At 53.0% G+C, this 60,818-nt stretch overlaps 3 protein-coding genes across 14 annotated transcripts; 2 read left to right on the top strand and 1 right to left on the bottom strand.

The window, feature by feature from the left end:
- Window positions 1-9,552: 9,552 nt before the first annotated feature.
- TMCC2 (transmembrane and coiled-coil domain family 2) lies at window positions 9,553-33,161 on the bottom strand. 3 transcript variants are annotated; one of them, XM_051638895.1, is made up of 5 exons: window positions 32,664-33,161; window positions 24,274-24,780; window positions 11,891-12,825; window positions 11,454-11,589; window positions 9,553-10,893 (listed from the first exon to the last, which is right to left on the bottom strand). In XM_051638895.1, the coding sequence occupies exons 1-5, from the start codon at window positions 32,826-32,828 to the stop codon at window positions 10,582-10,584; spliced, it is 2,055 nt and encodes a 684-aa protein (XP_051494855.1). In that variant the 5' UTR covers window positions 32,829-33,161; the 3' UTR covers window positions 9,553-10,581. The 3 variants fall into 3 exon arrangements, with proteins under 3 accessions (XP_051494855.1, XP_051494854.1, XP_051494856.1); XM_051638894.1 differs by lacking the exon at window positions 32,664-33,161 and having other exon boundaries at window positions 24,274-25,026; XM_051638896.1 differs by lacking the exons at window positions 24,274-24,780; window positions 32,664-33,161 and adding an exon at window positions 16,362-18,543.
- Window positions 20,494-32,820, top strand: LOC127393619 (uncharacterized). 10 transcript variants are annotated; one of them, XR_007891510.1, is made up of 9 exons: window positions 20,494-21,698; window positions 22,133-22,282; window positions 23,593-23,695; window positions 27,152-27,224; window positions 29,198-29,411; window positions 30,207-30,263; window positions 30,491-30,581; window positions 30,715-30,955; window positions 31,050-32,819. XR_007891510.1 is itself a non-coding variant. In XM_051638897.1 (4 exons), the coding sequence occupies exons 1-4, from the start codon at window positions 21,435-21,437 to the stop codon at window positions 24,311-24,313; spliced, it is 948 nt and encodes a 315-aa protein (XP_051494857.1). In that variant the 5' UTR covers window positions 20,494-21,434. The 10 variants fall into 10 exon arrangements, 1 of the variants encoding a protein (XP_051494857.1); XR_007891507.1 differs by having other exon boundaries at window positions 20,494-22,282; window positions 29,198-29,273; window positions 29,348-29,411; XR_007891508.1 differs by having other exon boundaries at window positions 20,494-22,282; window positions 31,050-31,234; window positions 32,172-32,813.
- Window positions 33,162-33,610: 449 nt separating the features above from the next.
- On the top strand, window positions 33,611-59,881 carry DSTYK (dual serine/threonine and tyrosine protein kinase). Its single transcript, XM_051638943.1, has 13 exons — window positions 33,611-33,937; window positions 41,124-41,509; window positions 47,218-47,881; window positions 50,302-50,576; window positions 50,949-51,032; window positions 52,157-52,333; window positions 52,617-52,746; window positions 52,992-53,148; window positions 53,801-53,933; window positions 54,111-54,224; window positions 54,708-54,822; window positions 55,705-55,839; window positions 57,800-59,881. The coding sequence occupies exons 1-13, from the start codon at window positions 33,703-33,705 to the stop codon at window positions 57,985-57,987; spliced, it is 2,793 nt and encodes a 930-aa protein (XP_051494903.1). The 5' UTR covers window positions 33,611-33,702; the 3' UTR covers window positions 57,988-59,881.
- Window positions 59,882-60,818: the final 937 nt, after the last annotated feature.

Genomic DNA, 60,818 nt, shown 5'->3' with positions numbered 1-60,818 from the left:
GGAGAGGCTGAGCCTGGAATGCCACCCCTCACCTGGTATGCTGCTCCTCGTCCCGTGAGCTGGAGCTGTGGGGGGCCACGCAGGCTCTGCCCCCCGCTGTGCATTCCCCGCGTGCTTCCAGCCCCATTAAGAAGTGCTGGAGCACATAAAGCTGCTCCCAGGGCACCCAGCTCAGCCAGGGCAAAGTCCTGGTGCCCTCTGGGCTGCCGAGGTGGGATGAGGTGAGCCAGGGGACTGCAGCACCCATGGGTGCCAGACAAAGCATCCCAGCTGGAGGTCAGGATGGGCTGAAGTTTGTAATAACCCCAAGGGACAGAGTTTCCTCTTTGGAAAGAGGGTGGGTGCCGTGTGCCTGTTTCGTTAATGATTTGCAAGAGAAGACTCTTGCGTGCTGGTTTCAGAGCTGGGCTGGGCTGAGCTGTGGCAGCTCCGGGTGGGCACCCCACGGGTGCAAGACACGTAGTGACCCCGCTGGTGGCAGCTGCTGTTTGCAGTGGTTCAGGAGCGGTGTCTTGGGTCAGGGCAGAACCCTCCGGAGCCCCCTGCCCTCCCCGTCCAGGCCCGCAGCGATGTGCAAGGGCGAGCGAGGAGGGGGGGGGGGGGAAGGAGGCAGCTGAGCCCGAAGGCCCCTCGGAGGAGGTGGGAGGGGCCCGCAAGGACCGTCCCCCATCCCTGCTGGTGCCCCCCTCCCCGCGCTGTGCCCACCCATGCTCCTGGCATTCCCCCGCCAGCCCTTGGAAACGCTCCTTTCATCCCAGCCCCGATTTCCGCTGCCCTGCCCCCCCCAAGCAGCGGCTGCCCCCCGCAGCCGGGGGCTGAAACCCCCCCTCTCAGGCCACGACTATTATTAACGGCTCTTTTATTCAGCCCTTTCATCCCAAGGATTCCCAAACCCTCTGCTTCCCTCCAGCCTCCCAAGCTCCTGGGAGCTGCTTCTCTCAGTCCCCCCCCCTCCCCTCCCCGTCTCTCCCCCCGATTCCGTGGGTGTTTAAAGAGGGTGAAAATGACCTCAGCGGCATTTTGCTGAGAAAATGCCAGTTTTGGGGGGGTGACTGCAGCCGACCTGCTGCGTTTGTTGCCAGCACAGGCAGCGCTGCCGCGGCGTGTGGGAACGGAGCTGCGCTCCGGCCCGGCTGGAGGGGAGAGGGAGCCGGGGAGAGACACCCAGAGATAAATGGTCCCAGATGATGAAGGGATGCTGGAGTGCTCAGAGCACAGCAGGCTGCCCTGCAGATTTATTCCAGCCCGGTGCAAGTTTCCCTTGTCACTGTCCCCAGTGGGCTGGGGGACAACCTGCCCTTCCCCCCTCCTGCTGCTCCTTGGGGTTCTGGTTTCTTGCTGGGGGCAGCTGGTGCGTCCCCGCAGGCTGCACCCCAGGGACTGGAGCTGTGACATGGCCAGAGGGGGCGTGTGGGGATTTTCAGGCATGAAAATAGGGCATTTCCATGGATTTTTTAGGTGGGGGTGGGGTGGATGGCATGGCTGTGGCTTGGTGGGTCACTTGCACCCCAGGCGTGCTGCACCCTGCACCAGCCCAGACCTATAACCCTGGCTCACCTGGGGCTGTTTTGGGAGCAACGTCCCCATGAGACATCCATGAGCAGCCCTGGTGTGGCAGAGAAAGAGGAGAAAAGGGTGTTTGGGGCCCGAGCTGGCTGGAGGAGGGGAAGGCAGCAGCTCCTGCCACCACTCCCAGCAGGTCCCGCCCGGGCCGGGGCGGGTTTCCCGGCAGAGGGATCTGTCGGGGCCCTGAGTCACCCCGCGGCACCGCGCTCCTGTCCCGGCTTGTGCCGGGGAGCCCGGAAACGCTGAGCCCATATTTGGGGCTTGGAGCGGGGCAGGAGGAGCAGGCTGGTGGGGAAGGGAGGCATGTGCCTTCCCAGGCAGTGAGGACAATGCCTGTGACCCCCCCGGGACAGCCTGGAGCTAAAGCCACTTGCACACAACTGGTGAGGGTGGCTGGGAGCAGCCCGGGGGGGCAGCTGGCATCTCTGCTGGCACTTCCAAGAGCGCTTCTCATATTGTTGGGAAGCAGATGGTGGCTGGGGCACAGCCAGCTCTCGTTAGCAACCACCTCCTAACGATGCCCAGGGCACTGGGCAGCTCAAGGAAACATGGGTGGGTGCCCCAAGTGCTCTGGGGTTTTCCTGCCCTGTTGTCACCTCCCTGAGAGCAGTGACTGAGCCACCTTGCTGTTCTTTCCTGTAGAAATCTCTTGTTGTTTGTTGGTTTTGGTTTTTATTGTGGTGTTGGTTTTTTTTTTCCTTTCTCTTTCCCTCAGGTTTTCTGCTTGAGCATTTTTGTGTCTGTCTGAAACATCACGGGCCCAGAGCCAACAATATTTCCAAGACATTTTGTCATAACTTTGAGTGCCAGAACAATTAACACAACAAAGTTTAGATGTTTCTTTTGCATGTGATGCTTTCAAAGTAGGGTTTTTTTATAAAAGGTGCTTCCACTACTACATGTTTGATTGCTGGATTTCTTTGAAGATCTGAAGAAGAGAAATCCCCACATGAAAGTCCTCCTGTCTTTAATGGCTCTTTGCTGCAGCCTGGAGCAGCTGAAAAGGGGGAGAAAGCGGCACCCTGAAACTTTGATCCTGTTTCCCTGGAGCACAAGGAATGGCTGCATCACATCCGAGCCTGAGACTTCAAAATGCAACCCTGTATCCTGCTGGTGACCCCGAGAACTGAGCCCTGTAACCACCCTGAAATCCCAGTGCCCTCCTGAAGCTGCAGCCGTGCTGCTCAGGCTGCTGGGTCCCTGCTGGAGGAAGCAGCCCGTAGGATTTCTCCAAGCGGGATGGCTCTGCTCATCTTCATTGCATCACAGAATTATTTGGGTGGGAAGGAACCTTAAAGATTGTGCAGTGGGCAGGGACACTTCCCATTAGACCAGGTTGCTCCAAGCCCCATCCAACCTGCCCTTCAACACTGCCAGGGATGGGGCAGCCACAGCTTCCCTGGGCAACCTGGGCCAGGGTCTCACCACCCTCACAGCCAAGAATTTCTTCGTCGTCTAAATCTCCCCTCTTTCAGCTTAAAACCGTTCCTCCCATCACCCCATGCCCTTGACAAAAGTCCCTCCCCAGCTTTCCTGTAGGTCCCCTCCAGGTCCTGACCTATCCAGAGCAGCAGCTCTGGGGCTGGGAACCTCTCTGCAGCAGGATGGGGCAGAGGGGACAGGAATCAATCGACGGGGCGCTGCGCTCTGCTGGCACGGCTGGATCTCGGTGGCTTGCAGCTGAGGAACTGTCCAGCCATCTCCTGTCCTGCCTGTCATTTTGGGGCCACCCACCCCTGCCTGCCATGAGCTGACAGGATGGGAAAGCCACGCTGGCATCGCGGGACCCACGGATGCTCTCAGCCTTTTCCTGAGCACCCTGCCCGGCACAGCCCGCCCCTTGCCGAGCCCCCGGGGAGGGGGGCGGGCAGAGATGGCTGCAGGGGCAGCTGCCGTGGGGTGATAAAACCCCACACAGCCTCAAGTGCTTCGTAGCTTTGCAAAGCAGGCACGGGAGGAGCGGGGCTGGAGGTGCGGGGCTGGAGGTGAAGAGCTGGAGGAGCAGGGCTGGAGGAGCGGGGCTGGAGGTGAAGAGCTGGAGGAGCAGGGCTGGAAGTGCGGGGCTGGAGGTGAAGAGCTGGAGGTGCGGGGCTGGAGGTGCGGGGCTGCAGGTGCGGGGCTGCAGGTGTGGGGCTGGAGGTGCGGGGCTGGAGGTGAAGAGCTGGAGGTGCGGGGCTGGAGGAGCAGACCTGGAGGGGCTCCTGCAGAGACACAGTGAACCAGCCGTGCTGGCTGGACCGCCCGGCCGGGCAGCCCCCGTTACCGGGCGGCAGGACCGGGCTGTCACCGGGCTCTGCGGGGCCAGGCACACCCAAACGCTGTCTCCACGCCAGGCTGGCAGCTCGGCCCTCCCTGCCGGAGCCGGCTGAGCCGCTTTCTCCGGGTGCGAGCTGGGATTCTTGCAAAAGCAGGTGAGGCAAGACAGGAGCTCATCTAACCGGAGGCTGGAGGGGTCGGGGCTCAGCCCTGCTCACATGCAGGGCAGCGCCGCTGCAGGAAGTTCCCAGCTGGGATGCAAACCTGTTCCTGCCATGGCAGTGGTGTCCCAGCCTATGCAAACACTGGGAGCACGAAGCAGACCTCCTGGCAACGCGGCGGTAGGGCTCGTGGGTAGATGGGTATTGGTTGTTCCCATTTCACACCTGAAGGAACTGGAGTCACACGGTTACTTGGGTGCCTAAAGATGCAAAGCATTGCCTCACTGGATCATCAGGACTCCCCTGCTTGGCTGGGAACCAGCCTCCTGAATTTGGGTCCCACCAAGCCCAGCCCTTTCAAGAAACCTGTCTGGGTGCTTCTTTGCATTCAACAGGCATTTCCCACAGGATTGGGAAAATCACCCTCCCCTGCAGCTCCCAGCAGTCCTGCACTCCCTTCCCGTGTGAGACACAGGACAAGCTCCCTCTCAGGACCAGGCTGGGGGATGGGGGTTCCCAGCTGATGCAGAAGTGTCTGTTGGCAGAGGTGCTCTGGAGCCTCCTGCTCCCAGGGCTGGGTCACAGCAGCCCTGTGCCTACTGCCCTGCAGACCCCAGAGGGTCATGGTGTTGGCTGTGGGGTCTGGCTTTCCCTGGTGCACCAGCCTCAGCAGAGCTGTGCATGGCCTGAGGGGCTCTGGCCTGGGCACTGCAGAGATGCCATCATGGTGACCTGGTGGTGACAGAAGGTGATGCAAACCTCCATGTCCCACAGGGCCACCTGAGTCACTGAGCTGTCAGGGCTTTGCCCCAGACAGGCCACCCCAGGAACAGCTGCCAGTGGCTTGTGCAAACTGGGCTGGGATGAGGGTGCCTATAGTCAGGGAGTGGATCATGGTACAGCCTTGCACCTCTGGAGAAGAGAAGGCTCCAGGGAGGCCTTAGAGCACCTTCCAGTACTTGAAAGGGCTACAGGAAAGCTGAAGAGGGACTTTTGACAAGGGCAGGAAGTGATAGGATGAAGGCAAATGGATTGAAAAGGAAAGGGGGGAGATTTAGATGAAATATTAGGGATAAATTCTTTCTTGTGAGAGTGGTGAGACACTGACCTAGGTTGTCCAGAGAAGCTTTGACAATTACATCCCTGGAAGAGTTCAAGGCCAGGTTGGATTTGGGCTTGGAGCAGTTTGGTCTAGTGGGAGGTGTCCCTGCCCATGGCAGGGGCTTGGATCTAGGTGATCTTTAAAGTCCCTTCCAACCCAAACCTTTCTATGATTCTATCCTTTCCAACCCAAACCAGTCTGTGGTTCTATGTTTCCGCATCTGCCCACTCTGCCCTCAGCAGCCAGGAGAGCCATGGGCACAGGGATAGCAGAGCTATCCTGGACCCTTCAGGAGCCCCCCAAAGCCTCCACCACACTGCAATCGACCCGCGGGTCCAGGCAGCCCTCTGGGAGCTACATGATCAATTATTTTTCTAATCTTATCTAGCTGTCTTTCTTCTGCTTTCTCGTGTGCCTTTCCCTCCCTGCCCTCCCCTCCCTCCCTGTGCTTTGTAGCCACCGACAGCCCCGCTTCCCCCCTCCAGCCCTTCCCTTTGATCTGAGGAAGAAGCAATTGATCCTCCTTATCTTTATTGTGGTAGAGACATTCCCAGCACTGCCCTTAATTAAATTCCTCTTCATTTTCTTCCATAAGCCCTTCTTTTCCCCAACCCCAGGCAAGTATTTATTTTTAAACGTGCAATTAAATTATTATATTGGCCATGAGTAGAACAGCAGCCTGATCCACCCGGGCCCTGCTCAGTTCAGGGGGTAACATCAGGCCTTTCCCCTGCTCTCCCTCCCAGGTTGTCAGGTTCATATGAGCTTGAGGGAGCTCAAACTTGGGGGCTGGCAGCCCCTGTGCTGCAGCAGGGCTTGGGACCAGCCTGTGGCAGAGGGACAGCAGGGAGAATGGTTTCAAACTGAAGGAGGGTAGTTTTAGATTAGAAATAAAGATGAAATTCTTTGCTATGAGGGTGGTGAGACACGGTCTCAGGTTGCCCAGGGAAGCTATGGCTGCCCCATCCCTGGAAGTGTTGAAGGGCAGGTTGGACGGGGCTTGGAGCAGCCTGGGCTGGTGGGAGGTGTCCCTGCCCATGGCAGCTGGAGGGAATGGGATGATCTTTCCTTCAACCCGAACCACTCTGTGATTCTAGAATTCTAGGGCAGCAGGTTTCCAGCAGCCAGCACCCACAGGCACTGGCTCTGGGAAGGGCCATGGTGGCATTGGCAGTGGTCACAGTGGCCCAGGTGCTGCCTGCAACAGCAGAGGGACTGTGGGTGGTGGCACTGGCAGCAGTGATGGTGGCATTAGCACCAGCCGTGGTGGCACAGCCACTGGCCACTGCTGCTCTCCCCAGGTGAGACCCGTGGATCTGGCTCTGGCTCTGCACTGATTTAAGCTTTTCCGCTCGGTAATTTTTCCTCCAGACACTTTGACCCCGGGGGCAGCAAGTATTTTTCATGTAGATCAGTCGAAATTCCCCTGGAGACAGCTCAGGAATGTGAGGCATGTTATCCTTGGTACCAGCTCTTTCTTTTTACGACCTAAGCTTGGCCACGCCGTGGGGGGGAAGGGGATGTCTGGGGTCCTGCTGCCTTTCCCATTGATGATTGCCAACACCACCACCCCCCAAACCCCTTTCCTCCTCATCCTCCTCCTTGGGAAAATTCCCCCTCTGCATTGGAAACCCGTGGCTGCAGCATGACTGGGATGGCCACCCCAGTGGGTGCCTGGGTGAGGGTCTCTGCTCTGGGGTTTGCACGGGTTGATTTGGGGTGAGCCCGGGGTGAGGTGATGCCAGCAGCACCCCAAAAAGGAGGTGAACTCCTCTGGGTCCCTGCAGGAGGGAGCAGGCTCGTGGTGCTCCTCTCCTCAGACACGCAGGGAGGTCCCTGGAGCCACGGGGACTCTGCAGGGCTATTTTGGGAGATCCCCCAGCAGAGCAGAGGGCAGCAAATACATTATTTTATCAGCCACGGCTCGTGCAGCTGGAAACCCAACGGCGTAACGCTAGCGAGATAAATCACTGCCTTGTTCACTCTATTAAGTGCAATTACCCCTTAGATACCAGCTCAATTTATTATTATTACTTCTTCCAAGCTCTCTGCAGTGATGAGCAACCGTGCACAGGAGCCAGGGGAAGGGAGCCAATGCTGCCTGGCCACCCCTTGCCCCATGACGCAGGGCCCAGGCACCCCAGGGTGCCTTTGGGTGGCACTGGTGGAGTGGTTGCAATACTACAAACCAGCCCAAAAAACGGGGAGTGAAGGGAAACTCTCTGGGGAGGTGCCATCCCTCTGGCTTGGCCACAGAGTTGGTGCCCCTTGCCCCTGCAGACCCCCCCCCCCCAACCCCTCTCTGGTTTCCCCACTGAGCCCCCAATGTCTGTCCTCCCTCCTGGTGCAGTGGGCACCAGCCTCAGCCTGCACCCCTGCCAGCCCCCCTGGCTGCTCCCCATGCCAGGGAAGGGGTGTCTGAGCCCCGGGGCCATGAGGGTCCCTGTGCCTGGTGGCACCAGCTCCGTGTGCCCCGGCTGCTCTGCCTTATCCCGCTCTCAATAGGGGATTGGGAGCCCAGCTGCAGCTATTACATAAAACTCAATTAGCAAGGCGGGCGAGGGAGGCCTGAATGGCATTAAGGAATTCCTCCCGGACTGACGTCAAAGCTTCACCTCTCCTCCCGCCGCCCGCACAAAGGGGGCCGTTATGAACCCCCCCCGGCCCCGCTGCGCCCGCGCCCGCTGGGAGAATGCGAGTCCTCAGGGACCCCGGCTCGCACATGCCATGCGGGAATTGTCCCTGCCACCGGCACAAATGTCACCGGCAGCTCCCTGGCTCCGTGCGCAGGATTTTCTGGCTCCCGTCTGCCCTGTGCCGGGCCTGGGAAGATGCCGCAGGCTCCGGGGCTGGGCTGGGTGCCCGGGCCGGGGGAGCTGCGGGGGCTGCAGGGTCGCTCCTGGTTGGCACAACCCGTCCCGTGGGCTCTGCTGCTCCCCTGGGCAGGATGGAGTGGAAGTGGGGACCAGCCCAAGCAGGGGGGAGACAGGCAGGTCTGGGACCTGCTGACAGGTCCTCCTGACCTGCTGACTCCTGTCCTCCTGACAGGAGTGATCTGAAGTCCCAGCGTTCCTGCTGGGATGGCAGCTGCCCGGAGCTCTGCTCACTGCCCCAGCAGCGGGGCCTCCTCCAGCCACGGCCAGGGAGGTCACAGGGGCTGGCTGCTGCCAGGACATGAGTGTTTTGACGCGAGTGCCCCGAAGTGTCACTGGTGGCTGCTCCTCTGCCAGCAGCAGCCCTGCTCTCCCGAGGGAGGGGAGGTGACAGAGCCCCCACCCCAACACCGCCCCTGCTTTGCAGGGACAGAGCGATTGCTGGTGCTGGGCTGTGGCACACACCTTGCACCCACCTCCGGCTGCCAAGGGAGCCTTCAGCCCCCTGAGACAAGGTGCTCGCTGTCTCCAGCAGAAATACCCCCCTTTTCCCGAAAGCTCAGAGACACCAGCTCCCTCCCCCCCGGGCATCCCTCTCCCCCAGCCCCTCCTCGCTGCTCCACACCCCCAGGGCAGAGGAGGCGGAGCAGTTCAGCGCTGCAGGCAGGAAGGGGTTAAAGCGCTAATTAGGGTGAGGGACCCCACCCTGCTCCCACACCCCATTTAGGGAGGATGCTCCGGGGCCATCGCCAGTCCCTGCGCGGCGGAGACCGGGAGCCCTCGTGCGGCTGCGGGGCTGCAGTGCCACGGTCCTGCGGATCATCCCTGCCCGGGGGATCCCGACACCGGCAGGAAAGAGGCTTTTCCCCGTTCTCCTCCCTCCTCCGGGCGCGGGCGGGTTCTCGGCGTTGGGCAGTTGCTCCCTCCTCGGGCTCTGAGCCAAGAAGCAGAGGGAGCTGGGTTTAGGGAGCCGAGAATTTGAAATTGCATTGCTCACTGTTCTGTTCTTGCAGATACTTGGCGGTGTGAACGCTGAGCTGGTGCTGATGCAGCTCACACCTTGTCAGGACGTGGCACAGGGCAGGTGAACCTGAGGATGGGACAGGTTCCCCAGCCCTCTGCCTCAGAATCTGTACAGCTGTGTGGGCAAGCTCAGATCAAGTTCATGGAGATAAACCCATTTGCTCCAGAGAGGATGTACCCTGAGTGTCACCTGCAGCAATGATCCAGGCTTCAGGGAGCTCCACACAGGTCTGTACTGTCCCTGCTCACCTGGGCACAGCCCCTGCTCCTGCTCCCTGGGGCTCAGCTGCCTTGTCTCTGATATTAAACCCAAGTCACCTCCTCAAGCCCCAGCTGCTGGGATGCCCTGGGAGATGTGCCAGCAGGAGTTGTGCTGCTCAAGTGTCACAGGGGGCTCAGCATGGGGCCACAGGGGGGTTGGCTTGGCCCTGGGGGCATGGAGGAGGTGGAAGAGGACACTCACCAACCCCACAGAAATATTAAGGGCCAAGTTCTCAGCTGAGGCAAATTGATTCAGGGCATCCCAGGTTGGTGGAGTGGCACCCATTTGCACCAGAGGAGGACCTGGCTGTGCATATACTTTTTTATATATATATATATTTATATATATGTGTGTGTGTATAGATATATTACATAAATATATATGTATGAAATAATTTAAGAAACATCCGAGACAGCATGCTGTGCTCTGCTGTAGGGCTGGGAAGGCAGCTGCTGGTCTCCCCCTGCTCTACCAGCTTTGATTCACAAATGGGAACAGTCTTGAATCAAATTAAAAACTGAACACACACGCACACACACATGACATGGTGCAGAGGCTGTGACACTTGGTGATGCTGGCAAGTCCATGTGTCCCTGAAGAGATCAGATCAACTAAAGCTGAAGGAGGGGGAAATAAATACATGGAGGGAAACCAGCAGAGGGAATCTTGCTTGTGCCGGTGCTGTCTCCAGCATCAGGTCCCCTGTGTCTGCCCAGGCCCCCTTGGGGACCAGGGGGACAATGTTACAGCCCCACTCAGTCCTGGCTGGGCTGTGGTGGGTTGGGAGAGGCTGGTGGGTTGTGTATGTCCTGCTGCATTTGCCTTGGACCTGCTTTTTCCTTGACCGTGGGCTTTGCTTTTGCTCCATCCCAGGACTCAGCTTTTTGCCATCTTGGTCTTCAAGGATGGAAGGGAAAAGTCAGCCCCTAATAACCCCCCTCCTCTCTCTCCACAGAAAGTTGTTCTGGAGCCAGGCTTAGTCCAGCTCAATCCTTCCCACTGACAGAAGACCTCTGCAGAAAACTTCCTTCCCATGGACTTTCAGAATAGACTTGACATTTAAAAAAACAAGCCCCCAAATCCTAGAAAAACCCAGCACCCCATAAATGACCAGTTTCTTCCAAAAACTCCTCCTCATTCCCCGTCCTGCCCTCCCCAAACATCCCAGAGACAGATCCTGGCTCCAACACGCCGTGCTCCAAGCCATCCCTGCCGGCTGCAGCAAGGATGGAAGGCTGGGAAAGCGACCCAACAGAAACAACCTGAAGGCTCTTGGACCACTGTGCCCCCTGCCCTCTCCTCTGTGGGAAATGGAAAGCCCCCTGGAGCAGCTGCAGATCAGCTGGAGAACAGGACGTGCTCCAGAAAGTAGGTGATGGAGTCCCAGTGCTTCCAGAGGAAGAAGAGGAAGAGGACGAGGAGGGCGGTGCTGAGGATGCGCATGCGGGTCTTCATGAGCGGGGTGATGAAGTTGGCGATGGTGGAGACGAAGACGAGCAGCACGGCCATCAGGGCCAGGATCACGTTGATGAACTTGCCCAGCAGTGCCCGGGCGTTGGCGTTCTCCACCCCTTCCAGCTGCACCACCTGCTGCTGCTGCTGCTGCAGCTCCAGCTTGGTCACCCGTGTCAGGCAGGACTCCACTGCCTCCTGTCGAGGGACGGCAGCACATCAGGGCTGGTCACTGGCTGCTGCCCCCCAGGGGATGACCTCCCAGGGCTTTTGGTGCTTGACCCATGCTCACAGATCTTGCTGCTGCAACACTTTAATTGCACAGCTCCGGTGGGTGACCACCTTGGCTGGAAAGGGGGTTTTCCTCTGCAGACCCTTGGCCCATGCAATGCCCAAGATGTGCCCAACCTGCTCTGCCCTGGTGCCAGGAACACCTACTGCTGCAGAAATGACCCAAACTGGGACAGCAGGGACTTTGTGTTGGCCCACACGTGGCTCATAAGAGCCCAGCACTGCAGCCCTTCACCTGGAGCCTCTCCCAGGTGCTTCAGCACAGCAGGGACTTGCTGGGGTACAGACAAGGATTTTGGGGACATGGTTTAGTTACCTGCTTCTTGCTGTGAGAGCATCACAGTGAGGACCTCAGTTGGAGGGTGCTATAAAGAGCCCCCCTGTCCACCCTCCCTCCCAGCCCAGGGTCCTTTCCTTGCCCCATGGATGGGGAGTGCAGTGGGGGATGAGCCATCATGCTCCCCTACCTGGATGTCCCGTGCCCTCTCGTAGGACTGGTAGGCCACTTTCTCTTCCATGCTGGCCAGCTCCTGCTTCAGGTTGGTCATTTCATTCTGGTGCAGCTCAGTGAGGTCGTTCAGCTGCTCCTCCAGGCGCTCGTACCTGCGCATGGTGGGGGTGAAGGGGCACTGGGGTGGGCAGGTGACCCCCGTGCTCACAGATTCCCTTTCCCTCCTTCCCCTGACCCTAGGGACATGCCCAGCCCCTCCAACCCACCCCCCCTCCCCCAAAAGGAAAACATTGCATGATCCTCCATGGGAGCGGTGCTGCTGGGGGGTCTGGCAGTGGAGACTGCTGCTTCTTGTGTCCCTAGCGTGCTTAGCCAGACAAGCCCAGGGTGGTGGCCTTCTGGTCCCCAAAATGCCACCCTGGGTGGGGTGTGCTGGCACCCGCCTGTCCCTACCTGTACCGCTCCTCTTGCAGGCACTGTGTCATGTAGGTGTAATCCCGCTGCAGCTGAGCCTTGAGGTCCTCCATGGAGTCCTCCAGGTGGGACTGGCTGTCCTTGATCTCCCGGAGCTCCTCCAGGATGGTGTCGAAGTTATTGTGGTGGCTGTCCAGAGTGTTGGACTTGGGGCTCCCCAAGCCACCGGGTCCTGCTCCTGAGTTGCTGCCACCAGCTGAGCCAGAGGTGGCACTGGAGCACTCGTCATCGCTGCCGTACTTGGGGCTGGAGACCAGGGTGGCACTGCCGCTGAGAGCTCGTGAAGCCTCCTCTGGGTGCCCGTCATCCAACGTGTCCTTCAGGTGGGCAATGTTGTCTGCGCTGCCGAACTTGTTCCGGATGAGGCTGGCGAATTCCCGGGGCTTGGAGACCACGGCAGTGTGGGTGGCCTGGGACAGACCTGAGAGCCCTCCCTTGACACCCTCCACCACACCTCCACCAAACCCGCTGATGCTGGAGCGAACGTTGGCACCTACATCCTTGAGACCCTGGTGCATGTCCCGGAAAACGTCCTTGGGCTGCCGGGAAGGGCCGTTCTGCTCGATCTCCTTCAGCTTCTTGTGGTAGTGCTCCAGCTTCTTGTGCAGCTGCGCGATGGTCTGCGCCGACTTCTGGTTCTTCTTCTCAAAAACCTGCTTGATGCGGGAGGCCTGCTGCTTGTCCGCGTTGTTGGCCAGCTTCAGGTACTCGGCCACGTTGTCATCCCGAGCCTCCTGCTCGATCTTGATCTGCTCGGTGATCTTGAGGATCTTCTGGTGCAGGTGCTCGATGGCAGCTTTTGTCCTGTGTGGGTCAGGGGTGCCATCGGGGACGTCCAGGCAGACGGTGCCGTCGGTGTCGCCGTGCCCGGCGGTGGTGGGCAGGCTGAGCGTGGTCACATCCCCCTTGTCCAGCTGTGAGCACAGAGAGAGGAGGGCAAGGCTCAGCAGAGGGAGCAAAGACCAGGGCAGCCCCCAGGGAGGGAGGCAGGAGAGGAACAGGGGAGGGGGCAGAGGACAGGGAGGGAGGCAGGAGAGGAACAGGGGAGGGGGCAGAGGACAGGGAGGGAGGCAGGAGAATAGTTAACCAGAGCAGCAGTGAGAAGTTTGTGTTTTTTTCCGGCTGGTTGAGCTCCCAGCCACACCACTGGCATCCCAGCAACATGCCAGTTAGAGAGCACAGCAGCAAAAGAATAAACAAATAGGGGTTTAGGGCTGGTTTTGGGCATTTGCTTTCAGCAGGGAGCACCTGCCACCGGGAGCTCGACTTGGACTTTCCACCCTCCCTCTGTGCAGAGCCAGGTGCCCGCGTTCCTGGGCTGCTGGGCACCCGGCCCCAGCCAAGGGAAAAGGAGCAAGGAGCCAAACTGGAACCCAGCAGCAAATCTCCCACCAAACCAGCAGACAGAGCAGGGATTGAGCAACACACAGGTATCTGAGTCTCTTTTTCAGCCTTTGGCTTTTAGCCTGGATGCGTGCTGGAGGGCTTCACCCAGTTTGTGGGTGACTTGGGTGCAGCTCCTGGTCCCCAGGGAGCAGCAGGGGCAGGGACTCCTTTGCTTTCTTTCCTGAAATGCCAGATCCTTCTGCAAGCACAAGCTGCCACCTAGAAAGTTCAGGCACGTGCTGATTTCCATGTTCCAGATGCAAAAATTGGAGCTTTGGGAGTGGAAATCACCTGCTTGAGGCCACACTTAAATCACCAGCAGAGCCTGGACTGTGACCCAGGTCCTGCCTCGTGCTCTCCAACCCGGGCATGATTCTTTGCCACTTATAAAAAACCCAAATCACTAAATCTTCCCAGTTGCTGGGTTTTCTGTTCAGATTCTTATGCAAAGCTCAGTGGTTGTATAAATGGCTCCTGGCTTCTAATTAAGAGCTGCTTGAAAGTTAAATACTGTTGGCAGACCTGAATAATTTCTAATTTCCATCACACTTTCCCCGAATGACCCTTTAATAGGGATAATGCTGCGAGATCATTACATAGGAGTGTGTGATCACCAGGAAATGCCTTGCGCAGGAGGGAGGAATGTTCTCAAGATGCTGCTTCTGAACACTCCCATCTGCAGCAGGTCCCACGTAGGGCTTGGAAAAGCAGGAGCAGGCGCTGCCCTCCTGTTATTTACTCGCATCTCCTTTCCCCCCCAGTGCTGCACCCTGTCGGGAGCCTGGGGGTGTTGATGCTTCATGCAGGGGCTCCTTGTGGGGGTCTTGGGCTCCTTGGGAGGCAAAAGCAAACCAGGAGCTGGGTGGGAGCATCCCCCAGCCCCCTCTCCGTTGCAGCAGGGCTGCTGTAATCTGGGCTGGAGGCTGAGAGCAAAGGGGAAACCCAGCAGCCCCCAGCCTGCAGGCGGATGTGGGACAGAGCTGGGAGCTGGATCAGCACTTTATTTTTTCTATTTAAATAACGTCCAACAAACTTGCAGTTTTCAGCCCCCCCCCCCCCGCCAGGCTATTCTTAGCTGCTTGGCCAGTCTGGGCCCTCCAGCTGCCCAGCAAAGGGTTTTGCTTTGGTTTCTTATCAAGAAGCAGATATTAGAAGTGGCAGGAAACAGACTTTTTACCCAGATGTGTGAGTCTCTGGGGAGTAAGGGACAAACTGACCATGGCAAAGGAAAAGGCAGCTCTGGAGATTCCAAAACGGGAAAGCCCAGCTGGGTCAGTGAAGGGGAAAAGTTGCTCAAACTTTGTTTCCAAGGAGGGAAAAGTTCAGGAATCACTCAAACCTTTGCCCCTGCAAAACCAATCTTTTGAATTTATTTGTGGGGATGTATTTGGGAACAGGGGGAAGGGAGGGCAGGATGGGTGGGGAATGGCATGATTCTGATGCTGTCTGTCCATGCTGATGTGGCTGAGGTGCAAGCCTTTCCCCAAAGCCCCACTGAAAGCTTTGCCCTCTCAGGACTGAACATAGGAAAGCCACATCAGGTTATTGCTTTGAAAACAACAACCAGAAAAAGACAATATTCATCTCTGCAGCATTAACAGACAGTGCCTGCTAAATCCCAGCAAACCTAAATGACTGTGCAGTGGATTTAACCAGGGATTAGTGAAAGCCACACTTTCCCTACATGCAGAAAACCTTCTGGTAGGCTCATGGACATGAAAACACTTTTCCAGCACTTGTTTTCCAGGCAGACTCGGAGGGGAGAGCAGGGGCTGATGTGGGATGCAGGAGGAATGCAGGACGCAGGAAGAAAAATTACTCTTATCAACAGAATTCAACCCAGGAGATCTGAGATATGCAAAAGTCTCAAGCTAATAAGCTGAGCAAACAGTACTTAGAGGGCCATGGCCAGGCACAATTATGCAATGTTGGTTTATTTGCTGCTGCAGGTTTGATGGAAGAAATCCCGGGTGGCAGGTGAGGAGCTCAGGGCTCGGGAACTTGCTTGTGGCCATGGCACAGGGCTGTGGGCCTCCCAGCACACACATGACTGGGAGAGATTTAAATTTCAATTGAAATTATTGCCAAGTTCAGAAACAAAACTCTCAAGACACTTAAGCCCTGAACTGTTGTCTTTTTTTTTGTACCCTGTAGCTACTGGGAAGCGCAGCAGAGTGAGCTCTGAGGCTCCTGCTGCATCAACCTTGAGCGAGGACCTTCCCTACAGAGTGTGACTGTGGTTCCCAGCTGAAATCCAACCCGGGGAAGAAATGGCTGTGGGATGGACAGTATGCACCTTCAAGCATGGAAAAAATAAGCACAATGAGCTGTCGAGGAATGCTGGCAGGCAGGGAGGACCTGAGGGGCTGCTGTGTGCTCCGGCAGCTCCACAGCTTGGGTGCCACCGGGTCCTTGGTGGCCACAGCAGAGATGCAGGTGGGCAGTGGATGTGGGCAGGTTGATTTGGTGGCATCATGAAATGTGGGTGCTTCCATGGCCCCTCTTCCTCAGAGCGCTTGATCAGTGTAATTTGGGACAGCAGCCGTGTGTGTCGGTGAGTGCAATTAGCCCAGCATGGCAGGGGACAGTCCTGTCCCCGTCCCCACGTGCGTTCGCAGCCCCGTGCCTCTCGGAGCCGCGCTGCTATTCCCACCAGGCCGCCTTAACCACCCCAGGCGCTAAAATAGAAGCAGGAGCCCTGACTCACCCTTCCCACCCTCCTTCCAAGCCTGCAGCAGAGCCCGAAGCAGGCAGCCCTGTGCCCCCTGCCTGCTCCCGTGCCACCCCTGGACAGACAGCGGGGTCGGCAGCAGCTGCCCGCGCTAATTTACCAGCCTGACTGTGATTTTTTTTTTCCCTTGCACAACGCAGGGAGGCACACCGAGGGTTTCGGCTCCCAGCGGAGCTCCCTTCCCCTGCGCTCCGCCGGCCCCGACCGCCCCGCTGGGTTTCATTCAACCGAGCGCCAGAAACCGAGGTACCGAAAGCCCCCCCCGCGGGTCTCCCTGCCCATCACCATCCTCTCCGTGGTTAGATTCAAACCCCAACAAGTGCCGGGACCTACCTCCATGGCGGGCAGGGCTGGGTCCCCCGGGGTTAGTCGGCGTGGGCAGCTCAGGCGCGTCCCCGCGGGGTCCCGGGGCGGGCAGGGGGGGCTGCCATGGCAGGTGCGGGGCTGGGGGCAGCGGCGGCGGGCGGCAGCAAAGTTCAGGGGGAGGAGGAGGAGGAGGAGAGCCCTCCCGCAGCCCCCGTCAGGGCTGTCCCCGTGTCCCCGCTGGGTTCCCGCAGGGCTGGGCCGATGGCCGCCGCCGGGATTGCCGAGTCCGGAAATCTGCCGGAGCTGCTACAGCGCTCAGCGACTGGAGCTTTCAGGGCTGTAACGCTAAACCCCCCCCTTCGTCCCTCTGGCGGGATATTCCCACGCCTCCAGCCCCATACGCTGCCGGTGCCCTGACGCAGGGGGTCGGGACGAGCTGTTGTCATCTGCTGTGTCACATAGCAGGACATAAAGCCCGCGAGAGGCAGGCGGAGGGTGTGCGCAAAGCAAAACCCCCGAGGAGCCCGAGGCACGGGAAGAACACAGTTGTCAAGCACGGAGCTGGGCAGCCCGAGGGAGCTAAAAGCCGGGAAGCAGCCGCCTGTGTTGGGTGTCAGCGCTGCCGACCTGTTGGGGATGGGAAAGGCTGCACCGACCCGATCCTGCCACGGGAGACCACGCAGTGCATGGGAAAAACATCCTGCTGACCCACCAGGTACAAGAGTTTGATACTTCACGTGCCATTAAAAGATCTTACATGGGGTGGATGAAAAGCAAGCAGGGGACAACAGGAGGCTCCGGGTCTGTGGAAGCTGGTGCCCATCTAGAGTCACCCTCCCAGGGGCTGCATTTATGCCAGGGCCAGTGGAGCTGGTGAGGGGTCAAGGCAAAGGTCCTGGGTGAGAAATGAGACCTGGAGCTTGTGCGTTTGATCTAGCCCAAGCCCATGGGGATACCCAGAGCAGGGTCGATGCAGCCAGTGCTGCAGGATCAGGCCCAGATCAGAGCAATTGAGGGAAGCAGAGCTGAAGCCCAGAGCCTTCTGCTGGGCAAGAGCAAATCCCTCAACGTGCCCTGTGATGCTGTTTGAAACCTCAAACCAACCGTGGCTGCAGATCAGAGCATCTGTGCAGCTGCAGACAATGGCCTAAATGAGAAAGGTTTGTTTACAGCTCTCAGGTTTAGTTATTTCTCACCAAAAGGCAACAAAACAGGCACAGCTTAGGAAGTATTTTCAGCCACACACTGAATTGTGAGAGAGCAGACCCATGAGCTGATGGTGACCTAGATGCATGTGTAATGGGGAATACCATGCTGCTCCCACAGCTGAGACAAACCTCATGCTTCCCATCATGTCCCAGGCTGCCCCTACATCTGTCTGTACCCTGGAAGTGTAACCTGCTGCATTGGAGAGGTTCTGGGTGTGACACTGCACCTCTGAGCTGGGTATCCTGCAAACCTGAGCTCCCCTAAACCTCACCATGGGCACTGCCCTTGCAACAGCAGCCAAGCATCCCTGTGGGAATGCTTCCAGGAGGCAGCTCTGAGAGGTCTGGGGCAGGGGCTGCCATGGGCTATGGAAGGAAACCACCACAGAAGCAGCAGCCTCTGCTTGGGCTGCTCTGAGCCAGGAATGTATTTCCCTGCTGGCATGGGAAAAGTGGGGATTTGCAAGGGAATTACCCAGGGGGTTAGCAGTGGACTTCCCTTCATCCCTAGCGCCAGCTCTGCTTTAGGAGATTTAGTCTGCTGCTTAGAAGGTGGCAGCTATGTTTTTTAGGCCTGTCTGTAAGATGCAAATTTAGACATAAATGAACCCCAGCTCCCATGCAAAGGAGATCCCTGGATGACTACAAAAATCACAGCACCTTCAATATGTGCTGGTGCAGAATCTGGCCCTGAAAGCCTGCAACATCCTGGTCTGAGCATCTCAACCCAGAGACACTTCACCAGTGGTGCAGCACAAACACACAGCAACTCTGGGACTCAGGCTCTGCCTTCACTGCCTGGCATGGGCAGCAGCTGGGGCTGGGCTTGGTGCAGAAAAACCAGTACCAAAAAAAGGAGGAAAACCAGTCAAGCTGCAGTAGTGTCCTCGACCAGGCTGGGAAAGCTGCATGTGGATTATTTGGAGCCAGGATGCTGATACAGGTGAAGATCTGGAAAGAAGCACTGCTCCTGAACCTCAAGCTGCAGCCTGACCTTCACCTGCAGGTACCACCTTGCTCCACACCCCTTATTCCCAGACATCCTGAGTCCTTGCCTTGCAGCAAGAAGGAGCGCGGAGCGGGGTACTCACAAAGACACCCAGCAGAGAATTTAAGAGCAATATCCTTTTCCCAGGACAGGAGTTGGGAGGATGTGGTTCCAGCATGAGGATGCCCTGGTCACTCCGGCAAAGCACTGGGCTGGTGCCCCATGAGGCAGCCGGATCCTCTCCCTCTGTCATGGCTGTGGTTATGGAGTTGGAGCGGCAGAGGAGCCTTCATCTTGTGCTTGCAGAGGAGGCACCACCAGGCTCTGAGGCAGCCAAGAACAAGCAGCACCGGCTGGTGAGCAGGGAGGGAGCCCGGGGGAGCAGGAACAGGCTGCGGGTGCTGAAGGGACCGGTCCCGCTCCTCCAACTGTGCTGGGAGAAGAAACAGCACCACCAAGCGCTGCCTGGCCCTGCTGCCTTCAAACAGCACAGAGCAAGCAAATGAGCTACCGTGGCTCTCAGGTCCCCATCCGAGCTGGGATGGTGTCAGCACCTCACGGGGCTCTTGGTGGCAGCAGGCAGAGGAGGCCTGGTTCCTCCGTGCCCATCCATACCATGCTGAGCCCAGCATTTCCCAACTCAATACCACATCCTCTGGCTCAGTCACCATCCCTTGTGGTCATAGGGAGGGGACACCTCTGTGGAGATGATTCAGTGACCATCCCTCATGGGTGAAACTAATCGGGGCCCTGCTTACGCTGGGGGAATCTTTTGGAAAAAGTCCCACTGTTGTTGGTACTGGAGGGAGTAATCCTGGGAGCTCCAAATGTGGTGATGCTCTTTCACTTGCTGGGTGACACAGCATGAAAACCACCAGCAGCACCCCCAGCCTGTGCTGCCCCTGGGCTTTGTCACCTCTAACAGGGCGATTGTGCAGCCAGGAGGGATTTTTTGGTGGCTTATATAGGAAGGGTTTTGGGAAGAGGCAGGAAAAGGTAGAATCACAAGGTAGGACCCTGCTTTGCTCATCCTGGCTCAGGAGCCAAATCCTGCTCTGGGCTACAACCCAGCCCCCTGACTGGGAACAGGCAGGACAGACTGTGGCAAGGACATGAGCCCTTGCTCCCCCAACCCTGCCCTGTTCCTCTGGGCATCCACCTCACACACCAGCCGCCTGCTCGGCCCAAATCCCCCACGTTCCTGATGCCTGCTGGAGAGCAGGAGCTGCTGGTGGGCTGGGAACAACAGCCATATGTCAGCCAAGGCTGAGGAACACGATGTCTTTTCCTAGGGGGTGAATCAGTACCAGAGTCTGATATTCTTCTTCTCCTGAATTAATTAAGCAGCAATCTTTGTCTTCACAGCTATTATCTGCTTTTCCCTAACTGCTCCTTGAAGCACCATCCCAATGGGAGTGAGGGAGACAGTTCCCATCACCACCCACCCTGCACTCATGGACTCTCATTCCCCTGCGACACTCGAGGAGATGGAGGCAGAGAAGTGGAAGCCAACCTGGACATGAGTACCTTCCCCCCTCCAGCTTCCTTATTGCAGCCAAGGTCAGCAGTTCCCCCCAAATCCCTTGGCACTTGTAGGGTCTCTGCATGCTGGTGCTCCCCAGCTCATCCCCTCGGGACCCTGCCTGGATGCCAGGGGGATGCCTGGCCATGGAGCTGCAGGGAGGGGGCAGCTTCACACCATCTATTCACTTTTGTAGTCACTGCTGGCCTATTTTAGCTCCTTCCTCTGGGATTTTAACAGCATTTCTTGCTTAGTGCCCTGATGGGCTGTACCAGCCCTTGGAGGTCTGGGCTGGGCTAAGCAGAGTCCCCATCCCTGTCCCCATCCCACTTGTCCACTGGGAGAAGTTCTGGGTAACTGGAGCTGTGGGAGGTGAGAAACCACCTCCCTGCCCTGGAACCGAAGGCAGCTGGATGCCTGTGGGGCTGGAGGGAGCCAGGGCTGAGCTGGAAACACTGCAGCCAGAACACAGATGCCCGAGTAGGGGAGATGAACTTTGCCTGAGTGCCCTGAGCTGCCGGGGCAAGGGCTGAGCTGTCCTGCAGCCTCCTGGCCACCTCTTTGCCCAAAGCCCTCCATGCCCATGGCCATAGCAGCCCCCGGGTGGACGCTCAGAAGGGGTGGGTTTCTCCCTGCTGGCTCTAATCCTCTCACCCTGATATAGCCACTGACCTGGCAGGCATCTAAATTTAGCAGGATGAATCCTGCCCTGTGCTGGGAGCACTGGTGCCCTTGAGGCAGCAGGAAGGTGGGGATGGGGCTGTAAGGTCAGGTCCCCCCTGCAAGGCAGAGCCCCCAGGATGCAGACCACCTCCTGCAGAGGGTCGGCAGGCCTCAGGGGGGCAGAGGGAGGAGAAGGGAGCAGGGAAAGGGCAGGCCGGGGCTACCAGCTCATAAATCAGTGCAGCTTGTGGCTGCTCAGCAGCCGGCCTGGCCCGAGAGCCCAAAGCAGAGACGTGGCACGAACCCCCCCCTGCTCCCCACGTCCCTCCCCTGTGTCTCACGGAAGAAGCATCCGTGCTGGGGGCCAAGGCGGCCGCGGGAGGGCACGGGGACAGCGGTGGCAGCTGGTGCTGTCACTTGCCGAGGGACACCGAGGGCAGGCGGGCAGCGAGCCCGGCCAGGGATGGTCGGCGGGTCCGAGCCGGGGCTGAGCACTTGCATTCGTGACACGTGTGAGCGGATACCCCTGCGAGAAGCCGGCTGGGGCTGCGCACGGACAGACGGACGGACGGACAGACACCCGAGCACGCCGGTGCGGTAACGCTGCCCTCTAACGGCCACCGCTCCCACGGGCTCCCTCCCGCTCGCTCCCCACGGCTGCGGGGGGTGGGCTGGGGGGCTCGGAGCGGCCCCGGTGCACGGCGGGGGCTCACCTGGACATGAACCATCCCGCAGTCCTCGCAGGCGTCCGCGCAGCTCCCCGGCAGCACCAGGCACAAAACCCCGCGGCCCCCCCTGTCCGGCTCCGGCCGCCCCGACGGGGACGAGGGTCCCCCCGGGATGCTCTGTCCCGCCAGCACGGGGCCTTGGCGGACCCCACCGAGGTCTGCGGGGACACCCCACGGCCGCTGCTGCCGGGGCCTCAGCTGCCGTCCCTGCCGGTAATGCCAGGGCTGGCAGGTCACCAGGAGGAGATTAGTGAGGTAAGAAAGCTCTCTGCTACGTTCCCATTGCCACCCGTGCTCCCTGACTGCAGCCTATCCCAGCCACACCACTACTGTCACACGTGCCACCATGTCCACAAGCTGGAGTGTCCTCGTGTGAAACCAACACTGGCCATGGGCTCCCTTGGACACACCAGCACCAACAAACGCCCCCAATACACCAACACCTGCCCTGAATATACAGACACCAACACACATCCCAAGTACACTGACCCCAACCAACACCCCAAAGACACCCCCTTGCTTTGGCTAAGCAAGGAAGCCAGGCAGGATGAGATGCATGGGAGAGGGGCTGCTTGAAATCCAGTGGTGCTCCTGGTACCCATAGCCCCCAAGAAGCCACCCCCCCTGCCCATCCAATGGGCTCACCAGAGATCTGTGCTGGGGCAGAGCAGGGAGCATGTGCCCCACAGGACACACGGCACAGCTGAGGTTCTCGGGGCAGAATCAGCCAGCAAAAACATCAGTTCCAAGCTGTGTGCAACTGCCAATGGGAGCCAGGGGACATCGGGCCACCTCACTGTCATCCCACCCTCACCAGAGCTGGTCTTCACATGAACAAGGTAGGCAGAGGGCAGCAGGGAAGGCTGTGGGGGTGGGGGGGACACAAACACGTGTGCTCCAGGTGGGCATCACCCTGTGAAGCCAAGCCTTGATTCCCAGCTTGGTCCCTGCAGGATGTGTGGTGCTGGTGACAGACCCCCACCTCAGCTGGGGGTTACTGCTTGGTGGTGCTCCCCATGCCAGGAGCTGCCTCCTGGGGGGACTTGAAGGGTGCACAGGATGAGGGGACTGTGCCCAGCCCCAGCAGGGCTCAGGGTGGCCCAGCACTGGTGAGGACAGGAGATCAATAGCTGTTTAGAAACCACTTGCTGAGGCTGAGTGATCCCATCAGGGATTACTCCAGCACGTGCTCAGGTCCTTACACAACGGATGGAAAACTCAGCATGACATTTCTGGGAGGGGGAAATGGCTTTTCCACAGGGGCCCTGGGCACCCCTGGGGCAGCGGCTTCCAAACGTTTTTGGGGTGAATCGGGGAGGAGGCAGAGGTGTCTGAGCCCAGTGGGACAGGGCAGGGGTGATATGAGGCCCTGGCTGGCCCAAAGCCCTGGTGCAAACCCAGGTGGTGAGGTTGGGCAGAGCTGTGCTGGGTGTTCTGAAGCCCTGGGCATGGCAGCACCAGGAGGGCAGGAGGAGGCTGCATTTCCTGAGGGCTATGGAAAAATAATACGGCATGAGAATATCACATAGCTCTTGTTTCTCTAAATAGGTTATTTTTCCACTGCCCCACAAAGGACCCAGTATCGTCTCTCTTCTTATTACTCTTTGTGTCATATGCAGTTAATTATTCATCCCCTTTTCATGGTCTTTGTGCTGCTTTGTGAGCAGACATGGGCCTGCTCTGCTCTTATCTCTCTCCAGGTGCTTCTGGCCCAGTGTGAGCTGCTTTGGCTCCAGGTTTCAGACACAACCCCCCAGGGCTCAGCAGGACCAGGCTCTATGCAAGGCCAATGCCTTTCTTGCAAGGTGCAAGAAATTCTGGCTGCAGATGCTCAAATTAACAACTTGAATGGCTCCTGGCCCTGCTTGAGCACTTGGTCCAGGGCAGGAACTGCCAGGGAAGAGTTGGGGTGCCCTGATTTGCACACTGTGGAGGGGAGACTAGGGGACCTGGGCAACTGTTTCTTGTAAATATAACAAGTGTCTGTCCTCTGGGACCAGATTTCCCAGGCATGGTGGTGGTCCTGTCCCCACATGGCTATTGCATGGACACTGGCACCCACTGCAAGCTGTGTCAGCTGCAGCTCAGTGCTGAAACTGCCAAGTGAAAACAGAAAGAAAAAGTATCTGGTTGATCCTCTTTCCATTAGCTCAGAGGGCAACAGAAGTGCCCTGGTCAGATTTCCCTCTTGGAGACTTGGTGCCAAGGAGAGAAGAGCTGCTGGGTGGGGTAACACCTGCTGCTGTTTTCAGGTAAATTGGGGGGAAAAAAAGAGGTTGCATCTCAGGGCTGCAGAGAGGGCTTTTAGAGTGTGACACCCCGCCCCGAGATCCAAGGGGGAAGGAGAGAAGTTGACACGGAGAATCCCACTAGCACCCAGAGCAGCTCTGTGCTGTTCTCATCTCAGCTGTTTCATCCTTAATGAGGCTAAACACGGGATGGACAGACCAGCCTGTCAGCTCCACATGAGCCATTTGAGAATCACTTCGGACAGGACCAATATGCAGCTGCTGGCCCCACCCTTGCAGGTGCCCAAGACCCCCTCCAATCCCACCCCACTGTCACACAGCCCTTCCCAGGTCCCTTTCACTCCCCCTCAAATCCCACTCTGGGCATCGGAGCGGGGCATGTCCCTGCCTTCACCTCCCCACCAGGGGAACCTCAACCCCAGCAGCCTCCAGACCAAGGCTCACTCCAGGGTGCCATTTGCCGTGCTGCACATCTGCTGCCCCAAGGGACGGTCTCCTCCTGACAGCATTTTGAGGTGCACCCAGCCCAGCCCCCTCCCCAGATGGGCTGGTGGCCCCAAACCACTTGTCAGCAGCCTCACCTTATCGGCCAGGCACTCGGTGTCCTCGGTGAGCAGGTAGACAGCCCCGCTCTCAGCCAGCAGGATGGCAGTGTCGGTGGTGGAGGAGGACCTGGGGCGGCCCTGGTGCTGATGCAGGATGGCGGTGAGGCTGCTGTCCTGGGGGGCCTTGCGGAGGAGGTGGGGACTCCCTTTCTGGGGCTCCAACGAGCCGCTCTTGGCTCGCCGGCTGCCGCTGTGCAGGCTGGTGCCGCGCTTGATGGAGGGGCGAGAGCGGATCTGCTGCAGGACGCGGTTGAAGGCGGTGGGCCGGGCGGGCAGGTCGTGCAGGGACACGGCGTAGGAGACGCGGTGCATCTCCGGGGACCTCTCCTTCTCGTCGGGGGAGTCGTGGTCGGACGCGCCGTAGGGTGGCGGCAGCGACTCCTGCGAGTTCTGGTGCTCCCGCTCCCGCGACCGCCGGCGGCTGTGGAAAAGGTGCTTCAGGCCATGGCCAAACATGGACCCTTCGGAGAGCTGCTGGATTTTCTGGAGGAGAGGAGAGAAAAGAGCCTGTTGCCGGCAGGAAGGGACGGCATCGCCCCGCTTTGGCAGAGGGGACACCGCGCTCACGCCGAACCAAAGTGTGAAGCTCCAGGGGCTAAAGAGCTTCTGGAGGGCTCTGGGGACTCCACGCCAGCCCAAAGGGATCTGCAAAAGGGAACAAGCCTTGGTGCCAGCTCTGCACTTTATAACCATGGAAATTATTAAACATGAGTAGCTGGTTGAAGGCATGCAGAGCTGAGCACACCGGCTCAGGTGTGCAGCTCCAACAGCATGACCCAAGCTGGGGGAAGGTCTCCTGGACACCCCCAAAAGGAGCAAGAGAAGCAGAAAGACCCTTCAGAGCAGCAGAGGGAGGAGGGTGCCTGCCACAGCCACCACCAGGTGCCATGCAGAGACCCAGCCCTGCAGGCAGCTGGAATGGATCAGCTCTTTTCTTAGCTAGAAAAGCTGTGGCTGCTCCCAGCCTTGGAGCCTCAGCCACCAACATGCTGCCAGGAGCCACCTGCTCTCCAAAACGTGCTCCAGGAAGGATCAGGCCGGGGATTTTCCATGACCTGCAAGTGCAGCACAGAGCAGGATGGCCTTGTTTATGGGGGTGAAACCAAATCTCATGGCCCAGTGCCACCAAACCTGGTCTCTGCTGGACAGGAACTGGTTTTCAGCAGGAGATGGGGTCATGCTGGTCCCCCAGATACCCCTGGGTCTTCCTCTCCCTGAGGGCTGAGACTCACGTTCCCACGGAGCACACGGCTTTTCTCTTTCTGGGAATGGGGGTGGATGCCAGCCATGGCCACAGTGAAGTCATGCAATATGGATGGTGGAACAGATCGTGCTCTTGATTACAGCTGGGTCAGCCGGGAGCAGTTTCCCTGCAGTCACTGAGACACCCAGATTTACATCCACGGGAGATTTTGGCTGAGTGCCCTCCACAATCCCCTGTCTGAGGTAAACTGGGGGGCAATGGCATGGGCAGCAACTTCCAGCATCTGCAAAGAGCTCAGCAGATCCCAGCTCCCTGGTCCATCACAGATCCCAGGCAGAAAACAGATGATCTTGGGATGTCAAAAGATCCTTTTGCCTCCTGAAGCAGCCTCAGCTGCCAGGAACCCCACAGATGACAAGGCATGAGTCTGCCTTGTTGCTCGCTGTCTTGATTTTGGAGTCAAGCCAAGCACCCCCCTTTTGAGGACACCAATCCTGACCCTGCTGACGTTGAGGGGCATCTCACCACGGATTTACTGTGGCTGGGTCTCTCCCCAGGGATGCTGGTTCCCGTAAGGGTGGCACTGCCATTTATTCATGCTTGAAAACCCGGGTGAAGTGGGCTCTGACCCACGAGCTCCTCAGAACCCCGGTGGACTCTTGGCAAAAGCCACACATTTTAGGAAAAGCAGTGATGTTGGAGACATGACCTCCAGGAGATGCAGGATTTCCTGGCCAAACAGAAAGGGCTCCATCTCCTAAAAACCCCAGGCATTAAAGCCACAATCCATAACGGCCTAATTCTTCTCACACCTGTAATATTAACAAGGAGTCAGCAATTAGATCCTGTGTCACTGAGCACTACAGGCAAAGCCTTTAATCCTTCTGTTGCCCATTCATAATTAACATTTCCAGCTTTTTGGGTTTTCCTAAGAAATATAAAATAAATCTACGGTGCAGAATCGCTACTTCAGGAAATTGTGATTTAAATTTTATTCTATTTATAGAATCTCTATGGAAACAGAGACAGCATTAGATAGGTAATAACTATAAATCCACAGATTTCTAACCCCCTTGCCTTGAATGCAGAGTTAGCCCTTTAGGAAGTCCAAGTGAAAAGAAACAACCAACTCCCTGCCTTGAGGGTAAAGTGAAGCTGGTAGTAAAGGAGAGGATGTTTTCCCAGCTCCAGCTGGAGGTGGGTTCTGCAGGTAGGGCTCCTGGCAGGGCAGGAAGGGATCTGCACGGGAAAAAAGGGAAGCAAAAGAAGGAATCCCAGCCCTGCTCTCCTTGAACCCCACCAGACCGAGGGCTTGTCACGCTAAAGGCTTGTCTCCATTAAAGAGTGGTTGGGAGTGGTCACCACGAACAAGCTGCTCTGCAATGGTTATCACAGAGAATTTGCTGATGTAAGAACTCTGTTTTCTTGTGTTACTCTGGGATATTACTGCACTTCCAAAGCAGAGGCATTTTTCTGGCATGAAGCCACTCGTGGCTCAGAACAGTGTGTCTGCTCGGGCTATTTTGGAGCAGCCGTTGCTTAATAACTAATGCAATGGATATAGAGATTAATTTTTAGTGTAGACAGCTGTAAAACACTAAGATTAATGCAAAAATATCTTCGTTTTCTTTGTCCTTTTCACTAATGCAGCCAGAGTCTCCTGCTCAGCTACGGGGACTTGCTCCTGTGGACTTCAAAAGAGCAGCTCCTGCTTCCCATCCTGGTAAGTGGATCAGGGTCAGTCCAAGGCACAGGGTTTGGCTGAGCACGGTCACACTCCCTGCCTCCTCCTTGTGAGCTTATCCACTGATGGAAACTAATTGCTAAAATGAGAGAAGACAGGAGGGGCTGCATGAACCCCTGTGCCCATCCCATTGCCCTGCCTGCACCAAGAGCAGAGTCCTGGCCCTTCGGGGACAAGCCAGACCTGGCCATTTTAACCCAAACCAACATATCTTGCAGAAAACCAGTGCCTTGGGTGACTGTTTTGCCTGGGATGCTGCTCTTTGGCAGTGTCCCATGGGAGAACTGGGTGCTGCCCTTGCCAGGGCTGTGCTGGGCTCTCCAGGACTGGTGTTCCCAGACAGTCACACAAACCTCCCAGTTTCTCCCTAAATGGTTTTCCAGCTCTGCTCTGACACCCAAACCTCTTCCTCACCTTTCAGATGCACAAAGAGGAGATCTTGTTGCCATGACCTTATAGCACAGGCACATGCTGAGAAGTCGTGCTGAATTATTATGACTATTAATTATTTATATCCCTGGCCTGCCCAGAAGCTCCAGCCAAGGCTCTGCAGCCCTTTAGAGACACTGCACAGACACAGTAGAGGACTGTCCCATCCCATGCCATCCTTTCTAGTCCATCCCATCTTATCGTGGGGCAGAGTTATCCCCACGAGGTGCCCCTGGCAGTCCTCTCTTGCACCCCGAGCCCCCCATTCTGCTGCTCCTCCTGCTGCCACAAATGCCACAGAAAAAGTATAGATGTTCTAAAATGGAAAATAAAGCACTCCCCCACACACGCTTCTCCTCTCGGGGACAGGATGAGAGAACAAACATGTGACAAATGTTAGTCATGTTGTTTAATGCACTACTGAAATGCTGGAGTGACACTCAGCTCCTTAAACGCCCTCTGGAGTAACATCTGTGGGGCAGGCACCTGCTGCCCAGAGGTGGCCCCAGCCTGGGGGGGCTGCAGACCCCCAGGAGCTCCTGATCTAGGGGGTATTTACAGAGTTAGATCCCTGCTGCTGGTGCCAAGAGGAGGCAGATGTGCTCCCAGGGGGATGACACAGTGAGTAGCAGCCCACCCACCGCTTCTCCCACAGCTGTCACCTCTGCATCTCCTGCATTGACTGTGGAGATGCTGAGTGCTGAAAGTGGGTGGGAAGTGAGGATGGGGACCCTAGGGGACGGGGCTAGGGCCGTAGGCAGCTGTGCACAGAGTGCTTGGCCTCAGCCAAGTGGTCCACACAGACAGGAGCCTGTGTGTGCTGGAGGCATCGTGTGGCTCCCAGGAAAGCTCTTCCCCTCCACGGACCCCGGGGAAACTTGCTGTCCCAGCTGTACCCAGCCTGGAAGGATGCTCTTCTCCTCTCCCTGGGGGCCAAGGGGGTCCTGGGGTGCAGCTCCACAGTACTGAGAGGGGGGACCCACTGGGGTTCCTGCCAGCAGCCCCAGAGCTTTTGATGAGAAATGCCCTGGGGAGGTGATGGATGCAGCTCCTCCAGGGACTGCGCGGCTCCTGCTCGAGCTGCTTGACAACAGCTCCATCCTCCTGCCCGCAGGGGAGCCAGCTCACCTTGGCAGTGTCCTTTCCAGACCAAAATATGCCTGGAAAATTGTTCGTGTGAGGGATTAAATATAAATGCACCTGAGGGTTTAGAACAGGTGACCTTTCTGGGGAGGAGGCAGCCTCCCCATCCTGCCAGCCTGCATGGGCATCCCCATGGGGGAGCCTCTGAACCACATCGGGGGTCTCCACCCCCAGACCCATCTCCTCATAGCAAGGAACTTTTGAGAAAATTAAACTACCTGAGTGGGCTTGACCTGCTATGAGGAATGGGAGGCTAATGCTTCACCCTGTCCCCTTCAGCCACCCCCATCCCAAACCTTTTGCTAAGAGCAGGACCTGTGCCAGGGACTGCATGACCTGTGGTGGGACCTGCCATTGTGTTTCATCTCTCTTCTCCCCAGGAGAGGCTCCCCAGCTTCAGAAGACGTTTCCCAGCTTCAGGAAGCCCAGAAGAAGCTTTCTGTCCATGAATACGAGGTTTGGATCAGACCCTGGGAAGAGGGAAGAGCTTAGGCAAGTGCCTCTGGACTCCTGCTGATCTTGGCTTTCAGGTTAAAAGGATGGAAATGTAGGAGTCATGAGGACCAAGACTGGGAAACCGGAGATGGAAATGATGTAAGGCTTCAACTTTCAGTTCGTGGCCAGATCAGCCCTTTGGGGAAAATGGAGAGAGGGACAGACCCAGGGAAAACAATCAGCTCTGAGCTGCTGGGGGAAAATGGGAGTGGGACTAAGTGGTGAACTCCTAAGTGGTGGGACACCCCAGCAGCCACAAGAGGCTGGATGTCTCCTCCTGCAGTGTTTTGTATGGATCCAGTCACTCTGCTGCAGAGTGCAGAAATCCCTGCCACCCAATATATTTTTGAGCAGAACTATGTGTCATGCATCTGCTTTGCTCCTTGCCAGAACTTCTTATTTTTTTTTCCCCCCTAACGGAGCCGTCGCTCTTGACAAAGGAGCTGGAGCCAGGGAACAGAGACCTGCCCCAGGCCTGCTGGGGTTCAGGCATGGAGGTGACACAAGGCAGGCTGGTGTTTCCAAGTTGCCAGCCCAAATCTATTTTTGGCTGGCAGCAAACACACAAACAAAAAAGCAACAAAAACAAACCCCAAAGTTTGCATCTGATGCTTGCTCACCAGCCACTGGGAGATGAACCTGTGGGTCTGGGGCACTGTGCCAGCTGAGGGGCCACGGACCAGCTTGTTTGAGCCCACCCCAGGGTGGCAAACACAGTGTAGCTCCAGAGAGGGCAGGAAAGCTTTAAGATTATATTAATGATGCCACTAATTGTAGCAACAGGAGGTGAAGTGGCTGGCTGGGTGGTGTCTGTGGCGGGGCCAGGCAGAGCGCCCAGCTCTGCCGCGGAAGCTGCGGGCAGCACCCAGAGACAATTTTTCATGTGTCCTGCAGGTTTGAGGATTGATTCCACGCGGGCAATTAATTGCTGAGCTACAAATGCCTTTAAAGGTGAGCACCACGAAGCAAACCTGCATTAGGGTATCGTACCCACGTCGATAAAATCGATGGGGATTTGGCCACTGCTGTCGCTGCGAGCTGGACCAGGCTGCAGCCCGGGCTGAGCTCCAACTCAGAGCTGCATGTTGACCAAGGGACACCAGGCCTGGTGGCCATCCCCGTGGTAAGATGCAGCTCCTTTTTCCCCATGCTTCCCCTCTTTCTGACTCACTGTGCAGGTGAAAAGAGCCCCGGGTGAGATGGAGAGAGGCTGGGGATGTGCTGGATGGGAAGCAGCACCTCGGCTACACCAAGTCAAGTCTCCTCAAAGTAAGGGTGTCCCACCCCACCGAGCCTTGCATGGCCCTGAGCACCACATCCCCATGGATGTACCTTCCCCTGGCATGGGGCTGTCCCCTCCAGCTGTTTTTAGGTCAGTAACAACAGCTGTACATCCCGTCAGCAAAGCCAAAACAGCCTCAGGAGCAGGAGCTGCTGCTCAGACATCGAGGAAAAGGCACCACATGTCGCAGGAAGCAGCGTCCCGTGGCCACGTGGCTTCTGGTGCTGAAAGCAGCAGAGTTCTACAGGAGTGGGGATTTTCATTTCCTGCCTGCCTTTCTGGAAGGGATCCATGCAGGCATGGCAGCAGCCTGGCAGTCCTGACTGTGCTCCCCAGCTCCCGTGTGACCTTGGCCATGCTGGTAAGACCTTCTAGGCCAAGCAGCAGCCTGGAATGCTCCACAAGGGTCTCTGTCCAGACCTGGGTGACGAGGGACATTTTTTACTTTTGTCCAGGTCTTTTGAAACCAATGAGTGGAAGCAGCACCTCTGAACCTCCACGGTGTGACCACCACGTTGGCTTTGTCAGCACTGCCATGAGCTCTGCCCATGGCACAATGTGCTGCACAGCCTGGAAACATCAAAGTCACCAGCAGGGAACTCACCTCTGGAACACCAAGCCCCCCTCTGCACCTATGCCAGTGAGACCCTGTTGATCATCTGGGGCCCAGATCCATCCCATTTCCAAAGCCACAGGGAATATCTGCCCAATTTCAATCAGGACTGCCCCATCCTGCCTGCCTGCATCCCAGTCTGTATCCCTGCCTGCATCCCTGCCTGTATCCCTGCCTGCACCCCTCCTGCATTCCTGCCTGTATCCCTGCCTGCATCCCTGCCTATATCCCTGCCTGCACCCCTGCCTGTATCCCTGCCTGCACCCCTGCCTGTATCCCTGCCTGCACCCCTGCCTGTACCCCTGCCTGTATCCCTGCCTGCACCCCTGCCTGTATCCCTGCCTGTACCCCTGCCTGCACCCTGCCTGCATCCCTGCCTGCATCCCTGCCGCCGGGGACCGGCTGCCTCCCCTCCCGCAGCTCTGCAGCGCCGCGGAACTTGTTTTCCTCATGAACCGGACACAGCCCGAAGGCACAAGGAGGAGCAGCCTCGGGGCCGTTTCTCCCCCGCTGCTTCCCGGCTGCCGCAGCACTGATCCCCCCGGCACGGCTGCCCCCCCCAGCATTCCCCTCGCAGCCGGCGCTGGGGTGAGTTCGGTGGCTCTTTACCGGCGGTCTGGGCAGCCCCTCTGCAGGGGGACAGTCCTGTTACCCCAAAAAAGCCTTCTGGGGTGATAGGAGGCTGCTCCAGACCTGCCGCGGGGTGTGACCCCTTGCCAAGGGTGGGTGGTGTCACCAGGGTCCTCCTGCCTCTCCCACTGCTGCCCTGTTATTGTCACTGCTCTTGGTGGCCAGGCTGCAGCAGGGCCACGGCCTCGCTGGTGCCCGGCCCCGTGGGCGCTTCTGCAAACCTGCCACCAGGCATCCCGACCCTGGGAGGTGGTACCCACACCCCAGGGACATCCCCTCCTGGGGAGCATCCCCAGGGCAGGAGCATCCCCAGCCTGGGACCTCTTCATCCCAGGGGTGTCCCCATCCCATGAGCATCCTCATCACAGAAGCATCCCCATCCCAGGACCATTCCCATCCCAGGAGCATCTTCATCTAGGAGCATTCTCACTGCAGGAGCATCCCCATCCTGGGACCATCCCCATCCTGGGACCATCCCCATCTGGGACTATCCCCATCCCAGGACCATGTCCATCCCAGAAGCATCCTCATCCAGGAGCATCCTCATCCAGGACCATCCCCATCACGGGGCCACCCCCACGTCCTCCAAGGTCACACCTGTAGCAGCGTGGGGCCCAGGCTGTGGGGACAGCGGTGCCCCACCAAGGCGGACATCCCACCGGTAATCCCACTCGGATGCTCGCCGCACCGCTAACACCGTAGGCTGCTTGCCCCACCGACAGCCCCACCGTTAGATCTGAAAGGATCCTCGCCCCTCCGCTGACCGGGATGCTCTCCCCATTGCCAACCCACCGGTACCCCCGGGGCCGGTGCCATCGCCGCTCACCTTCAGGTCGGGGGGCTTGGTGCGTGGCGGGGGGACCGCGCCCGCCTCGGGGGCCGCCGCCTCCCCGGGCTTGGCCTCCATAGCGGCGGGACCGGGCGGTTCCCCCGCGGTTCCGGGGTCCTCCTCGGACTGCTGCTGCAGCTCGTCCGACCGGCACCGCTTCATACCGGTGCGCCGTGCCCCGGGGAGGCGGCGGGGGGGGGTCCTAGGGCGGCGGGCGGCGGGCGGGCGGCTGCTGCGGGGCCCGCGGGCTGCTCGCCCCCGGCCCGCCCGCCCCTGCCCCTGCCCCGCCGGGCCGGGCGGCGGCGGCTCCGCGCCGCGGGGGCTCCGCGCCCGCCGGCATCAGCAGCGGCATCCCCGGCGGCGGGCCCCGAGCGGCGGGCCCGGCCAATGGCGGCGGGCGGCGGGCGGGGCGGCGGGCGGCGATTGGCGGCGGCGGCGGGAGCTGCCGGGGCTGCCGGCACCGAGCGACATCCCGGGGTGCCCCCCCGACCCCCCCCCCCCCCCCCCCTATTCCCGGGACGCCGCCCTGCCTTTTGTTCCCCATGAAAATAAATATGTATTTAATTTTTTTTTTTAAAGGTTTATTTTGCACCCGCCGTTGTTTGTCTCTTCCCGCGGGGCTCGGCCCTTGTCCCCGGCCCCGCTGCTCCCCGGCCCGCCCGGCCTCGGCTGCCCCGGGGAGGGCTCGGGAGGCCGGACCGGAGCGCTGGGCTCCCCCCCCAGCCCCCGCAACCCCCGGGCCCGCCGGTGTCCCCGGGAACTACAGCTCCCGGCAGGCCCCGGCGCGGGGTCCGCCCGCCCTCCTCCCCCCGGGCCCCGCGGCGCCCGATAAAGGTTCCGCGCCGCTCGCAGCGCGTCTCGCTGAGGCGCCGGCCCCGGGGCGGGAGGCGGCGGCGGGGGCAGGGGCGGCGGGAGGGGTGGGGGGTGGGGGGGGGGCAGGGCAGGTCCACGGGCCGTTCAGCCGCGGAGGGTCAGCCTGGCAGGGGCCGAGCGTCCCCCGCTGTGGGGAGGGGAGAGCGGAACGGACCCGGAGGCCATGGAGGGCGAAGGGGCCCCTTCGTGGCGGGGTCCCGGCGGGGTGACCCGCGAGCTGGGCCGCTCCTTCGGGCACTACAACCGGCACCTGGCGCGGCTGCAGCACAACCTGCGCGAAACCAAGAAGTTCTTCCGCGACGTCAAGTGCTCCCAAGGGCAGCCCTTCCCTCCGGCCGCCGCCGGCGAAGGCCTCCTCGGTGGGGATGGGGACCCCCGCGACAGCCCCGCGCCCGCCGGTGAGAGGGGGGGCCGGGGGAGGAGGCGGGCGAGGCCTGTGGCGGGCGAGGAGGCCGCGTGTGGGGTGTGGGGGGGGGCGTGGAGGCGGGATGTGGGATAAACGGGGTCTGGGGTGGGGGGGGGGGGTCTGTGAGGCGGCCTGGGGGTTTGTGAGGGGGTCTGAGGGGTGGGATGGGGGCTTGTGAGGGGGCCTGAGGGGTAGGGATGGGGGGCTTGTGAGGGGGCCTGAGGGGTAGGGATGGGGGGCTTGTGAGGGGGCCTGAGGGGTAGGGATGGGGGGCTTGTGAGGGGGCCTGAGGGGTAGGGATGGGGGGCTTGTGAGGGGGCCTGAGGGGTGGGATGGGGGCTTGTGAGGGGGTCTGAGGGGTAGGGATGGGGGCTTGTGAGGGGGTCTGAGGGGTAGGGATGGGGGCTTGTGAGGGGGCCTGAGGGGTAGGGATGGGGGGCTTGTGAGGGGGCCTGAGGGGTAGGGATGGGGGGCTTGTGAGAGGGTCTGAGGGGTAGGGATGGGGGCTTGTGAGGGGGTCTGAGGGGAGTAGGGATGGGGGCTTGTGAGAGGGTCTGAGGGGTGGGATGGGGGCTTGTGAGAGGGTCTGAGGGGTGGGATGGGGGGGCTTGTGAGGGTTGGGGGGCGGGCGAGTGGGCTGTGGGGAGTGAAGGGTGCAGGTGGGGGGGGGTGGGGAGAGGCTGAGGGTTAGGGGTCTCTAATGGGGGGCGGGTAGAGGGTTTGGGGTGCTGTGGGGGTTTGAGGGGCTTTGCCGGCCGCAGCGAGCAGCCCACCGGAGCGCTGGGAGAGGTGGGACCTTCTGCTCATCTTCCTCACCACCCTCCCCAGCGTGGGGGCTGTGGGGTGAGGTAGGTGCAGCACCTGGGAGCGGGTGGACTCGTGGGGTTGGTGTTTTGTTTTTTTTTTTTCGTGGCGTTCTGAAGGAATTTTGTCCAGGCTTCATTTTATCAGCTGAGTCCTCATCTGTCACTGTTGACAAACATTGCTGCTGGTGGGAGCCCTCCTGCCACGTGCAGGACGTCCTCTTTCCATAAGACTTGTCTTGTGAGAACAGTGGAGTGTGACATTAAATTGATATAAAGATCTTCTTTATTCATTTCCAAGTGGTTAGTGAGTCATCTCTGCTGGCTACTTGTCCAAGATACTTGTTTGTGCTTGTCTTATTCTCACGGTGCTGATCTGAAAGTTGAAGTGCTGGTGAGCTCTTCTCTTGGCCCGTGTAAGAAAAGCTCCACATAAACTGTCAGAATAGAAGTGAAGAGTTTGATAAAATGTGGCATCCTTGTTTGCTTACACAGTTCTGTGACTTCCAAGAGGTGGGAACTAGTTGCTTTCTGTGGGTTTCAAAGCTGTGTCACTCCAGTGGAGCTGCTCTTCTGTTTGGTTACTTCTTGTCAAGGATTGCTAGTCAAATATTGCATCTTTCCAAGCCTGCTTATAGGGCTTTGTATCTGTGGGGGCATCATTAATTAAATATTCCTGACATAGGATACGTATTTCATCAAGTATCCTGCCTGTTGTTTCTAATACAGAGCACTTTTAAAAATATATTTAAATACCTACCCTGGCCCAGTTTGACTTTGCTGGTGAACGTGTCACCAACTGCCCTTAAGTATCAGGGCTTCAAGGAGAGGCTGGTTGCTCGTCAGTAATGACAGTGTAGACTCTTGGTTCAGGATTTCAGGCTGCAGAGGTTGCATGACGTTTGCTGTCCTTAAAAATAAAACTTTAATCAGTAGTTTTCAACCTGAGGAAGTGATGACGTGTTCCAGGTGGGGCACAGAGCAAGTTAATCAACCTCTGCTCCATGTTAGGAGGTGGGAAGTGATGGTGGGAAGAGGAAGGGAGAGGATGAAGAGCAGGAGCTGGTAAAATAATGAAGCTGGTAGTTTTCTGAAGTGAGTCAACTGCAAAATAACTGTGAACCAATGATGATTATTTTTTTTAAGATAAGGGAAGACCCAAACCTTCACCCAAAACCCAGAGCCTTGGTATTGTTTATTACCTTTGTGCCTGAATCCTGGGACACAGCTTCTTATTTCTGTCAAATTTAACTTGTACTGTACATTTCCAGTACTCTCTGACACTGAGTGGCTGGTAATAAAGCTTTTTTACCCTTGTCTAACAGGGGGAGATTATTTTAAGTGGGTTTAAGGAGGACAGTTCTCACTGTCTTCAGAACCACTGGTTTTTTTCCCTAGAATCTGCCCTACAGGTGGTGTCAAAGTGAGAGGAAATTTGACCCAACAGTTCTGCCTGAATGCTAAGGTTTGGTGGAATACAAAGGAACTGGGAAGTGAAATGGACAGAGCTCTTAATGCTTGTGGCTGAAGTGGAAAAATAGACTGTGCAAGTAAATCTAGATGTCTTGGAAACAAAACAAATATGAAGGGGTTTGCTTTTGAGACACCTGGGAAGCTGGTGTGAGGACATAGAAAGGTAACTGCCCTGCAGGTTAACACAGCTCAAGCAACTTAAAGCCCAGCCTGGGCTGTTGCTCTGTCCAAAACCAGACCTGAGGATCTGCTGAGCTTGAGCCACTGACCTTTGGGGTAAGCTGGGTCAGTCCTGGGTGGGTACTTGAAGGAGCAAATGTGTATTTGCTTTTACATCCCACCCTCTCTGCTGGCGAGGGTGACAAGCACCATAAAGCATTCTCATGAGCCAAATATTCCCTCTGTGGCCTTAGTGCCAGGACTTACTCCTCAGAGTAAGAGAAGTAAAAAAATACAAGGAGGAAAAAAAAATTGCCTTCCAGCTACTGCTTATGAGAGGAGGGAGAAAGTCTTGTTTGCACTGTCTGCATTTCTGAAGCCTGCAACAAAATGCTGTCTGTTCTCCAGGTCTGCTTTGTCATGAATAGGCTTTTAAGAATGACTTATTGAAGTACTGTGGCAATCCTGTAGCTTTTAGCCTGCACAGGTCTGACAGCTTTTTAGGCTTGATGCTGTTAGCTGGTGTGTTTTTTACTGACTTCCTGTAAAAGAGAAAATCTTAATTAGGGTCTCAGTAGCAGATTTTACTAAAATATGTAAAGATACTAAAAAAAACCCAACCAAACAAAAAAAACCAGCCAAAATGCCCCCCCCCTCCCCAAATCCTCCAGCATCCCTGCATTCTACTAATTGTAGTTTTGTTTTCTTCATTTTGTCTGTGAAATAATTTTAACTCTTTGCCAAAGGAACCTGAGGGGTTTTTTTTGTTTGTTTCTTTATTTCAGAGATTTTTGTAAACTGAGCTGTCCCTCTTGCACAGATAACCACAGCATCTCCAGGGTTTTGGTCAGCAGCTGTGGATTGATCTTAATGAGGGGTGTGTAGCCTCATGGCTCTGTGTTTGGAGTTTGGAAGTGTTCATCCTGATGCTCTGTTGACTGAGGGTCTGTGTGCTAGTTAAAATGTGACTGCTCTGCCTGTGTTGCAGTGATCCTCAGAAGGTCAGGACTCCTTTTGTGCTGTTGGGTGTGTCAACATGAGAAGATGGGGTTTAAGACTAGATAATATGTGGAAAGGTGGTCGGGAGGGTACTTGTGAAATTACTCCTCAACTAGAGGGAAGGAGGCACTTGCTGACAAGGTTCAAGTGAAGCAGAAGATGAAGCTTGGTTTTAAGATGTGGTTTATTGCTCTGCTTGGTAGAGTAGGGTTAATGGTTGGACTTGATGATCTTGAAAGTCTTTTCCAACCTAAGTGATTGTGCAGACCACGGGGGCTGCTGGTAAAGGAACACCTGCTCCTCTGGGAGCTGCTTGGGGTGGTGTTGATTAGTCAGGTGTGTTCTGCTGGAGTTGCCACCACTGTGCTGGTAGATGTGGGGTGGAACTACCACTTGTTTTATGTAGCTCTGTTAATCAGAGCACAGCAAGTTGCCAGGCACATGGAAGCAGAATAGTTTCTGAGAGAAGCATCCGTATTTGCAGCAGGAAGTTTGAGGGTCAAGCCTCACCCAGGCACAGTTGGTCGAGTGGATTGTTGAGACTAGAAAGGAAGGCTGGAGGTGTAGTTGGCCTTCCTTGAAAAGGGGATGAGTAAATGCTCAGGGCGTTTATAGATTCTGTAAATACAACCTAAGCTGCTTCTGCCAAGTGTCTGAATCCTGCCATGAGTCTTGGTGAGAGACATCCTTGTTCTTGGACAGGCTTCCTTTCATCCAGAGGAGCTTAATGGGATGCACGCGCTTAAGGACTCCCCTGCAGCCATTTTTTTTGAAGTGTTTATCACATGTCTCCAAAGAACACAATCTATGGATACAGTGTGGAGCACCAGCTAAAACCTCTGGCAAAAGTCCTGTCACAAACAGGAGCTGCCCACATAAATGTGGGAATGTTGCTGCATCTGTTCAGTAAGCAAGTTCTAAACCTGCTTTTTGTTAGGTACCACAGGAGATCATGTTCCTCCCAACTTGAATCCTTTGTGCTCAGATCAGTGGCATCATTTGTTAGGTACTGTGGGAGTGTTTTTACCCTGTGAATTATTCTGATGTGCAGAAATTGGGATAACATCCTGCACTGCAGAAAGTATTACTTGTAGCAATAAATACTGATCACAGGGAGACTGTGTGCATGAAGAGATGAAACGGGCTTTAAAGATGTAGTATTTATAAATCCTTCTCATGCTTCAATATTTCAGCTTAGCTGCTGTATTTCAATGACTTTGTGCTGGCATTAAGTACCTGTAAATAGAGAGGCCACCCAGAATGGGGAGAGGGTGCAATCTGCCTCCTCTTTTCTGTTCCAAAGCCTGTACAGAGAAGGCTTGCAGCCTGCACAATGCCTTCTGAATTGCCTTTTTTCATTCTTGGGAGCCTGAATTCCAGCTGAAGTTTCTATAGCCATAACTAGATCAAAGGAATTCTTTATCTTGTAGATGTAGGCTTAAATGTGCTATTTGTGGGGTTCTGCTGATTTTCATCCTTTGTAAGGGCTGGCCGGATTCTGCCCTTCAGTCACTTGATGTGGTCACTCTGCTCTGGTTGTGGATCTTGAAAGGCTTGTTCAAGGAGCAAAGAGTCACACTTCAAGAAGTGATATCTCCCTTAACCTTTTCCATGCTATTGGTTTGGTGGGTCAGTGTCGGGAGCTGTGTGGGGCAGAGGTGCAGGAGAGGGGCTGGCTGGTGCTCAGAGAAGGCTTCCCCTTGGTGTTGTGTAGGCTGGAAGGACTCCTGATGGACACAACTCCTCCAGCAGCCCTGTTTCCAGACAGCAGATGTGAAGAGAAGGGAAATCTTAGGCAAGATGCTAAAGAAGCCTTAAACTGGGTCTAAGACACAGCCAGCTACATGTGGTGAGGCTCCCAATTTGGATGATTTTTGTTAAAACGGAGGAATGGGATGCTATCAGAACAAGGGCTAGAATAGCTGTTGTCTGTTATCTTTAACCTGGTTAGTAGTGGTGAGGAATATCTTGGTGTCCTGTTTTGAGCCAGGATGAAGCCACTTGTAGTGGTTCTCAAACCAGGACACTTGGTATATGAGAGTATCTTGTCTTCTTGGTGCTTGAGGTACTGAAACAATTTTGGATGCCAGAACATGATTCATTAAAAGAATTGTAATAGCCCTGGTGAAACAGGACCTTCCCCTACAGGACCAGGACCCCTGTTGCTGCTTCACTGCTCCATCTTTAAACTGTCCTTCTTGTCAGTTTGCCTGATCCCAGGGCAATTGCCCTGGTTTGTAGCTTTCAGGCAGTTATTCTGGGGACTAGTGTCTCCATTTGTCATTTCATTCCTGGCTGCCATCTGCCCTCAGCTCCAGCTCTGGGAACAGGGGCTCTGGTTGTGCTGGACACACTCCCAGGTTTGTACTGCCAGGAAGGAGGTTTGGTGCAGCAGGTGGGGAATTGGTTTGTATCCATTTTTTTTGTACTACCAGAGTTGTTCTGTTGCTGTGCATAAGGTAACAGAAAGCTTCTTACACTTCAGCTGGGATGACTGAGTGTGGGAAAAGCTGTTTTTAGGGCTTGTAAAAGGATAGAGGATAAATTCAGTACTGAGGCTGAATCAATGTAGTAAGGCAAGGAGCTGGAGCATCAGGGACTAAGAATTCAAAGGGCCTGGTTAGTGGGATGGTACAAGTGATGCTTCAGATGGAAGATGGGTAAGGAGTGTGATGACAGGGAGTCCTGCTACTGTGCAGAGGATGCAGATGTTGAGTAATTTCCCTTTGGAGCTTAAATGTTGTTCTTAATAAGAATATCCAGCAAACTGTGCCTGTGAAGTTCAATTATGTAAGTTAGGGAAGATGTGGACTGTTGGTGCAATCAAAGGAGCTGTTTCTTCCTTGGTGCACAAGGAACCTTCTGGCTGCTGGCAAATATTGCCTTCCCTTGGGCTCATTTCTGCCTAGGCAGGTGAAAGTGTGACAGTTTCTTTAGGTGCTGTCACCATGCTTTCTGTGGTGGGGAATTGCTGGCAGAGGCTGTTAGTTGTGCTGCTGCGTCTCAGCAAACTGGGTCTTGTCATCTCCTCCATGCAGAGAAGCAATTCTGCAAGAATGTCTTCCTTGAGGCTAAACAGAAGGTTTTACTGCTTTAACGTCAGTGATCCTAGACTTTGGGCAGCAACCCTGTGCAGCAATACTCTGGGGACTTGGTAGATGCAAAGTATTTGATGTTTTTGAGTGTGTGGGTGGAACTGTCACCGATTTATAGTTGATTGAATTTATTTCTGGTGTGTAACGGGAATGTTCTGTTCAGCCAAGCCATCAAAACCTTGGAAAAGTTGGCCATGGTGACCCAGTGAGCCTCCCTGAACCCCAGAGCAAAGAGAAACACTGTTCCAACCCAAGGCAACGTTAGCCTCTGGCTGTTGGCAAAGTGTTTTGTCTTGATTTTCAGGGGCTACTATTAGTCTGCCATTAACCTGCTGAAGAGAGCTCACTGTAAACACTTTCCTGTGAAATAGGTGGGGAGAAAGTAACAAATTGTCTTCCTGGCTGTGTGAGAATCAGTCTCCTGTGGGTGTCTGAATTGCTGACATGAGTTTGTCACTCGTTTAATTGCTGATCCTGAGTGAAGTTGGCTTCACTTTGGCTCAAAGCAGGACAGAGTTTCAGGATACCTAAGCACATTTCCAGTAGGCTGTGGGGCAGCAGTGTCTGAACTTCTGCATTCAACTGGCTTAGAGATACAAGAGTCGCTGCTCAGCCCCCCTGTTCTAATGCAGCCTGTCCTCAATTTTAGGGCAGAATTTCATTTCCTTCCCTCGCCATGAGGAAGAGCATCTCCAGCGGACCGTGAGCTGGCACCCTTGCCTCCTGATCCTTGGCCAGAACTGTAATGCCAAATGCCAGTTCCTGAACATCCTGCTGGGGGAGAAGCTGCTCCCTACCACCAAAATCAGCAACGAGGAGAACTGTAAGAGGCGACGGATCCGATTCACCCACGGGACACAAACGCGGGTCAGCCTGGCGCTGCCGGAGCAGTATGAACTGGTCCACATGATGGCAGCCCACCGAGGGCACTGGGACACCATTCCAGAGGAGGACTTGGAAATCCGTGGGGACAGTGAAGATCCTGCTCACCGGATAGCAGAGCTGGAGGTCATGCTGCCATACTCACTGCTCAAGGTAACCAGGTGTCCACATGCCAATGTCATAGTAAACTTAAGATGTAACATTTTTAGTCCCTGATAAAACCAATGGTGCAAAATCTTAAGCATAGGAATGTTTTTTCTTTTTTAATTAAGGAGAAGCTCAAAGTCTGGTGTTAGGATTTCAATGGGACATCAGTGTCCTTGTGTGCCTTTGTTTTAATGTTGACTCTTAGTGTTATCATTCCTCTGTGATGTTTCCATCCATTTCAGAAGCCAAGTTTACTCACATGTAACTTCAAGGCACTTCTAACGTTTTGCTTCAGAGTCATTCAGAGTTAGCTTTGCTGTCTGATAGGAGCTATAGAAACTGTTGTACAAGGATATGTACCTTTTTTCTCTGTTCGAAGAGCTTGTTGTCAGAAAGCATTCCTTCATTCCAACATCTGATAAAATGACTTGATTTGGGAGGGTGGCTTTTACATTTCTGCAGTGTCAATGGAAATGGAAGGTGATGAGAACAAGAATGTGGGAGTTAAGTTCTTGGTGCTTTTTCTGACATTGTTAGTATCTTGCTTTGTGCCTTTCCCTTATCCATACAACATGTTCCTGTCCTGTGGGTGTTGTGGTTTGGTGGTTGTCAAGTATCTGTAAAGGTGAGGGCTGTATCTCGTAGCTGTTTTTAGCTTCTGTAAGCTTTCATTGCATTCCATAGCTTATGTAGAGCTTCTGTTATTGCAGTGTATTTCTGGACCATTGTGTTTGGCAGTCAAATATTTGGAATAATTCTTAAATTAAGTGATTGTTGAAAGGTTGAAAAATAAAATAGCCAGGTAATTTTTTCTGGATGTAATGAATTGAAACATGATTGTAAATAGGCAGAAAATGAAGACCCAGTCAAGCTTCATCAGCTTGAAATACACTTTACAAACCCAGTCTGGAGCTAAATTTAAGGCTGTCCTAGGCAGTCAGTGCTGTGCTTTGGTGCCTTCCAGCATCCCCTGGGAGAGAACAGAAGTGCTGTGTTTGGGTAAACTGTGTGTGAGGCAGCCACTGCTTTCCCAAAGAGCACCAGATCAGCTGCTGGTGCTGCAAATTAAATGCCTGTTCTGGATCTTCTCCTTGCAAGAAAAAAAGAGTATTTAGCTTTAGTTTTATTTTACTTGGTTACATTTTTATATGAGCCAGTTTAGAGACACTGTAGTTTACAACCCTCTTTCAGATTTCTCATGTGAGTGACAAAGATCTCGCTGTCTGGCTTTGGTTATATTTAGGACATTTAGATGAAAACAGCTACTCAGATTAATTTGAAAAGGATTGGTGAAATAAACAGCTCTTCTAATAGGAGGAGAGGCAGGGTGAATCACAGCTAGCATCAGATCCACTCAAAGGATTCCTCACATGAATTCAAGGGGCTAAAGGAAGAACATTTTATTTTTTTAAGGCTGATAGGAGAGCATAGATGCATTTTAGCAGGTGACTGGGTTGAGGATAGCTTCCTGTTCAGTTACAGGAGTGTCCTGCTGAGACCTGTGGGTGTTTCTACCCTCCTTGCTAATGTGCATTCTCCAGCCCTGCTCAGGGTACACCAAGACAACAATGTTTTTCAAGGAAGTACGTGCTAGTCATAGACCCTGCTTCTGTAGCTAGTGGAACATCTGTCTGGAGCAGTAATGGAGGAGGTTCTTTGGATGCTGTCCAAAGTTGCATGTCTGCAGAGTTGCTCTGAAGGCACTTCTGCTTTCTTAACTCAAAAACAAAGCTAGGATTCTGATACTAACTGCATGCTTGATGATGACATAATATTCAGTGCTGATCTTGAGGATTTAGATTTGCCCGGGGACCAAAGAGTTTGGCAGAGCTCAAGCACCTTTTGGGCAGAGGAGGAGGGAGATCAACCTGAATTTTGCCTCACCTGTCACTTAGAATCCCTGTGTTCTCATCTGTTTCTCCCACCACCACAGTGCTGTGTTTCATGATAACCTGACATTCTAGCTACTCAAACACTCTACTAGTGTTTGAAGAAACATTTAGAATCATAGAATTGTTAAGGTTGGAAGGGACCTTTAAGATCATCAAGTTCCAACCCCCCTTCCATGAGCAGGGAACCCAACCGCTAGGCCAGGTTGCACAAAGCCTCATCCAACCTGGCCTTAAAAACCTCCAGAGATGGGGCATCAACAACCTCCCTGAGCAACCTGTTCCAGTACCTCACCACCCTTATAGCGATGCATTTCTTCCTAATTTGTGGGTTCTTATTTTGGACTTGTACAGTAACAGGAGATGAGAATTTAATTTGAGGATTTCTGTTTGAAATCACATCCCTTCCCATAGTGGGGGGACCCTTACCTACCAGCAGGCTGCCATCAGAGGAGCTGTGGGTGAATTCAGGATCCAGGGAATGCTGTGCAGCTTTCCAGGCCTAAGGATCTCTTCCCAAGAGACTCAGCTGCAAGGGCTGACACGGGCACCTGGATGAATTTACATGCTGCTCTTTTGTGCTGGCAGGCGATGCTGAGTCATGGTGCTTGGTGCAGATACTTGTTTGCTAAATCCAAGCTCATTAGCCATTACTCCAGTAAAGTTATTTGTAAGTTAACAGGATCCTAACATTAACTAAATGACTTTTTTTTCACTTAGAGAGTGAAAATACAGATGCAGAAGACACCACTTTTTAATAACAGACTGCCAGGAGCACTCTGAGGTTTTTCTTTAAGCTGCCCAGGATGGGACCAGGCTTCCTTTTCTGTGTTATCAAAGGATGTCTTAATCAAAACTTGTTTCACAGAAAAGGAGTTGAGGAAGAGGGAGCCAAAAATTCCATTAGTATGGGGCAGCTGCTGTGGGAACCCTACCTTGTGCTGGTAGGTATGTGAAAGTAGTTATTTTTAACCATAAAATATCAGGGAAAGAAAATCTTTGGCAAAGCTGCTCTGTTCCTTTGGGATCACTGTGCACAGGAATGCATCTAGGTCATGGGGAGTAATCCATCTATCCAGACAGATTATTAGATTTATAGTGGGAATAAGCAGTTGGTTCTTTCCCTAAATCTTACCAGTTGTGCCTGGAAGCCAAAATGGACTTCTCTGAAGCACTGGGTTTTGTTTGGGTGGTGCAGTGGGATGGGAGGAGAGGAGGCTGAAAGCTTCCTTTTGTCTTTTGCTTTGTCTTGCTTTGTGCTTCATGCCACTTTCAGTTTAAAACTTTAAAGTTTTAGCCAGGGCTTGTAGGGAAAGAAACATTTTCAGTTGCTTTGACAAAGCTGGAAAATGAATGAAGAAATACAAGATGGTTCAGTGAAGAAGAACAGAAGAACTGATTTAGTTTGGGTTGATTGTTGTGTTTCTTCAGGTACTTTAGCAGTGATTCAGGTCATATGAATTAGTAGTTGTTACAGGTAGCAAAGAATGTGGTTAACTACCTATTGGGTGGTTATTTTCATGTACATCCTGCTTAGAACTTGGAAGAACTTGCCCTGGTCTCCTTTTGAGAGTGTTGAAACGGGTTTGTTTGTGGTGTTAATACAGAAAACTGAGAAGCTCTCAAGTGGCTGAGATGCTCTTCCTTCCACTTAATAGCAGTTTACTTTGGGGTGTTCTGAGGCTGAAGTGATCTTCATCCCTCCCTTTGTGCTGGAATAACTGAGGGTAGAAGATACTGAACACACCTCACTGGCTTTCTTGGGCAGAGGTAAAACCACATTCCCTGCTGAACTGGGTTCAGAGTCATGGCACAAAATCAAAGCAATTTTGTTATAAAGAACAGCAGTGTTTGCTGGAGACCAGAGGTGCAGTTCAGTTTTCTTACCTGGGAGTCTCTAGATTAGAGTTACTGAAGTTTTCACTCAGATCCCCATGGATCCAGAATAAACTGGCAAGAAAAACTGGGGGGAGAGTGTGTGTAAAAAAAATTTCTAGGTAGGATCTAGGGGTCTATATGTACCTCAGATTAATAAGGGAGGCAAGGAAATTAGATCACATAATAAATGCAGTAACTGTCAGACTTCAATGATTCACAGAGTGATTCCTCTTCTTGGAAGGCAGAGTACTCAAATTGCCTTAGAGAAAGACTGAGCTGGGCCTTCAATCATAATCTGCTGGGTAGGAATTTGGGTAAAAATCTGCCTAAATTGGGTTAGCTTCTCAGCACCTCAGATCACTAAGCAAACAGTGATTAAAGTGCCCGAAGCCCAGCAAAATAGGATGAGGTCCTCTTGGGATGCAGCAAATACATTCATTTTAACTGATTTGGAAATGAGGAATTATCTGTTGACTTAGTGAAATGGCACATTGCTCTGGGCCCTGGGTGTGTTTAGTGAGGCTCCACTTGTCTTACTGTAGGTCAAGACCTATTTGATCCCCGATTTTAATATTTTTTTCTGGGATATGGGATGCAGTGGCTGTCCTGGCATTGCAGGGCTGAGCCCACAGGTGAGTTCACAGTGTGTGTGCATCTTTGAACTGTCTTTTTTGCATTGCTGGTGCCAGCACCTCTGCATCCCATTTTGAAGTGGAAGAGCTGTAGCTCTGCTGGTGTGGTACCTGATGTTCAGGTTGCTAAGTGGGAGGTTTTGATATTTAAAAAAGGGCCTTTAAGTTAAGGAAAAGATGAATGAAGCAGTTTGATGCTCACACCTCTGTCACAAGTGCTCGAGTGTGTTTATAGTGGTGTGACCTGGTAAGAACCAGCTTAAGAATTTTAGGAATCCAGTGTGAGTCATGGTAATTCCCCCTATAGGAATATCCCCAGGAGTGTGTGAGGCTGCACAGACAGTGCTTAAACTTCTGCAGTGTGTTAAAGACAAAAATAAAGCGGGGGGCAAGAAATGTTGCTAATGCTCTTTGGAAAAACCTGAGAGGCCTCTCTGGAAACAGAGGGACCAGTTGCTCAGGCTGTGTTGGGTTGTCTGTGTTGGTTTTCTTCCTGTCTCCTAGAGACAGTGCTGGCTTCCTCCTTTCTTTACAGTTGCTGGTGTGAGTCACCCATCCTGGTGGGTGCTGCTGCCCTGCACATCTTCCCCCTGCCCAGCCCTGCATCTCTCCTCCCTTCCTCAGAAAAATAATTGAAGAATTCTTAAATATTGCCCCCTGTTATGAGTCAGGAAGATGGTTCACGGGCAGGTTGGATGGGGCTCTGAGCAACCTGGTGTGGTGAGAGGTGTCCCTGCCCATGCAGGGGGTTGGGAACTGGGTGATCTTTAAGGTCCCTTCCAACTCAAACCAGTCTGTGATCTGGGAAATCTTTGGACTTGGTAATTGTGCTGCCTTTGTTCTGGCAATAGTGGCTGGTGTGGTATTGGCTACTGCTGGAAGACCACCAAAACTGGCCATGCAAAGACCTCTTCAGAGAACTGCAGGTCTGGAAGCGGCCTGTAGAAGTGGAAGAGGCTGTAGCAGAGTGGGTCAGCTAAAGAAAAGCAGCCATTCTGTGCTAGCACTTACCTGGGAAAAACTTGTTCAGCGTTTTGTTCTGAACTTGGCTAAAGCTCAAAGACACTTGGTATAAAAGGAGAGTTTTAGAGTCAGGGGGCAGTGATCCATGCCTGGCTGTGAGGGGCTGACCTCAGCCTGCAGGTTGGCTGTGTCCTAGAGCATGAAGCTGTGTGTGTCTCCATGACTGTTCTACAGGGTTTGAATGTTTCTGGGTTTGCACTTCGGGTGAATTACAGGGCGTTTTTGCATCTATCTGTTTTTAAAAGGATCTGCATAAAGCTGTTGTGTTTTTTTTTACTTCCTCCCTCACTAGGAAGTGGATGTTGTGGTAGCTCCATGTCGAGGATTCCAGTCTGCTGAAGCCACCTTAAGCGAGTATGTGAACCAGGTCCTGCCTGTTGTCATCTTTGCCATCAGTGAGGCTGAACTTTCTCCTTCAGATGAGGACGAGCTGCGTGAAATCAAAGAGAAATTCTCTTTGCCCATTTTCTTCTTCAAAGTGCCAGAGTCGGGGGTTGAGCTGATCTCTCCCAAAAAAACGGATCATGAAAAGTCCTCCCTTTACTGCCAGCTGATGGACTTGGAGTACCTGAGCACCAACCACTGCAGCTGTGGGGCACCTGGCCCTGATGCTGATGCCCAGAGCATGCTGGTGGAGCAGTTTGAGAAGCTCCGTCTCCTGAGCACTTTCTCCAGGCAGGTGCTTCAGAAGCACCTGGTGGCAGCAGCCACCAGCCTAAACGAGGTGCACTGTCGCTGCCTCAACATCTTCATCAACCAGGCCTTTGACATGCAGAGGGACCTGCAGATCACCCCCAAGAGGCTGGAGTACACCCGCAAGAAGGAGAACGAGCTCTATGAGTCTCTGATGAACATTGCCAGCCGCAAGCAGGAGGAGATGAAGGACATGATCATAGAGACTCTTGGCAACATGAAAGAGGAGCTCTTGGAGGATGCTGCTAATATGGAATTCAAAGGTAACCACTGACAGGAGAGAAATGTGGATCAAGAGGTTAAAGGCTTTGAAAAGGAGAGTGGTGGAGTAATATTTGCCATCTGCCAGGGTCGTTCAATGGCAGTTGAGATGAGTGGCTTTGCAAGAAATTTCAGAGCTGATACACAAAGGATTTTTCTGTAGCATCTCCTGGGTAAAAAGCACTGTCCTTAAATGAGAGGCCTGGACACATTAATCTTGGTTTCTCATAAATCAGACTTTGCCCCCCAGAGCCCCTGCACAGTTCTGGGTTACAGTATTTTACTTCTCTAATTCCCTAATCTGCCAAAAGAAAATAATTCTCTCAACTTTGCCTCACTGGCTGTGTTGAGACTTGGGAAAAAAACTGTTCTAAGAAAAAAGGCTGTTGAGTTTTAGCAGTGAGGGCTGGATTTGTACTTTCTGCTTGATTTCTTTGTCTGAGAGAGGTTTGCATAAGACTTTTGGGTGTAGAGCCTCCTAAAATGAAACCTTTCTGGGTAGGTAAAATTTTCCTTAAATAAAAATCAACACAACTCCTGGGGCTGTTCTACACTTGGCATTTAGTGTGTGTTTTTGGGAGATGTGAGAATACATCTTCTAGTACCAGAACTTCCAGGAAGGCACAAGCTGGAAGCACACAGACTGGTGTGTAGATTGGGAAGGGTGAGAGATCCAGATTTTGGCTGCAGGAATTACTTGGTCTGTCATAACATCCAAGTGAAGACATGTAGGTTGATCCTACAACAGCTCTTCTCTGCTTGCTAAGCAGAGGTTTTACTGTAGCAATCATTTCTGTTCTAAGGAAATGCAGTTCACTGGGCACATGGGGAAAGATTTTCCTGTTTAAAATAAGATCAGGAATAACTTTAGGCTATTGGTTTAAAATAAATTAATTTTTGTGAATTGAGTGCTCTTCTGAGGCATGAGAGAGGCCAAAACTCTAGATTATTGTATTTGTCTTGACTGACTTCCTCCCAGTTTCAAACTGGAGTGTTATCCCCTGGGATGCAGAGGAGAAATTATGGATTATGTTTAATTCTGCAAGTTAGGAGCTGCATATTTTTGCTTCTGCAGGTGGAAAATGGATAAGATCTCTTCTGCTTCTTGCAACATTTGCTTCTAGTGCCTGTACAGAATGTTGTCCTCATAAAGAGCTTGTTTTAATTGCAACATTAACCTCTTTGCACACTGCAAAAAACCCCAACAAACTAGAATATGCTGATGGTGTGATGAGTTTGCTAATTCTGCCTGTCTAGGGCTGCTGTTGCTCCATTATAAGGACAGGGAATGATTCCTGTATTCTGTCTGCCCCACTCTTTACAGACCTGGAGCACTGGAGTGCCAGAGTTCAGGATTCTGTACATGCAGGAGGATGTTTAAGGGCAGCACAAGACAAAATACCTCCAGTAACTCTGTGTACATGCTTATTTGCATAACAAACACCACTCAAGAGTGTAGCATCTTGTTGGCTATCAGCATTTGAAGTAATATCCTGAAAGGAAGGTGTTACTTTGAGGAGCTAATGCCATCTGCTGATCCCTGGGTTGGTTTGAAGCAGCCTGGGCTGTTGTTGGCCAAAATCCTGAGACAAGGTCTTCAGCTCCTGGTAGTAATTGCTTTGCTCAGAGTGGTTACAGTGATTGTTCAGTGCTTGTTTAAAAACACCAGTTGGTAATCAACCTTTTCAAGATACTGGGAGAAAAGTTTTCATGTAACCAGTGTGGCTGTTCCATCAGTTTCTCATAACATTTAACATCCAGCAGTGCTTGTGGATTGCAGCAGAATTTCCTGACCTGTGCCTCTATAGATAGAAGGACAGCTTTGTGCTCCTGCCCTGGTCATTTTGAGGTGATGGTTGACTTGTCACCACTGTACCACTGTAGTGGCTGCAGAATGTTGTCTGGAGTCCATCAGGTGTTAGAGTTCAGTAGCCTGTGAATTTGATCACCAGCCAATGGAAGGAAGCATCAGGATATTTTCCACCTTTGCCAGATGTCATTTTTAGCTTTCCTGAAACTGGAGTAACCAGGTGTGCATTCCTGGAGCTGCTCCAAGGCTTCAGTACTTTCCATCACCAAATTACTCAAGATCTGTAGAACTGGGTTTGGGACCCCTGCAAAACTGGTGGTGTTGAATTAGACACACAGACCTGCAAAAATGTAATCATGGAAGCATAGAGTGGTCCTTTGCAGTGGTCAGTAGATGTTCTTCTGTTGCTCATGAGGTTTTTTTGTATGACTGAAACACTGTTGGCTTCAGGTTATATTATCTGAGTCTGAAGTGATGAGCCTCTGGAGGAAGCAGTGTTTGGAGCAGCAGCTGGACTGGGGCTGGGCTGGAGATCCTCTGCAAAACACTCAGTAGCCACTGGTGCAACACTGAAGTGTTGAATACAAAAGATACCTCTTTCCTTTTTTACAGATATCATCATTTCTGAGAATGGGGAACCTGTTAGTTCCAAGGACATCAAATGTTGTATTAAGCAAATTCAGGAGCTGATTATTTCTCGATTGAACCAAGCAGTTGCCAACAAGTTAATTAGCTCAGTGGACTATCTGCGAGAGAGCTTTGTGGGGACTCTGGAGAGATGTCTGAAGAGCCTGGAGGAGTCTTGGGAGGTTTCAGTACATCCTGCAAGGGGTTTGGAGAAGTCAAAGGATGTTTCTGTACACATCACAAGCAATTATCTCAAACAGGTATGGTGGCTTAAATGGCTGTCTAGAATATTCTTAATAATTGTCTTTATCCACATCCAGCAAGGGTGGGAGGAGACTGAGGTGCTGAGTGGAATGAGAGGAGCACAGCCCTGGAGTATGTGTGGGTCTGGTGTCCTTCAGGGAGGTGCTAAAACTGGGGAACACTCACTTAAAGGCCCAGTACCTACAAAGTCTTGATACTTACCTTTCCTAAATCTGTTTGTAGTAATCAGATTACAGCCTAGAAACACCTGTGAGCTTAATACAATAAATTAATTGAATCAACTGACCCATTAAGGAGGGTCTAGTAAATTCTGTAGTGACTATGGCTTGCAAAATTTCCATGCTTTCCTTTTCCCCCCTGTTTTCCAGATCCTAAATGCAGCCTATCATGTAGAAGTCACCTTCCACTCTGGCTCAACAGTAACCAGGATGTTGTGGGAACAGATCAAACAGGTATGAGCATCTTTATAATTTATTTCTAGTTGGTGTCACTGTATAATGGAATGTTTTTGGAGCAAAGAATAATGTGAATAGTCACAGCTCCTCTCTGGGTTTTGGCTCTGGGCACACACATTGAAAAGCTGTTTCTCCTCCACTAGCACTAAGGCTGTGTGTGTAGTTGATTCCTGGGGTTGCTAATATTTAATTTAAAGCAAATAAATACCTCTTTGTGTTTTCTGTTCTGAAACAGCAAAAGAATGATGATTTTTGAAACTCCTGCTGTTTGTTTTAGGTAACTTGTTTATTTGGGTTTGAGGGTTTGTTTTGCAATGTATCTTGATTCAGATCAATTCACTCTTCTCCCTCCAGAGCAGACCAGACTTCCTCAGGTCTTTGTTTTAAATTTGTCTGTTAAAGCATTCATCTTTCTGAAGCTCCTGCTCTGAGCTGCTGCTGACCTTTACTGCCTTCTCCCTCTTGAGATTCTTTGTATGGATGAGTGGGAGAATGAGTTTTTCCCAGACAGGTGCAGGGCACACTGAATGGTAACAAACCTTCAGATTCCTCCTGAATTCAGGCTGGGAGAAGGATCCAGACTGGATGTGCAGCAGCTGGATTTTTGTGGCTTCTAATGAAGGGTGGGGCAGGGCACCTTCATCACCTGGCAATTAGAGGGAAGTGGTGCCTGCCAATTCCTCAGACTTCCGTGCCTTGATAGTGTGTCTGTCCAGCAAAAAGCAGCTTCCCTGTAGCTTTCACCAGTTTAGGAACATCTCTCTCCCTGACTCTCTGGGTTCCTGGTTGTGCTGCCTGTTCTTTCAGCCCACAAAGCTGCCCCACATCTGTGTGGTTTCCCAAGTGGTGGCTGCCTAGCTGTGTATGTTCTTGGTCAGACCTGAAAGGGTGATTGGCTTGTTAGGAGTAAACTGAGCAGAGGTTCAGAACCTCCCCCCAAATGTCTTACTTGGTGATCATACACAACAATATTGTGATCAATACCTCCTGATCACTGTCAGGGAATTATTTAGCCCAATTCTATGTGCAGGTGACTGCATTATTACAAGGTATCTGAACAGTTTGAGTAAATGGACCCTTTGCTTTTTTTTGAGCCTCAATTCTCGTTCCTGTTTTACTAGATAATCCAGCGGATTACGTGGGTGAGCCCACCTGCCATCACCAGTGACTGGAAGAGGAAGGTTGCTCAGGATGCCATTGAGAGCCTCAGTGCCTCCAAGTTGGCCAAGAGCATCTGCAGCCAGTTCCGGACCAGGCTGAACAGTTCCCATGAGGCTTTTGCAGCTTCCCTACGACAGGTGAGTGTGGAGCAGTTAAGAAGGGGGTCTTCCTTGTGAATTGCCACTTGGGGAAAGAGGATTTTTAATTGCAGTGGTACCTAAAGGAGCAGCTTGAGCAGTTAATGCTGCTGTTCTGTAGGCAGAGGTGGCAGAGCTGATGAGTTCCCTGATGTGAGGCCCTATTTTTAAACTCGGCGTGCTCCAAGTAGGATCTCTGCTCAGTTGTGCAAGGACCCTCAGCCTCATTACCCTAGGCTTCAAACCGGGCAGGATTCCCACGTATGTGTGCTGTCTCTTGTAGTTAGAAGATGGCCACTCTGGCAGGCTGGAGAAGACAGAAGACCTGTGGCTGAAGGTGCGGAAGGACCACGCTCCTCGGCTCGCGCGGCTCTCGCTGGAGAGTAGGTCCCTCCAGGATGTGCTGTTGCATGGTGAGCCTTGTGCTTTGTGTTCTCTGGATTATCTTCTGCTCCCTCCTGCTGAGGCAGTCAGTGGGTGTAAAGGAGTAGGAGGGGTGTTTTGCTTTTCACTCAGCTACTTCAGTGAGCCTCCATCTGACACATACCCAGTACCCTGCAGCTGCTGGCCTGTGACAAGCTCTGGGCTGCCAGCCTGGTGGTACATGGGAAGAGAAACATGTTTTCATGTCTGACTGGGTGGATGTTGTGCCTTCCAGGCAAACCAAAGCTGGGCCGTGAGCTGGGCCGAGGACAGTACGGCGTGGTCTATCTGTGTGACAGCTGGGGAGGGCATTTCCCATGTGCACTGAAATCTGTTGTTCCTCCAGATGAGAAGCACTGGAATGACCTTGCACTTGAGTTTCACTATATGAGGTGTGTATCGTCAGCAGGTTTATTTCACTCCATGTGGATCTCCTGAACTTCACTGCTGAAAAAAAAGTGGTGTTTGCATAAGCAGAGCAAAAGGCAGGACACCTTGCCAGGGCCACTGCAAAAATGTAACAGGCACAGAGTGCCTGACGTGCTCCTTCCTGTCTTGATCTGATTCTCTGGTGTCTACACAGTTCAGATGCTCACTATGTTGCAGAGTAAATTGGAACTAACACGGTATGATAGCAGACAGTTCTACTCCCCTGATTTTTAGTGTTGAATCATCCCTTCTTTCCCAGTCTTTGTCCTCTTTGAATTCACAAAAGAAAGGATGGGTCTGCACTGCAGAAAACTGTTCTCAGTGAACAGCTGCAGGCAGGTGCTGCAGTGCAGACAGCTGAAATAAATCAGTGTTTCTGTGGTACTGTAACCTTTACAGGCTCTCTGGAGTTTAATTGGGTCAGACAGCTCTATGTTGTCATGGTCCTCAGAACTGTGTGCTGTCAGTTTTACTGTTCAGCATGTGGTGTAAGTCTGTCTTACTGTTGTTCTAAAGCTGCAGCTCCTGGGTGTTTTACCTTCACGAGGTGAGGCTTGGCCTGGGGTGGAAGGAAGGACATAAAAATGACCAGCTCTCCCTGTTGAACTTCTCTAGGTCTCTGCAGACACATGAGAGGCTCGTACATCTCCATGGTTCTGTGATAGATTATGGCTATGGAGGAGGCTCTTCCATTGCTGTCCTGCTGATCATGGAACGGTTGCACAGAGACCTCTATACAGGACTAAAGGTAACGACAGTCTGGCTGGCTGTGTTTGTATATATACATGTTAAAAAAAAAAGAAATCCATGGCTAAACATCATCCGTAAAACAAAGCTATAATGACTTTGTTTTCAGTGGTTTTGGCAAGTAGGCAGAAGTCACTTCCACTTGTAGGAATTAAATCTGTGTGTGTTTGTTCTCCAGGCTGGACTGGAATTGGAGACACGGTTACAAATTGCCCTGGATGTTGTTGAAGGCATCCGGTATCTTCACAGTCAGGGGCTGGTGCACCGGGATATCAAGCTCAAAAATGTCTTGGTAAGGGAAAGCTTTTCTAGCTGGCTAATCCTGAGGTCCTGTTAGATCCTCTTGGTGGGAGGGAGAAGCATAATAGAAGTGGGGTAACAGCTGTCTTCATACGGGATCTTTGGAGCTGTGTCGTTAGCCACAAGGAGCCTTGCAGGGAGGTTTCCCCAACTCCTTTTCAGGCAGAAGGCCCTGGGGAAAGGGAGCAGCAGAGTGACTTCTCTTGATGGTAGAGAGCTTGAGCTACAAGTAGAACTTCCAGTTCCCAGTTCTGTTAAACCCCAACCACACCCTCTACCTAGAAGACAAGCAAAGGCATGTCTTGTTACTGAGCTTAGCTAGGAAAATGTCCAAGAGCAGCCAAGTAGTCAGAGCAGCTTACTTAACAAATGCTCAACCCTTCAAACATAAACAGTTGAAAACCTTCATATTAAAATGCAATGCTCAAACTGAGAAGTGTGGTTATCAGCTGCCTGTGTATGGATTCTTCTACAGCTTGACAAAAAGAATCGAGCTAAAATCACTGACTTGGGGTTCTGCAAACCAGAAGCCATGATGTCTGGCAGTATTGTAGGCACACCCATTCATATGGCTCCTGAGCTCTTTACAGGTATGCTTGTTGATTGAATTCACTGCTGTCTCTGCCTTGAATTTTGAAGGCCATTACTAGTAAGAAAATAAACCAGAAAGTACCTGTTTACCATGTATTTTTCCTTTAAGTCTCAGTCTTAAATCTTTGTTTACTTGAAAGAAAACTGTGGGATTCATAAGCTTTGCTGAAGCAATTAATATTCTTGCAATTGGAAAGGTAAATTGTTATTTATTAGGAAACTGGAAATACTTGGTTTTCATAGACAAATACTTCAGAAAGGATCCCATGATTTTGGTGCAGTTACCAAGAAAGGAACTTCAGAGTTGTTACAGAAGTGAAGTGTGTTCAGATTCACTGTGCATTGTGCTTCTGGCAGGTGTGCTTTCTCAGTTTTTTTTTCTGAGAGCATCTTGGAGTTGCTCTCAGATCTGTACTACACTTACCAGAAACCTTTCAGTCTCTCTGAGATGCTGTCCCTGCTTTTGAGCACTTGCTGTGCTCAATCTTTTCTTATTCAGAACTTGCTGTAAATGGGTAATTGCCAGACTTCTGGATTGAGAGGCTGATGTTGGCTCCATCAGACTCCTGGGCAGCAGAGCCAACTGAATTGATAGTCTTACAAATCTTGGTGTTTCAATCTCTGAAATACTTCCCAGCACCTGTGGTCCATGAACCTCAGCTTGGGATCTGCTGCTACTTGTTAAGTGCCTAAACTCTCTGAGAATTGGAATATCTGAACTTTTGTCCCTGCACCTTTGGCACAGATTCCTGATCTTTTACTGGCCTTTTTTTGGCAGTGTAGTTTTAGTTTGAGGAAGCAGAAGACTGAAATGAGTTCTCTGACTGCTCAGTTTCCAGTGATGGTGTTTGCCCTGCTGATCAACTGTATTTTTGTCCCAGGAAAGTATGATAACTCCGTGGATGTTTATGCATTTGGCATTCTGTTTTGGTACATTTGTTCGGGACATGTGAAGTTACCAGAGGCTTTTGAGAGATGTGCAAGCAAAGATCACCTTTGGAACAATGTGAGAAGAGGTACGTGTGGCTTATTTGAACCCTCTTGCTTGATACTTTATGTATGCTTGAGGAAAACTGGAGAAACTGTGAGGAAATCCCTTCTTACCTTGTAACTGAAAGTTAAAAATACAAGTTGCATGGTCCCAGAGAGGCTGGGATGGCAGACAGGATCTATATGGACTGAGTGAGATGTATTGCATGTCACACCAGGGTCTTAACCCCTTAGAAGGCACAAACACAGTCAAATGGTAGGAAAATTGGGAGATAGGAACAGAAGCTGAGGTTAGGATGCAAAATGGTCATCTTAACAATAAAACATACTAGTAGTAGTTAGGTAAAACAAAGGTTAAACCATTAAAATGTTGGCAACTCGTTACTAAGTTTTATAGCAGGCCTAGAGCACTAATTATCAACTTTAAAAGGATTCTAGACTCTTAGAACTTAACAATGAGCTATTGCTTAATATTAAGTGCACTAACGAGGACAATAAAGGAGTGAATGTCTCTCACCCTTTCTGGCCCCAGCTGGGTGTCCCTGGGTGGGTCTTAATTCTTGAGAATCAACCTCTGGCAGGTGTCCCCTTTGGAGAGGAGAAGGTCCAGCAACCTCCTGGGGAAGTGTACAGGAGTCCCAATCACAGGTGGGACCAGGCTTTTGTAGAATAAAGTGGATTGGCTGCTGTCATTGAACTATTCAGCTGTACCTCCAAATTCTCTCATTGAAGAATAAAAGGAAAACAGTAGAAAACCCACAAAGGCCTCGTTCTGTCCAAGCAAACTCTTGTGTTTATCTCTTTGTTCTTACTTTATCTCTGTTTCAGGCCTAGTTGTGGCCAGGCTGGGTTTTGTGTTCTTTAACCCCAGAGAGCACCTGGTGTCATGAACATCAGCTTGGCCTCTGTTTGTAACTTTCAAGGTTGTTACCAGCTCAGAGCTTTCCAGGCCCTTTCCTTTCTCGTGGGAATCTTTCCACTCCAGGCCTGGGCCTGCAAAACTGAGATACAAAAAGCAGTTGGATCATAGAGGGGAAACTGAGGCAGGCATACTGAGAGATGGAGCACCCTGCTGCATTCATTGACAGTCTGAAGAGGAACACTTACCTAGTTAAACCTTGGGCACATTCTACTGAAAATCTAGCTAAAATGAGCAGGGATAGCAAAAGGCTGAGAGTTAACCAGCTCCTTGCCAGGTTGTAGCAGGAGCTGTGCACTGCTGAACCCATGGGCAGTAGTACAACACTTGGGATGTGAACCAGATCCCAGAGCTGGCCAGGCATGATCCCCTAAAGAATGTTTAATCCTTTGCAATTTCTGGAGGCCGTGGAGGTCTGTGCATTCAAGTGCTTAATGTGCACCATGCTGGAGGTGTCAGTGATGGGCTGGATGTTGAGTAAAACACTGCTCAATTTTCCCCAAAATATAAAGTCACTCTTCTGCCTGTGTGTGTTTAGTACTGTGTCTAGTGGTAGCTTCATGCTGTGCCATGGTATCAGAATGGCTTACTGCTTTGTGTCCTTAGTTCCTGTCCATATAATCTCTCCCCTTCTCACGTGAAAAAGATTAACTTGGATGAGTGAGTCATGTATTTGGTGAGAAGGCTGCCCCCACCCCTTCTCCTGTTGAACTTCCTCCCAAAGGCACCATTATGAGTGGATGTGGGGGGGCTTGTTCCTTCTAGAGGAGGGTTCTCATTTTGCTCCCTAATAGTTGTAAAGAGGAGGCTGCAGTGAAACTAAAACGTGTCCCATCCCCCAAGATGTGTTGGCCATCCTCTGGAAGTGGGTGTGATCTCCTGAGCAATGTCAGGTGATGCTCCCAAAGATCTTAAGAGGCATTGGTGACATCTAAGCCTTCAGCAAGAACATTAGACCCCAGACAGTTCACTCAGGTCACTTCACCCTGCACCACAGGGAGGAGCATCCAAGTTTCTGCCGGGTTGGAGGGGTGCTGCTGCTAACCAGCTCCCTCTCCCTTTTCCAGGAGTTCGCCCGGAGCGTCTTCCGGTGTTTGATGAGGAATGCTGGCAGCTGATGGAAGCCTGCTGGGATGGAGACTCCTCCCAGCGCCCTCTCCTGGGGATCGTTCAGCCCATGCTGCAGGGGATCATGGACAGGCTCTGCAAGTCCAGCTCTGAGCACCCAAATAAGGGGTTGGACGACTCTACTTGAAAAGGAAGCACAGAAGAATTTTTAATGGTGGGAGAATTCTGAACCCTTAACTCTGCAGATGGCTTCTTCAGATGTAGCTCTTTGTGGCTAACATGAGTGGGACAGGTAACAGCCACCAGGAGATTGCTCAGAGAGGTGAGACCTCGGGGATGTTCCACCTTGAACAGTGGCCAGAGAAGCCTCCTCCGGTACAACCCTTGATGCTACTTACCCTGCTGCAACTTTTATTATGGAGTTGTGCAAATAAGGTAGAAAAATCCCCACCCTTGAACTGAAAGGGATTTTTTTTTTTTTTTTTTGCCAATCCCACACAAATACCAATCAAAGAGAAGCATCTTGTGTGTTCCAGGCAGTGTCTGTGTTGCTAGAAGTTGATCACGACTGTCTTTACTCAGTAAAGTAACAACTCTCCCTGTTAACTGATGGTCTGAGGGGGCCTTGGGGCCACAAATCCCCAGTTCCCTATGGATTGGCACCTGTTCCAGTGTGGTCAGAGGAGAGAGAGAAAGAGGCTCTAGGCTAGAAAGTGTTTAGAAGCTGAGAGCATCTATCTGTATTAGCTTCTTGCAACACTCCAGATGTTTACATTGACAGGAGCAAAGCTTCCATGTTTTACCTAAGGGGGTTTATTTACTGTTCCACTGCAGTGCAAATACCCCAAGTTATAAGCTATTTATCTCTTATGTACCCTTCAGCTCTTAACTTCTTTAAACAAGCTCTTTCTGGTAATTTTGCTTCGTAATAGTTATTTGCATGTCTGAAGAAACCTGACCTTTCTTTTACAGTCTTCTGGTAAATGGGAAGACTGCTCAGAGATCACAGATTGGTAATACTGAAACATGAAGTCATTACAACTAATGACTGTCCATGGGGAAAATGCCAATTCATTTTAATTAAATTTGGGGTTTGAATTAGTCGTAAAGGCAATGACAGTTTTAAATTGGGCTAGCTATGACAGACATGTTTTAAAAAAAAAAAGGTTTCTTCAGCTTTTTATAAAGTCACATGCTTGGTGAGAGCTGATTTGAGGGAAAACAGGTCATTCCTCCTTCAGTAGCTGTGGCTGCTTATCTGGTCGTTTCACTCTGGGGTCTCTTTTGGCTGCATTGAAAAGGATAAAAAATGAGGGGGAAGGGAATCCTTTGCAAGGCAGGTCCTGGGCTGGTCCTGCTGCCCTCCCCAGGAGGGGAAAAGAACTTCCTTGCCTTTTGCATTTCTGGGGCAAGAGGGGTTAATCTGAATGGACCATACCCACGGGGTGGAGGCTGAAAGAGAAAATGCACCTTGTTTATTACTACATGAGGACATACTGAGTTGGCAAGTTCTCCCTGGGTTTACTGTTCCTCCCAGCTGCAGTGGCTTTGTTTCCCAGGAATGCTGCATCCACAGCAGTGCAGGCTTGTGGAATCACTGCACCTTTTAGCTGGAATTTATTGGCTAGGGGACAGCAAAATGACAACAGATAGTCTGCCTGTTAAACAGCTTGAACAAAGGAAAGGGATCCATAACCCTGCAGTATTAGTGTAGTTTAAAGTTTCCTTTCTTTGTGCAATAAACAGAATTAATGCTTTATATATTATATATATAAAAGACTTTTTTTTTTACCTGCACGTGTGGGCATTTTCCTGGCCTGTGATGGTTTTGCCAGTGCAGATAGAGCCTCACCAGCTGCTCCAGCTGGAAGTGCAGCAACCCAGACCCACACAGGCAGAAGAAGGAATACTTCACACTGCCCATGACACTAACAGTATTAACTCTGTTCTGCTCTGCGTGGTGGTTAGTAACCTTATTTAACACTAGGAGAGTCAAGGTCAGTCTCTGGCAATGAAGAGAGGTAGCTTGTGTAAATAATAAATGTATGAATAAAATTGAAAACTCTGTGTATGCAATTCCAGAGATGTCTTGTATAGCTTTTCCTGTGTAGCCATCTCCAGACACTTACCTGATGCCTTTTTATTGTTGTTTGTAGCTGCCTTGATGTCTCCTTTCCATTGGGTTTGTTTCTTTGCATGTTCAGTGTTGTTGATCTGCAGGTTTTCCCAAACTCTGTGCAGCTGCTTCTCTGCATTTCTCCCCCCCCATGCTGGGTATTAAGTCTGCATGACTAAACTTGTTTGGAGGTGTTTCATACACCCTGTTTATCTTTAAAACTGTTCCCCCCCCCCACTCAATCAGGATTAGGAAAACAAGGTGAGCAATGACTTTATTAAAAGATTTTACAGCCTGTGATTTCATTTATCACATTTGAGCCTGGTGCAGTGAGTCTAAGTGAAGCAGGTACCTACTCCTCTCCCAGATAAGGCTGCCTTTATTGCCTCCATCTGCTGAAGATGTTTTGTTACAGGATGTTTTCATGCTGTGTTGTAAAAGGCTCCTTGATAACTGGTGCATTGTACAAGGTACCACATGGAACCAAGCAGTGCTTGTTGTGTGTGAACCCAAACCAGTGCTGGCTCTTCCAGGGATGTGATTGTTGCCCTGTAAGATGAGCTTAGTCCCCAGAGGTGGATGCTGACTTCTGTGAGGAGTCAACCTCCCTCTCCCTTCCTCCAGGTTTGAAGTGGAGATCAGGCCTGAAATGATCTTGGCAACAAAGCCCTGACAGGGAGCCCTGGGGTGAGGGTCACAGCTCTGCTGGGCCAGGGCTGGGTTCAAGCACCCAGAGGTGTGAGGAGCTTGCTCTGCAGTTCAGACTCCCCGGCCCAGGTTCAGCCTTTCCCTCACACCACACGGCTTGGGATGAGCTTGGGGACGGTGCACTCGGGCTCTGCAGCACCAGGAACGTTCCCCGGGGCCCTGGCAGCCCCACACAGCACTGCAGCCGTTCTTGG

Source organism: Apus apus, chromosome 23 (assembly GCF_020740795.1).
Source record: "Apus apus isolate bApuApu2 chromosome 23, bApuApu2.pri.cur, whole genome shotgun sequence".
NCBI classification, from domain to species: Eukaryota; Metazoa; Chordata; class Aves; order Apodiformes; family Apodidae; genus Apus; species Apus apus.
Note: the sequence above shows the minus strand (reverse complement) of the source record. Positions and strands in the feature narration are given on the sequence as shown.

What these genes read in the sequence shown, in the direction of transcription:
- LOC127393619 (XM_051638897.1), top strand. Translation starts at nt 21,435, where the DNA reads ATGAACCATCCCGCAGTCCTCGCAGGCGTCCGCGCAGCTCCCCGGCAG. An exon ending in ACCAGGAGGAGATTAGTGAG is followed by an intron (nt 21,699 to 22,164) that starts GTAAGAAAGCTC and finishes TTCTCGGGGCAG; the next exon opens with AATCAGCCAGCAAAAACATC. An exon ending in ACACCTGCTGCTGTTTTCAG is followed by an intron (nt 23,696 to 23,850) that starts GTAAATTGGGGG and finishes TTCTCATCTCAG; the next exon opens with CTGTTTCATCCTTAATGAGG.
- TMCC2 (XM_051638894.1), bottom strand. Translation starts at nt 25,026, where the DNA reads ATGCCTTCAACCAGCTACTCATGTTTAATAATTTCCATGGTTATAAAG. An exon ending in CCGAGTGCCTGGCCGATAAG is followed by an intron (nt 12,826 to 24,273) that starts GTGAGGCTGCTG and finishes CTGTGCTCACAG; the next exon opens with CTGGACAAGGGGGATGTGAC. An exon ending in CTGCAAGAGGAGCGGTACAG is followed by an intron (nt 11,590 to 11,890) that starts GTAGGGACAGGC and finishes CACCATGCGCAG; the next exon opens with GTACGAGCGCCTGGAGGAGC.
- DSTYK (XM_051638943.1), top strand. Translation starts at nt 33,703, where the DNA reads ATGGAGGGCGAAGGGGCCCCTTCGTGGCGGGGTCCCGGCGGGGTGACC. An exon ending in TGCCATACTCACTGCTCAAG is followed by an intron (nt 41,510 to 47,217) that starts GTAACCAGGTGT and finishes CTCCCTCACTAG; the next exon opens with GAAGTGGATGTTGTGGTAGC. An exon ending in GGCTCCTGAGCTCTTTACAG is followed by an intron (nt 54,823 to 55,704) that starts GTATGCTTGTTG and finishes TTTTTGTCCCAG; the next exon opens with GAAAGTATGATAACTCCGTG.